The 63,183-nt window shown below is 56.5% G+C and overlaps 1 protein-coding gene across 1 annotated transcript; it reads right to left on the reverse strand.

The window, feature by feature from the left end:
• Window positions 1-7,429: 7,429 nt before the first annotated feature.
• GPR153 (G protein-coupled receptor 153) lies at window positions 7,430-27,099 on the reverse strand. The gene is made up of 5 exons (XM_074975705.1): window positions 26,641-27,099; window positions 22,632-23,061; window positions 13,370-13,559; window positions 12,201-12,385; window positions 7,430-9,528 (listed from the first exon to the last, which is right to left on the reverse strand). The coding sequence occupies exons 1-5, from the start codon at window positions 27,015-27,017 to the stop codon at window positions 8,773-8,775; spliced, it is 1,938 nt and encodes a 645-aa protein (XP_074831806.1). The 5' UTR covers window positions 27,018-27,099; the 3' UTR covers window positions 7,430-8,772.
• Between the last annotated feature and the right edge of the window lie 36,084 nt (window positions 27,100-63,183).

A 63,183-nucleotide genomic window follows, 5' to 3' on the forward strand; every position in this document is an offset into this window, starting at 1 on the left:
AGCGGGCCGCAGGACCCGCCCCAGCTCGTCCTGGCTGCTCAGAGCCCCCTGCGGGCCCCGGCCCCGGCCCGCCCCAGAGCAGGAGCGGCTGGCGGGGCGGCCCTGGGGACACGGGGTGTGGGGCTGGGCCCTGCCCGCTGCTGAGCGCCCTCGGGCCCCTCACCTGTCTCCGTTCCGCCAGGGGCTGACTACCAGGCCGGCTTCCGGAGCTGCCTGCACGGCGTGAACCAGTTCCTGCTGCGCTCCGAGGGCGCCCGCCCCTCGTTCCCCGCTCGCCTGCCGCAGGGGAGCGACTCGGCCTGCAGGACCACGGACAGCAGCCCCAGCGCGCCGCTCCCGGAGCTCCGGGGTGCCAGGCCCGGCGGCGGCGGCGCGGCGGAGCAGAGCCCCGGGGGCCCTGGCGCGCACAGCTCCCGGACTCAGCCGAGCGCTGCTCTCTGGCCGGGCTGCCCCGGGGAGCCAGGACCCTCCGTGGCCAGCCGGAGCCAGGCGCTGTGGCGGCCCTGGTAGCGCCCGGAGAACGTTCCCGGCCCGCGGGCGTTGTGCCTGGGGATTGGTGCTCACCCCGCGGGCCGGGGCCCCTCCGCCTGCCTCCCGGCTCCCGCCAAGGCCCGGCCGGGCGGACACGAGCCCGGGAGCCGCGGGGTGCGGTGGCTCGGCCGGCCGCTCCTCCCCCCCAGCCGCATCGGGCAGGTCCGCCCGGCTCCGGCCTCCCCTCGCTGCCGCTGCCGGGTTGGTGCCCACAGAGCCAGGGGCGGAGAGCCGCCGCCGGCCCCCTGCCGAGCGAGGCCGTGTGAGCGACCGCGTCCCGCTGCGCGCTGGGCGAGCCGAGCCCAGCCGCCTTCCCACGCGGCGGGGCCTGGCCACACCGGCGTTCCGGGCGCAGCCCCGCCGGCGGCTCCCGCTGGCCCTTCCCAGGGCGCAGGGCTGGGCTCGGGCCTGGGCCGTGTGCGCCACCCGCTGTCAGGGCGGGCTGGGCTGGGCTGGGGCGGCCCGCAGGCTCGGCTCGCCAGGCGCGTCCCTGGCCGGGCTGGGTGCAGTCCTGGGGGGGGAGGGGGGGGCGTTGCCAGCCTCGCAGGGACTGAAAATCCAACGCAGGCCCTGGCCCACTCGGGCTCCGGCTCCCCCCGCCCGTGCATGCACCAGGCCCCTTTACCCCACACCGCTCCGGGCCTTTCGCCAACTCTCCGCTCCAGGCCAGCGTGTGCTGCTGCGCCGCAGCCTCGGGCCCAGGGGTGACGTGCTCCGGGGGGTGGGGGGCGCCACAGGGGGTCCCGCCCCGCCCCGCGTGGGAGTGCCGCCCTGCTCAGGGCGGGGGGACTCCCCTGCTCACGGGGCGAGGGACAGTGCTGGCTGCGGGGGCCCGCCGGGCGCAGGACGAGGCGTAGCAGGTCCTGGAGTTCTGTTCGCTGGGAGAAGTGGGCTGTGAGGTGAAGGATCAGTCGGGGTGATGGGCAGGTCTAGCTGAGAGGTCACTGACAAATATTCTTCCTTGTTATCTTTTCTGCAGTGCCTTTTAATGGCAGTTTGAGCAAAATGCTGCGGATGTTGTTTTGGTCTCAGTGAGACGTGTACCCAGGTATTAGAAAGCATGAAGATGTTATCACAAGGGGGATGGAAATGAGCCTTCTTACAGGAGAACAAGAAGAAGTCCTGTGGCACCTTACAGACTAACAGAGATTTTGGAGCATAAGCTTTTGTGGGCAGAGACCCGCTTCAGCAGATGCATCTTTGCCCACGACAGCTTATGCTCCAACATATCTGTTAGTCTGCAAGGTGCCCCAGGACTTCCTGTTGTTCTCAAAGATACAGACTGATACGGCTACCTCTGTGATACTGGTTATAGGAGAGTAATCATCGCCACTTCATAACACAGCACACACCCACACAGCTGGGCCTGGCACCTTGGGCCATTCTTCCCAAGGCTTGCCCTTGGGTTCTTTCAAAGCAGCAGCAGGTCCAAGGAAGTCAGCAGCCTTTCTCTGGCCTGTTTCTCAGCAATGCTGGATTGCTCAGTTGGACGTGTGGGCTCTTGTCCCTTCCACACAGGTGTTGGGGAGTTTCTTTCTAGTTCCTAGGGGCTGGATGAGGGAAGGATTTCAGTGTCTAGGGCTGCTGACGCAGCAATGGTCATGAGCATGAATTTTACTGAAAACCATTAAATGGAAAGAGTTTGGTTGGCCCCTGCAAAGAAAATTGAATCCTCTTTTCTCTGTCAGTCATGGGCTCGATGATGTTCCTCTTCATTAATAAAAATGGAACCCATTTATGCAGCTGCTGTAGGGTTGTTGGAATGAAAACCCAGCACTGAGCGGCTGCTCTCAGCTCCTGTGTGTGTGCAGGAGCTGGGGGAGGAGGGAGGCTTGGCACTTTTAGGGCAGCCTTGGCACAGGGAAAAGTTCACAGCGCCCAGGGCCCGGGACTCACACTGCACCCAACAAGCCCCTGCGCGAATAGCCCCGGCGAGGCGGCCGGCCCTGCAGCCTCCCCGGCGCACACCTCCTGGGGCTGGCGGGGCCTCGGGCTGCCCTGGAGTCCGCCCGCCCCGTGGTCATTAACTCTACGTGCCCCTGCAGGCTGGGCCCGCCCCAGCGCGCTCACCCCCGGCCAGCCGCGCTCCCCGGGGACTGACTGCGAAGCCGCCCTCCCCGCAGCGCAGACTGCACCGGCCGCGGCTCAGCCCCCGCAGGGCGCTCTCCCGGCCCCCGGGGTTACCCTCCAGCGCCGCTGCCTCTCCACCCTGCGGCGCTCTCCTCCCGGGGGGACGTGCGCGCACCCACCGGCCGGGGCCTCCTTCGCTTGGAGGCGAAGCTCAGCCCCGAGAAGCTGCTTGGCCGGCGAGGGGCCTCCGCCCTCCCGCTGTTGCGGCGGGAGCGGCACTGGAGCTGCGCTTGCAAACGGCTGCACAGAGCGCTCAGCTGCGCTGCTCGGAGCCGGAGCCGGAGCCGAGCGCGGGGCGGGTGGGTGCTGCAGGCGCCTTTCCCGAGCTGCGGGGGGTCGCACGCGCGAGGCCGGTGGTACAGGGCGCCACTCCCCGGCCTCGCGCCCAGCGCGGGGAGGCACCCGGAGCTCTGTGCCGGGCCCGGAGGGCAGGACGGGCCTTGGGCGGCTGGGCCAGGCGGCGCGATCGGGGGGAGTGTGAGTGCCGGGGGCGCGCGTGGGCCGCGTGCTGTGCCTGGCGCGGGCGGGTCCCAGGGCGCCCCCCGCACGGCTCGCAGCGCAGCGAGTTCCCGGGCGGGAGGCGGAGCTCCGAGCGCTGGAGGCTACGGGGCAGCCGCGGGCGGGGCAGGGCCGCCCGTGCGTCCCGCTGCTGCAGGCCCGGGCGAAGCGCGGGGCCGCGGCACCAGGCACCTGCCTGCGGGCGGCACGGGGTGCGGGAGGGACGCGACTGGCAGCGGGGGCCGGCGGCTTGGCTGGGCGCGGGCCTGGGGCGGCGGCCCTTCGGCAGCAGGGCTCGGCCGGGCGCCCTGTTTAGCAGCCGGCCCTCCCTAGGGCGCTTGGAAACGGAGCGGCTCGTTGCCCGGGAGCCGCGGGGCCCGGGCTCCCTCCCGGCGTCTGGGCTGGGACCGGAGCGCTGGGGGCTCAGAGGTGACGCTGACCCCGCCCGGCCCTGGAGCTCGGGTGCGCCGGCCGCAGGCGAGCGGCGTTTCGGGGTCCCCGCGCCTTCTGCTGCAGCCCTGGCGCGCCCCGCTCCGCCGGCTTTCCCGGCCCTCGCCGCGGCCGCGCGTTTCCCACCCCGCCGGGCCGAGTGCGGAGCTTGTTCCTTCCCCGGCCCAGCTGCGCCCGCGGGCGCTGAGCGGGGACCGCTCGCGGCATCCTGCGGGGAGCGCGCAGCGACGCTGCTTTGCCCCGGCTGCCGCCCGCGAGAAAGGCGCCCAGGGCCCCAGCCAGGCCCGGGAAGCGGTGGGATCCCGGGGCAGCAGCAGAGCCAGGCCCGGGCTGGGTCCCAGCGCGCCTCTCCGCGCAGAGCAGGGATGCCTCGAGGCGCTGCCCGTCTGGCGCCACCGCCGGGCAGTCAGCTGGGGGCAGAGGGCACAGGGCAGTGCCCGGGCTCTCTCCGGAGCAGGCTGCGGCCCCCTTGCGCCACCTCTTACTCCAGAGGGCACAGGGCAGAGGCCGCCCCCAGGTTACACTTCTGCGGCACGTGGGTTCGCCATCCCCAGCCAGCTCCTGCCAGCGTCAGGGGCCCTCAGCCGAGAGCCGCACTGGGCTAACGCAGAGAAGGGCAAGAGGACGCGAGACCAACACACGCCTGCGCCTGTATTGTCCAGGGTGGGGGCTGCATGCGCACAAGCACCGCATCGCACGTCTGTCTCCGCAGCATGTGGGGCCCGCCCGGAGAGTAGCGGGGGCCCCCCGGGCGAGCGGACCTAACCAAACTGCAGGCAGCCCAGGGCATGACAGGTGCCAAGGGGCTGCTGGCGTAACGGGAGACGCTGAACCAGCTAAGCACGAGCGTGGCAGCGGAGAGACCAGCGAAAGGGGTAACCGGGAACAGCCACAGTGGAAGTACCGGACAGGCATAAGGGTCGGAACAGAGCCAGCGAGGCAGGAGAAGGCGGAGATGGCCTGAGCCTATCACTGGCAAAGCTTAGGGTGGTGGCCAGGACAGCTGTCCTCAGGGGAGCCCAGAGGAGTCTCTGCCCCAGCGGGCCTTGAAATGTGTTCACAACGTAACCAGGCAAAAAGCCGGGCCTGGAGTACTTCCTTAGACGAGGAGCTTCCGGGGGACAGATCCACTTCTTCAGCTTTGGAAAATCGTGATAAATGATAACTGAGATTAAGAAAATTTAACAGAAAGACAGAAAAAAATAAAATAACTGAAGAATCAGCCAGATAGGACAGAAGTGGGAAGAAAAATAGCTACCGCAAGCGTCTGTTCGGTTAAGTTTGCTGCCTGGGATCACTAGGAACATGAAAGGTGAGGAAGCTGCCCTGGTAACAGGCAAGAGAATTGCTGTCTTTGTTGAGCCTGAAGTGAAAAGCCTCAAACTTGAGAATGAGCTCCCGTTCCGATAAGCCGGCCTGTAGCACTCTGAAGACTAATAAATTATTTTGTTAGTCTTTAAAGTGCTGCAGGACTGCTGTTTTATTTTGTTAGGCGACAGCCTAACACGGCGACCTCTCATTATCCAATTCAGATGTCTCCCTTGGTAGAGTGGTGTTGATTTCTTTGTTTTAGAATGCAGACTTTTAAGTTTAGACTGAAGTGCTTACTGACATGTTTAACAGGTCATAGCAGTCAAAACTTAAAAAGTCTGCATTCTAAAACAAAGAAACCAACACTAGACTAAAAAAGGGAGAGGACAGTAACAGAGAGGTCACGATGTTAGTCTGTATCAAAACAGCAGTCCCCTAGCACTTTAAAGACTAACAAATCATTTTATTAGTCTTTAAAGTGCTACAGGACGGCTTATCGGAATGGGAGTTCATTCTCAAGTTCGACACTTTTCACTTCAGGCTCAACAAAGACAGCAATTCTCTTGCCTGTTACCAGGGCAGCTTCCTCACCTTTGATAATCCCAGTGATCCCAGGCAGCCTTTGAGGTAACAGCAGGTAAAACATGGCAGGGAAATTCTGATGGCTTTTACCTTTCCCCAGCCCTCTAAACCAGCCTCCTTGGGGACTGGTTCCTAAAGGCATTTAAAATAAGCTGCACCCAGAGACCAGATGTTGCTTGTTCACAGAACTTTCTGTGCTCCAGGTGTCCACCGAAGCACCCCTCTGCCTGGCCCTCCCCAAAGCAGCACCAGGTTAGCTAAAGATGCATTTCAAAGTGGCGTAGTTAAAGCGGGTGCAAAGGGGGGTGTAGGGGTATTTCGGTGTAAGCCAGGCTGGTCTCAGCTCAGCTGAAATGGACTCGGAAGTGGGTTAAAGTAAACTGGAACAAGCTGCAACTGAACTGAAATAAAAGGGTCCCTATAGGCTGGGACAGGGGCTTACCCTCAAGCTCACCCAGCAGCAGCAGAAGTTCTGCTGCACTCTAAGACACAGACAAGCCTGTTAACCCCCCAGTGGTAAAAAGGCCCAATTTGTGGACGTTTGCAGAGCACTCTGGCTCCCTGGGAGCTAGTGACATAGTAGGTACTGACTGAGTGCTTGTAGCCCAAATGGAGGTTTCTAGAGGCCCAGTCAGAGAGAAGCAACAGAAAAGGCCCCAAACCCTTTGCAAGCCAGAGACTGACCCACAAGTCCCAGCCCAGGCCCAGGAGTTGATGCAGAGAGGAGGCAACTGCTAGAGAGACTGGAGTAACAGCCTGGCAGGTGGAAGTCAGGTCTGTGGGCAGATTAATGGATGGGCAGAGAGCATTGTGTTAGAGGAGCAAGCCCAGGGGAAGAGCAAACACGGCAAGAGCCCAGCAGCAAGCCTGCCACCCTCCTCTCCCAGCTCCTCTTCCACTGCAGCACCCTCCGTCAGCTGATGCACACAGCAGGGAAGGGAGCGACCATTGCAGGTGCTTCTTGGCTCAGCTGGAAGGAGCAGAGTGGACTCTGACACAGCAACACACAGCGTCTCCCAGGTTACGCTTGGGGAAATCACCACTGAATACGGCCGTTTTCTCGCAGCCTCTCACCCGGGTTTGTGTGGGGTTTTGTCATTAGCCCGAATCGCATCGCAGTTCCAGATGGCAGGGCAGGGCGCTGAAGCCTTCTGCGGCCCAGAACTGGCTCAAGGAGCTAACAGCAAGCAGGGCTGTGCAGGGATGCACTGGCCAGCCACTGTGGCACCAGTGTTCAAGTGGAAGAGTCAAAGCCGAGAGCATGTCGAGACAGCAGTTCCCCCCATTTGCAGCACTCGGACAGTGGCTGGAAGGGAACAGAAATGGCCACGCCAGAGCATGCTCCTGACTGTGGTTCCTGGGGCGGCAGGGGATGGGGTGGCTGATTCCTTGGGTGCACCAGGCCTCACCAGTTTTGGTTTTCACACTTCAAACACAGCTTGCTGCAGTTTTAAGAACGTGGAACTTAGCTCCACCGAGGGAACCTGCCACCTTGCCTTTAGCTGGTGTGAGCATCAACGGTGAAACCACAGGACACCAGTTGGTTCCCAGCACAAGTCCAACGGAGGAGGAACCGATTCTCCAGGCCCCAGTGGGTCCAGAGCAACAAAGCTGAGACCTGCATGAGTGCCTGAGTGCCATGGGTCCACGTGTGTGCTTGTGCAAAAGATCCATGGGCTGAGGCAGAACCCCAGGTGCAGTCTCACACTAGGGACTGCAGCGCACAGCCTCATGTCTCAGCTGTGAATCATGGAGCTGCACTAAGCGACTCACAGACCGGTCTGCAGCAACCAGCCACTACAGCACCAGAGAAATGGTGCTAAATTCACTTAGCCTGTGTTACACAGATGGACTCTTCCTGGCCCACGGGCGCCAGTGTCGTTTGCTTAGCAGGTAGCAATCTTGTCCTTTTCTCCCCCTAGAGAAACCAGACATAGAATTTAATTCACAATGTTAAACAGAACAATGAGGTCTCAAGTATTACAAAAGACTGAGCCCCTTTCCCTTGTCTTGGGCTCCACATGCTTCTTAGCTGAACTACATGCTGTCAGTTCCCTTCCGTTCTCCCCACACTTCTCTCTAACTGTGACCCTGATTCCTCCCAGGTAGCTGGGATGCAGGAGCAGAGCAGGTGAGCAGAGAGGCTGGGGCAGCCACTGTAATGGAAATGCTGCCGCCTCTCCCTGGGGCACACGCCTGAGGCTGTGCAGAAAGGAGAGATGGGAGAGACCCTTTTTGCCAGCAATTAGCTCAGCCCTTTGCTGGCAACAAAAGCCTTTCAGCACCTGCCCTCCACCCAGTGTCTCAATGTCCCCTGCAGAACAGCCCCCACTCCTGAGTGTGTCCCCGCACTGCAATTTCTGGCTGCGTCTCAGCCAACAGGGGAAGAAACACCTCCCCCTCATTTTTCAGCTGTTCAACTGGAAAGGGGCTGCTCTTCTGGGGAGGCTGCTGGTTCGGTTTGGCCTGAAAGCAGCAGGGAGGCCTTGCGATGGCCCCAGACAACAGCATGTGCCAGTGAGGACAGCTGCCCAGGGCAGCCATCGGGTTTGCTCATCTGCTCTAGGTCTCCACCCGACTCTGCTCTTCCCACCCCAATGACTAGCCCAGGTCAACACCAGCACTCAGCACATTTCCAGAGCCCGAATACAGCCCGGCCTTCCTCTTGAAGCGTGCGTGTGCCCGTGTGCATGTGCGAGAGAGATGGCTATCACACCTTGGAGAGAGGGCAGCTTCACCAGCTGATCCAACCGCTTGGAGCAAAACGAGAAACGTTCTCCTCTACGGGAAACGCGCGCTTAACTTCCGACACTGGGGGCGGGGCATTAGCACTCACGAGGGAGAGAGAGGGGGGATGCCCATGCTACAGCTAAATGCCAAGGAAGTCGGTGCGACTGCACTCCCACCAGCATTTACAGACAGCGCAATCCTGCTGCCTGTGACAAAGCCAAAGATTCAGTCCATGCTGCAGCCCCTGCTCTGCTCCCCCAGCCCAGCCCCCATCGGCCACACGCGGAAAGGGGCTGGAAGGACTGGGGTGCGTTTTGTCCACCTGAGTAGGAATTACAAATGTTTTTACTGTGTCCTCAGCTCAGACGCTCCTCCGGCGAGTCCCTCTGCCTCACTTGCGCACAAAGAGGACTCTGCATTTCTTTGGTGCTTTGCCCAGCTCCCGACACTAACCCAAGCCCACATCTTTGAGCGAGGTAAGGAAAGCCATAGGGAACCACACACACGGCAGAGACAGTGCTGGGGACTAGCGCCCCGGTCCTAGGAGGCCGAGCCGATGGAGTCGGAATGAAACGTGATGTACCCAGACGAAGCAGAAGGGGAGCTTAAAAAGCTGGTGGTGCTTCCTTTGCTTCCCCCTTTCTGTAGGTTCTCCTGCTCCCCCCAGGAGGTGCTCAGACCTGTCCGAAATCCCCCCGACTCAGAGCAGCTGCTGCTTGCAGGGCGGCTGTCCGCTGCCTGGGCCTCCTGGAGTTTGAAGGGCAGCTGACTCCTGCAGGGGTCTCTGTGTCCTTCAGGAAAGAGGCCCTGGGGGTTCTCTGGGGCATGCAGAGGCCTGGGCACAGCAAGGGTGCAGCCCTTCCCCTGTGCCGCGAGCCTGCGCAGCACCTGCGGCTCCCGCTCGAAGTGGGTCAGCGGGAAGTCAGCCTGGGGCGGGAACCCCGCCGGGAGCGGGGAGAAGGAAGCTGAGCGCAGGGGGCTCTTCCTGGGGCTGGGCAGCGGGCTCTCGTCGATGAAGTTCACCACCTCCTCCTTGCTGAAGCATCTGTACAGGTCCTGGTGGGAGAGTGGTGGGAGCGTGAGGCTGCCCTCGGCAGACTTCCGGCGCTTGCGGGAGGGGAGCCGCTCTTCGTGGTAGGAGGTCAGGCTGCTCCTCCTCCGGGCGTGCTGCGGGATAAGCAGGTGGGCCAGCCCAGCTGCGTCCTCGCCCACCCCCCAGCGCTGCAGGTAGGCGGAGATCTGGCCCGTCGTCCAAATGTCTGTCTCATCATGCGAGTAGCGCCTCATAGGCGGGACCTAGAGAAAAGCAACAACAGAGATCAGCCTCCCACACCCTGGCCTGGGCACGGCCCCGCCACAGCACTGGAGCTCTGTCAAACACGACCGCTCAAGCACCTCAACCACTTGGTGCTGGATGCACACAGATCAGAGACAGCCGAACCGCCTGGGGCTGCTGCTGGGGCCAAGCAAAGCTCTCAGCCAGTCTCCGGGCTGGGCCTCTAGGGTGCTGCCCCTGTGGGTGACCCAGGGAGGGTCTATCACTCAGGGAGAGTCCCCAGAGTGCCCTGAGCTGCTGCCACTGCTGTGCTGGCAGCACCAGGACTGGAGCTAAGGCTGAGAAGAACATCCCTGTCCAAAGCCAGGTGTTTTCAGCCGAGCGCTGCTGAGTCACCGGCTGAACCAAGTTCAACAGCCTCCCCACACTCTGCTCAGGGCAGCACAGTGTAAGGGACCAGAGAGGGACTCAAGAAACCCGAGTTGTGCTCCTGCCTGCAGTGCTCGTTCACCGTGGGCACATTGCTGCTCCTGTCTGGGTCTGAGCTCCCTTCCTGCCCTGGGGCCGTTCCCACCATGCATTCCTTGGGGCTCTGTTTGTGGCGCAAGAGGGCCTGGGCTCTACGGCACTACTGCAATGCATGCTAACAATTGACTGCTAGAGGCATAACAGTACATCCAGTTTCCATTCTCTTCCCCCTGCTGCACTAACCACGCCTGGACGTTAGCTCACGTGTCCAAGTACAGTCCTCAGCTCTGAGCACCACTGGTGCTTGTGGGATTCTGCTCTTGCAGAGACAAAGACAAGCGCTGTGGAAGCACAGCCAAGGCGTCTGATTTTCTTGACCTGTCTGTGGAGTTTGGGACAGGGCACTGAGCAAGGACGTAAAGGCAGGTGGGAAACCATGTTGGTCTCCTTTGGAAGTCTGCCAGCTAGCTCAGAAGTGGGCTGTGTAATAGCTATAGGAGAAGCATCTAGCATCCCTGGGCTGGACCGTGGAGAGTAAGAGGGGCCTGAGCACTGGCCAGGTGTCTTGGAAGGGAGTGTATGAGGGCAGGGGGCCTTTGATGTGTGCTTGTGTGTGCAAATAAGTTAAAAGGGAAACGGAATGAGCGGTGCTGCAAACCCTCCGAGCAGGGCTGTGTTGCTGGGAGAGTGGAACTCTCAAGTCCTTCCACAAGCAGGGCTGAGAGGGGGGAAAAAGGGGATTCCTACTGTGGGATGACCTCGGAGCGAGAGCCCAGAAGTGGAGCAAGTGGGAATGTAATAAGTGTGCACCACAGCCCCAGGTGTCCCCCCCAGCTTGTGCTCCGGGCTGACTGGCTTTTTTGTGAGCCTCACTTGGGAAGTTTCTGGCCTCAACACACGCGAGAGGCATCAGTGCTGCTGCGTAGCCGTTCTGAGAGAACACCACTGCCATCTGCCGGCTCCACTGCTCTCAGGCACAGGCAGCAAAATACAAAGCAGGTGGCTACACACAGCCTTGTGTGGGAGCACATCCCCGGGTGTTCTGCATGCAGGAAGAGACAGTCCAGAGGGGCATCACTGGGACAAGGCCTCATCTTGCACTGTGCGCTTTGCTGTTTTAAAGGCAGAGTCCGGAAAGACAGCAGGTCTGCTGGGGAGAAATCCCGAGTGCTCTGCTCCCCAGTGGCCAAGCTCAGGAGCATTACAAGGGAGGAGCTCCAGCCAGCTGTTCTTGGGCTGAGGCACCGACGTGCACAGCCTGCTCAGCACAAGCAACTGCCAAAAGTCAGCACGACATTTGCAAGGAAACGCCGCATGTCCCTCCTAGCCGCAGGAGCCGAGGGAACGGGCATTCTGCAAGCTGAGCTTCCGGCCACACATTAAACCGTTTCGTACATGCGACCGCGTGGAGCAGCCGGAGCGCCACAGCTCCAACAGCTGCGGAAATCAGCCAGGCTCTAGCCGGCCCTGGCTGACGTTCCACCAACCAGAAGTGATGCATTCCAGCAGGGGTGTAGTGAGTGCTAGTGATAACTTCCCCAGGGGAATTGTTGCCTGTTGGTTGTCTATCTCCCCAGGGCAGCCCACCTTCGGCAGGCTCAACACCGTTACCACGTATGTTGCGAAAATCAAACCAGGAGTAAAGTGGGGGAGGGGAGTTTGCACCTTTCAGTGTCGCTGACCCATGAGCACGTGCATGCCAGCAGTTCAGAATAAGCAAAGGCCCAGCAAGGTCTAACCCAGGGGCCAGTGACAAGCAGGACTTTAGATGGCTCCAGTCCGTCTTTGCTCAAGTGACTTTGCTCCTAGGCACCTTTCTTCTGCACCTGACCTGCTGCCTTCACCCCCTAACTCTCCACTCAAACCTGTGGCATGGCCAGCCGTACCCAGACCACCACCACGGCACAGACTGGGCTGGGACCCAGGGCAGGAAAGCCATAGTGCTCTCTCTGGACACTGAACAGCCAGCAGAGTACCTTCCCCACACGGAGGGGCACGTAACGCCCAACAGGGCAGTAGCAGAGGGCTGCATGTGCCCAGACACACCTGGCAGGGGCACTCAGGGGGCACCCACTACACCCCTGAAAGCTGAGCCACAGCCCAGGAACGCACCTGATCTCTAGCGAGACCACTCTGACGACAGCAGCTCTTCTCAAGAGCACATTCCAGGGCTGTCCTGGGAGGAAAGCTGCTATCTGCCCGCTGCCCTCCTGGAGGCCATTACCTGCAGGTACTGCATTTTGTCCTCCTGCGCCAGGCGCGCTGGGCAGCCCTGAGGGATCCCCCTCTCCAGCGCTGAGAAGTCGTACTGGGCAACGTGCTCCAGTGCTAAGATGTCCCCGCTGTAGGTGTAGTCATAGGGCCGCTCATACATCAGGTCACCGTGAATCGCCCCATCGAGGCTGCTCTCTGCAAGGGGCAGAGTCAGAGCGAGCTTGGAACGGAAGTACGTGTGTGTAATTTACACCCCAGGGAGGCCGCTGCCGCACGGTGTGGGCAGAGGCCGGCTGGCAGACTCTAGCAGGACCTCCTCCAGCAGTGCCAAGGGCACTAAGTCATTGACTGTTCTTAGCTCCAGCAGCCAGGGCCACTGGGTCCCAAAATGAAAACGACTCACCAGGCCACTGCCATGCGCTGCTCCTGCAGTGACTGACCAGAAGGTGGCGCCCCCCAGCGTCCAGCCACAGGGCTGCAGGCGCCGGCAGGAGCAGCATGCGGAGACGCGCGCCACGACGGGAGGGTGGGTTTAGCTCGTCAGTGGGGCCGACAGCCACCGTGGGCCCTGGGGTGAGGTGGGGGGCGGGGCTGGCTCCACAACCCTGGAAGGGGGCAGGGCCAAGGGCAGCCAGCCCGTAGCATCACTCAGGGCACAGTGCTCCCCTCCCACGCCCCGCTTCAGAGCCCCAGGGAGCGGCACGGCAGCACTGCTGTGGTACTTCAGAGCACCCGGAGCTCTGTGCGCCACCTGCCGGAGCCCCGAGCCGCGGTACAACTGCCCCTTTGCCCTCCTCCCACCCCTGCAGCCCGGGTTTTGCTCAGAAGCACCCACTTGTGGATGGGAACAATGCCCCACCAGAGCCCCCTGGCCTTGCCCAGGTACCCTGTACCCACCCTGGTGCGCCAAACCCACCCGTGGCAGCGAATAGCCCATGGACACCTGGTAGCTCCAGACTGCGGGAGGCTCCTGCCTACCCCGCCCTCATGCCTGGAATGGCAGTAGCTAGGCCTGACCTCAGCCAAGCGCCTGGAGCCACGTACCCCAAGCGCCCCCCCACGCTCCAATGCACTGGGTGCCCTGTCACTGCTGCAGCCCTGCGGTGGCAGGACACCACCCAGGGAGGGGCCAGGCTGCGGCAGACAGCACACGTCAGCACAGGAGTCGCTCACGCTCACCTTCGTCCGCGTCGTCGTTGGACATGATGGCCACGCACTTCTCCCAGACGGCCCGGACATCTGCTCGGTAGCGGTCGCAGGCCCAGAGGAAGAGCGGGAGCAGCAGGGACTGGAGGACGGAGCACCAGAGAACACACAGGACCATCCAGCTGTAGGACGTGTCAGACTTCAGGCTGGCAAAGCTCACCACCTGGGCACCGAAAGGCCAAAACGGAACCATCAGGTCTCAGCCGCTGGGACCAGGGCCTGCCACCGGGCCTGTGCATTGACTCAGGGCCTGCGGGACACAGAGCCCGCTGTGGGAGCCTCGCCCCAGGCCGGAGGTTAACGCTGCCTCGGCACAGAGGCCTGGTGGGATCCCCAGCCAAAGGCTGGCAGAATGCTGAGGAGAGGTGACCCTGGGCTCACCCCCTGCATTGCTTTTCAGTGTCCCCAGCTCCTGGTCCCTGGCCCAGCAGTCACTGCTCTGGACAGGCTCCAAACAGAGCCCTCTACGGCACCCCCCACTCAGCAGCCTCCATGGGGCTGGGCGAGCCCCAGCCTGCAAGCTGAGCATCCAGCCCTGTCATCCCTCCCCTGGGGAGCCGAGGGCAGGGACGCCTGGCAGACTGCAGTACACAGTGCCCTGCCTGCATTGCTGGGCCTTGTATATGGGGCAGCAGAACCTGGAGCTGCCACAGCAGGGCCTGGCTCCAGCGAGTCACAGCCCTGGCCTATGTCTGGGGGAAGAAAAGCCAGGGGCCAGACAGCACCCCCAGCGCCACAGGCTCACCCCTGCCTTGCGGGGAGCAGCTGAGTGCCCCACTGGCCTTGTGCGTCAGGCAGTCAGCACCAGCAATGACCGACTCCCACCTGCTGCATGTGTGCAGCCCTCAGAGCAAAGGGACCCGGCCTGGCCCTCAGGCAGAACTGGCATCACAGCCCACGCTGTGAGCTCCGGCCTGGCCCTTGCTGCCGAGGGAGGGATGCAGTCCATGCTACGCAGCACGCATGCCTGGCGCAGTCCCTCCCTGCAGGGCTCAGCAGGGTCACAGAATCCCTGGGCGGGAAGGGACCTCAGGAGGTCACCTCATCCAGCCACCTGCCCAGAGCAGGATCAACCCCCACCAAGTCATCCCAGCCAGGACCTTGTCCAGCCAAGACTTAAAAACCTCAAGGGATGGAGAATCCACCACCTCTCTAGTGCTTCACCAGCCTCCTGGGGAAGTAGTTTTTCCTCATATCTAACCTACACCTCTCCCTCTTCAACTTCAGACCATTGCTCCTTGTTCTGCCATCTGACACCACTGAGAACAGTTTCTCACCCTCCTCTTTAGAGCTCCCCTTCAGGAAGTTGAAGGCTGCTATTAAATCACCTCTAAGTCGTCTCTTCTGTAAACTAAACAAGCCCAAATCCCTCAGCCTCTCCTCATAGGTCTTGTGCTCCAGACCCTTAATAATTTTTGTTGCCCTCCACTGAACCTGCTCCAGCACATCCACATCCTTTTTATACTGGGGGGGGGGCCCAAACTGGACACAATATTCCAGATGTGGCCTCACCAGTGTTGAATAGAGGGGAATAACTACTTCTCTAGATCTGCTCGAAATGCTCCTCCTAATGCACCCTTGTATGCCGTTAGCCTTCTTGGCTACAAGGGCACACTGTTTACTCATATCCAGCCTTTCATCCACCATAACCCCTAGGTCCCTTTCCATCGTACTGCTGCTGAGCCAGTCGGTCCCCAGCCTATAACAATGCTTGGGATTCTTCCGCCCCAGGTGCAGGACTCTACACTTCTTGTTGAACCGCATTAGATTTCTTTTGGCCCAGTCCTCCAATTTATCCAGGTCCCTCTGAATTCTCTCTCTACCTTCCAATGAATCTACCTCTTCCCCTAGTTTTGTGTCATCCGCAAACTTGCTGAGGGTGCAATCCAGTCCCTCATCCAGGTCATTAGTAAAGATGTTGAATAACACCGGCCCCAGAACCGAGCCTTGGGGCACTGCACTTGAAACAGACCGCCATCCAGATATTGGGCCATTGACCACTACCCGTTGGGCCCGACCATCAAGCCAGCTTTCTATCCATCTGATAGTCTGAGGATCCAATCCATATTTCCTTAACTTATGGGCAAGAATGTTGTGGAAGACTGTATCAAAGGGTCAGAGAGGTAGCAGGACCCAGCTCTCTGAAGTATGTGCTTCTAGAGCCGCATGGAGCGTCCCAGGCCTGGTGATGCAGCAGCATCACAGACACAAGGCTGAGGCCAAAGCAGCCTCATGGTCTAGCAGGCCTTCTCCAGCTCTCCGCATCTGCCACGGTCTAGTGCTGGGCACCCCCAAGCACAGCACAGCACTGAACATGAAATCTGCCTTGCAAGCCCCTTGTGCATAGGGGGAGCTGCACAGGCCGGTAACAGCGGATTGGGGTTGGTGAGTCCGAAGAGGGGCTCATTTAACCTGCCTGCTCAGCAACCTGTGACACCCTCCAGGCACCCAGCTGCCTTCCGCCCTCCAAGCCAAGGGGACGAGAGCCAAAAGCCAGAGCAGCCATGCTAAACAAGCCACCATTTTCCACCCCCGTGCAGCACCTCCGTCTGCTGCTGCCTCAGCTCAGCCCAGGGGCCAGCTTGCTTAGGGCGCGGACCCTGCCCTGATGTCACCATCCCACCTGTGACATCACAGCCAGTCTCAGAGGAAGGCTTATGAGGTCACTGAGACGCTGAAGGCCTTGCGGAAGGAACCAGCCGCAGGGTCTGGCGAGCCCAAGCAATATGGACACCAGGGCAGTGGCAGATACGCCCGAGGAGAGGACTTCCCGTTTACCTGGAGCTAGCGACTGGCTCCGACCATCTGTGCCATGGCCTCAGTGCAGCTCCCTTTGAGGCACTCACGCAGGCGGTCCCCCCCCGACTTGCCCTGCACCCGAGTGCCCCATCCTTCATGGGTTCCCACACACACTTTCATCGGTATGGCCACAGCTCCAGCCCTTCCACAGAGGATTTCATCCTCCCCCTTGCTCTGAAGGAAGCAGCGTGCATGTGCAGGAGCACAGCCCTGCTCAACCCTGCTCGAGTGGCACAAGCTCGCCGAAAGGCAGCCTTTCCTCCTCTGGCAGCTGGGCTGTCACGGGGGCTCAGCCCCTTAACTCCGGCAGAAGGCAGTGGCATGGCACGTGGGCCAGGCCCTAGGTTCCAGACCATGGGTAGACAGGTGAGAGCAAGGTGGCTTTGCCTTGGTCTAAGCTCCATGGTACTCACTGGGGTGGTGGTTTGGTCTTTACCCCAAGGAATTCCTGTACCACCTATGCAGCATCCATCTGCTGGTAGCCACCTCCTCCCTCCGTGTCCACCCCCAGGCTTAGTGCCCCATCCAGCAGCCAATCCACGCCATGTTGGTCTGCCTGAGGTGCCTGTTACCAACGGGGATGGCACAAGTGTCATGCAAGGGGCACAGCACCCTAACCATTCACTGGGCGACAGGGAGGCTGGCAGCCAAACCACCCCCCATGAGCCCACCTGTCTTCTCCCACCAGAAGCAACAGCCACTGCCCCACCCTTTCAGACTGCACATTATGCCAGCAAGCAGGCATGGAAGGACGGGGTGCCAGTTCTGATCCGAGGTGTTGTTGAGCTTGTGGCCACAAGGAAACCCAGGGACAGGGTGCTGAAGGACAGCTCCCGCTAGGCTCCAGCTGGGCTGAACCTGGGAAGGTTATTTGCATGCATGCAGATACCCTTACTGTTTTAACATGCCTTCTGCCTTCAGAATAGAGGAGGCCTGCATCATCAATGCAGTGTGCAATTAGACCCATTAACGATCTCCAACAAGAAAGCAAGCATGCGCCCTTGGGGCACCATGTCTGTGCAAGGAATTTCACCAAGCAGGCAGGGAGCTGTGTAGCAGGGTAGGGAGAGGGGACAGGACTCTGCCCAGAAGGTTGGAGCCTGAGAGCAGGCGCCCCTGGCCCAATGGTGCGGGGAAATGCAAGTGCTGAATGGTGACACCCATTGTCTCTAACGCTTCTTCCCTGGTTACAGCCTAGACACAATCCCATCAGCATTATCGGCACACCATGACTCAAACTGGTTGGTTGGTTGGTTGTTTTCTGGGTCGGGGAGGGGGAGTTCTTATCGATTGTTCTGCATGTGGATGCAATAAATTAGAGGGGTGGCTGACATGACTGACCTAAACCAAACAATAGCTCTCAGTCAGCCATCAGCACATTAAGTGTGAGAAGCATTTATGGGCCTTTCAGCTGACGAGCGCAAACATGATGACGCCTAAGACAGTGAAGCAGCCCTGCAAGAATTAGGGCAATTAAATGATGCGCTTGGGTAGTTCTGCTAATTAAAGGAGCATGCCCACTGAATGCAGACTGAGTCAACCTTTCCTGAGAAACAGAGAGCCTCATTCTAGCAGGCTGGAATATTGGGGTGTCTCTCCCTCACAGGAATATTTCAGCACCTTGATCCTCCCATCCTCTGTTTATAGTGACTTAGCTGCAGGACAAACGTCTGAGAGCCCTAACAATGCCTCCTGAGTCAGCAACACTGGGAATTGTTTGCAAGGCTTTGGCTTTCAGTTAAATAACAGTTGTTCCTTTAAAACCAGTGTCTGGGATACAGCAACGCACCCTTGAAAGCAAAGGCAGCCCAGCATGTGGGGTGCTTTCCAGGGACAAACACACACAAGCGAATCTGCCAATGCTCATTAAAGAGGGGCAGGTTTTGCACTCTCTCCCCTAAGGGTGGCACTGCTGTCCAGCACAGATGCCACAAGCTCAACAGAAGGTTCTTCTACCCAGGTGGATTTCTCGGAGAGCGGGTGCCCATGGCCAAATGGTGAGGGGAAACCCAGGTGCTGAATGGTGACACCCATCATCTTGAATGTTTTTTTGCTGGTTACAGGCCAGGCAATTCCATCAGAGCAAGGGGCAGAAGATCACTGCCATTTTCAGCTCTCCAGAGAGCACTATATCTGGGAGAACCATTCTTCCTTTAATCTGGTCTCTCACACAAACGAGGAGTGGTGGCATCTGCCTACAGGCTGAACCCCAGGGTGAATTACCTCCTCGGATGTCACTGCAAGAGTGTCCAACTTTAATTTTTAAGCTGACTGCACCAACCGTCCGAGTTTACATTTTTTGCTGTCCGTATTTAATACAAGCTCCTTAAGAGGAAGAAGCCAGGGCCCTGCCTTTGGCGCATCGCAACTTCTGAAATGGAACCGGAAAACGAAACCCCGAACAGCCCATGGAGGAAGAGCTGCATTGGCTGAATGGCTGACCTGCCCCAAGCCCAGCTGCGACCTCCTGGCCCATCTGCCCCTCTCTCTGGCTGGCTGCTGTGGCTGACAAACTGGCCAGAACAAACCAGCACCACAGCTCAGAGGGCAGCACTGTGCAGACACCTCCCCTTTCCCACGGGTTCTCCTGATGGCGCCGGTGGCTGCCCGGCCCCTTTTGTGCTGTGATCAGGCCTGAGACATGAAAGCTCCAAACAGGAGTCACCTGGACTGGGTTTCAGAGGAGACTGAGTGGTGCAGGCCCAGGCCCAGCCCCAGCCCCAGCGTCAGAGCTGCTGCAGGGGATGCATGTGGAACTGAGATGTGGAGGCCAGAGCCAGCATAAACGAGCCTAGGAACGGCTCAGCAGCTTTAGGCTGCAAAGGTTTGCAAAAGCAGGGTTCTTTGCAATGGAAGTCAGCACCTACCGTCTGTCTCAGCACTGGGGAAGCTTCCCTGCTTGCCCTGGCACAGCAGGCAGCTTGGGGCCTAAGAGCGCGCATTTCAGTGCTCACCATGCTCTGCAAGCCAAGGGCAAGGGCACATGCAGGGGCAGGGAAGGGGCAGCGAGATGCACTCAGCACAGCGCCCGACATGGCAACCTCTGGATTTTGGGACCACAAGCCATGGAATCGAACCCTGCAGCCATTCTGGGTGTAGCACCCCCGTCCAATTCAACAGGGCACAGCACGGCCAGGAGTGCCCCTGCAATGCGGAGGTGACCCAGCCCCCTCGTCCCGCTGGAGCTGTTCCAGAGGGACAGCAGCACCCGTAGGGAGGCCAGGCCCGCAGAGGCAGAGCTGTACTGGAGGGCCCAGAGCACTGAGCAGCATGTTGATGTCACGTTGTGCTAAGGCCAGGCCAACAAGAAGCAGCTCAGAGCTCAGTGCTGGCATTTAATGCTCACCTTGCTGCAGCAAGCCTGCCAGGATGACACGGGAGCTGGAGGAGACCAGGGAACCAAGGTGAGGGCGTGTGAAGCTCTCAGAGCCAACCAAAGGAACAGGTCTTTAGAACAAGCGTTGTTGCAGCAGGCACACAGCCCCCCTCCCACCTTCCGCCACTGCCCTCAGCAACCCTGGCTGCCAGAGAGCTCTCCTGGAGGGGCTAGCAGCACAGGGCGCTGGGATGAGACAGTGCCTTTCACCCCCAGGCCACAGCATGCTGCCCCAGCCCGCTGGAGAACACAGCTGGCAGGCTCAGCAGAAAGGCCCCGTGCTGCTCCCTTTCCTCCACCATGTGGCACCTCTGGAGCTGAGCCGAGGCACACGGGGGTAGTTCGCACTGCTTGGCCAGAGCTCATTGGCCTCCAGAGCTGCCAGTGCGCTACATCCCTGAGTGCAGCCTCGCAGTCAGAGTGCGCGCCCAAGGCTGCGTGCCTGCATGCACCCTCCCACAGCAGGCAGGTGCGTCCCACAGGAAAGCTGGTATCAGTGTGTCCTTGTGATCTGCTGCTACCAAGAGCTAAGCACAGCCAGGGCACCGCTAAACCTGCCAGTCCCGGTGCCATGCAGCACACAGCTACCGGGGGTGGGTCACGTGCTTTCCACTTTCCCGCACAGACACCCCGAGGGCTGGCTGCACCCGGTAGCTACGTCAGCACAGCCCCGGTGGTCAGGGTGTGCAAACAGCACGCTGGCGTGAAGGGCGCCCCGGGACCGGTGCTAGTGGCAGCCACCCCACAGCAGAAAGCTCCTGTTGACGCAGGCTGTGTGCACACTACTGGTGACCAGTGGAACCACGCCGCTGCCCCCAATTCAGATGCAGGCCGTAGCCATTTGTGCCAGCCCCTGAGGAATGCACTGCAGCAGGGGCCCTCCAGCATCCGCTGTGCCCCTGCCTCCCAAATGGCAGGGAAGTGGGCTGGTGTCTGACTCCAGGCTTCAGAACCACAGAGCAGCACAGACCCTGGCAGGCCCTGGGAGCAGACCCTGGTCACCATGGGAACACGAGAGCAGAAATTTGCTTCTCTTTCCTCTGTGTTTATTACGTAAATTCCAGCAGAGACTATACCCCTCCAGGGCCTGACACATTTCTACTGCAAACTCTTCCAAAGAAGAAGGCATCCTTTTTCTCTGCTCAGCCCATTGGCCCGTCTCCTCCACACCAGGCTGCCCCACTCGCCCGGGGCAGCAGAGCACAGGGGACCCGACGCTACCAGGTTCCCAGGTGTCACCTCCTGCCCAGATCCCAGGGTTGGCAGCACCAAATAAGTTCTGCTTGACTGAAGCTTTTTCCAGAGCAGAATTTAAGTCAGATCCCTTCAGCACAGAGCTATTTAAAAATCCAGCCATTGGTGCCAGCATCACATGCTCTGCGAGCCCTGGGTCATCGGCCCACCTTCCAGATAAAATCCACTCACCCAGGGCTCACCCCCACCCCCACCCCACTCCTCCCAGCTCTCTTTAAAAACCAGCTTCCCATCTCTCCCCGCCTACTCCTCCAGGGAGCAGCTCCACTCCTCTCTCCTCCCTCGGGGTAGGGGCGACCAGCTGGCTCGCCTCCTGAACTGACCCACCAATGGCCCGGGACCAGCTGTGGGGTGGTGAGGCCAAGGAGAACCAGCAGGAATGAGTCACTGACACTGCAGGCCAGAGGCAGCTCCCTTAGCCCCACAAGGCTGCATGTAGGAGGGGCTGGTGCAGAGGGCCTGGGAAATGGCACAGCAACTTCCCAGCTGGAAGGACAGGGGCAGCAAGAGGCCACCCAGCCCCCGGCACACATCTTGCTCTCTCCCAGGCACAGAGGGTGTCAGAAGCTGGGCACACAAGGAGCCACTGTGCCCGGAAAGCAGTTGTGACTGCGGAACTGCCCCCACCAGAGCCACAGAGGGCGGTTGGTGCCCAGGCGGTGCGAGACACAAGCTGTGGATGCATGTGAAGGGGCAGACCAGCTGCAGGAGGGTGAACGGGGGATCTGGGGGCTTGGGCCTGCCAGTGATCCGGAGCAGGGGGAGGAAGAGGGGACAAAGCAAAACCACACAGAAAAGGGCCCAGGGGAGTGAGGTCAGAGCTAAAGCAGAAACAATACACTCGCTGGACTAAAATTAAGCCTCTAATGAAGCATGAAATATAATGTCAGGCTGCTGAGTTAGCGTCCAGCGGTGCAGAAAAGCACTGCATAGAGCTAGCTGCCTGCAAACCCAGCCTACCATGGCCTACCAACCCGCCTGCTCCCGCCCAGCTACCTAGCCCCCTCCCTGCTGCACTGCCTACTGGCTCACGCTGACAGCACATCCAGAGAGCCAGTGCCACTCCGAGCCAGCCCCAGCCCGTCGTCTCTCCGGTGCAAGAGACGCAGGCAGAAGGCTGCTTCACAAGGGCTGGCACTGCGGCCCCATCCGCCCCCGGGCCAGGCCAGAATGTCTGCAAGCAAGGCACCGCCAACGTCCTGCTGGCTTTCAGTGCATGGCTCCCCACCCCAGCTAGGACCCCGCTCTGCCAGCACGCTCCACAAGCAGCACTAAACCCACCGCCAGCCTGTCTCCATGCAGCCAGCCTCAGCTTGCTTGGCAGGTTAAGGGACTTGCCTAAGGACCACTGCAGTCAGTGGCAGGGTAGGGGTAAGGGATTTGAGCAGAAAATTGGGAGAGGTGGAGCTCGATTGTTTCTGGCTCCTAGGCCCCCCCCCAGTACAACCCCGGCTGCTTTCTCAATGGCGCAAACACAAAGCTGCTCCGACACAGAAGGGGCTTTGGGCCTGAAGAGGCCAATCAGCCCTCACAGGAGGACAGCTTCAGCGAGTTGGTTACTGCGAACTCAAGGCCAGCGAGGCACAGGTCCCTGAGCGTTGGCACCAGGGTTATTAGGGTTCTGCCCTGTCAGGCTGAGCCTTGCCCCAGCACCCATCTGCCAAGTGCCCCAGAACAAGCAGGGGCTGCCCCTTGGGCCACTGCTGGAGGCCAGAGACATCCAGTACTGGATTGCAGAGCCTGGGCCACTTCCTCCTTTGCCCATCAGCACTGACCCAGCCCCTCCCGCCCCCGGCCGTCACTCACCAGGGTGGGAAAGCCCATCAGGAAATCGTAAATGAACACGATCCCCGTCACCAGGTAGGTGATCTGCAGAGAGGTCTTGATGGGCTCAGAGCCGTCGATGGAGGAGCGCCGCTTGCCCTGCGCATCCTCCACCACAATGGCGGGCACGGTGAACTTGTTCTTGTTGGCACGGTGCCCCGCCTGCAGGGAGAAGGTCTGGAAGAGGGCGATGCTGGTGCAGACCACGCCCATGGCTACGCTGCCACCAACGAGGAGCAGGAAGCAGACGCCGAAGCCCAGGCCAATCTCGGTGACGACGAAGCGGCAGTCCCCGGCGTAGAAGCGCTCAGTGGTGTCGTGCCAGCCGACTGCCGGCAGGGTGGAGAGGATGAAGGACACCATCCAAATGCCCATCACAGTGTGCACAGCTTGTTTCTTGGTATTGCTCAGCCTGCAGGGGAGGGGGAAGGGGTGAATCACTCCGTGGGCACAGACCAGACCCCCGCCCCGGGGAAAAGACACAGGGGCACCGACTGCCCCAGTGCCACAGCACCACCAGGGTGCAGGCGCTCGGCATACAAAACCAGAGGTGACCCGGTGGAAGCCTGAGCGTGAGCCCTGCGGAGGCGGCTCAGACAAGGGGAGGAACAGGGCTGGAGCGACGTGGGCTCCTGCTGAGCTCAGGGCGGAAGGCGGCACGGCCTGCCTGGCAGACACCCTGGCTGTGCACTCCAAGCTCGGCGCCCTCGCCAAGCCCTCCTCCATAGCAGCACTCAGATTTCCACCTGGTCCCTGACACGCTCCTGTGGAACTCAGCTGCCCGCGGTAGCTGTGGCCGACCACTGCCTCGTCCCGTGGTGGAAGGGCTCCTCTCCCGCTGCCAGCTGAGCAACGCCTCTGACGTGGTAGCGCCGGGGCGAGCTCCTTCCACACTGGCTGCAACTCTGGGGCCCTGGCCTGCAAGGGGCTGAGCAACTTCAGCTCCCACCAATACCGTACTCCTCCCAGGGCTGGAGCTGCCCTTCCCGCCACTCTACCCTGCAAGAGCCACAGATCCTGCCACCTTCACCCCGGTGCCCAGTGCAGCCAGCTGCATTTGGGCCCTGCGTCACTCCCCGCCCACCTGAGAGCGCTGGCCATGTCTCAGGCGTGGCAGTGCCATTGGGACACTAGCCACTCGGGGGTTTCTCTGTGCACTGCGGGAGCCTCACTCTGACCTGTGTTCCCAAGTCCAGCAGCCGAGCTCAGCTCCACACTGCTGCTCAGGTAATTTCTGGTCCCTGGGGATAATGCAGTTGCCCCAGCCAAGGTGTCCCTGCCCTGCCCAGTCTGACCAGCACCATTTCTTTCTGGACAGTGGTCAGTTTCAGGTGGAGTGCCGCAAGGCTCAGTTCTGGGGCCACTGTTGTTCAACATCTTTATTAATGACCTGGATGAGGGACTGGGTTGCACCCTCAGCAAGTTTGCGGATGACACACAACCAGGGGGAGAGGTAGATACATTGGAGGGTACAGAGAGAACCCAGAGGGACCTGGATAAATTGGAGGACTGGGCCAAAAGAAATCTGATGCGGTTCAACAAGGAGAAGTGTAGAGTCCTGCACCTGGGGCGGAAGAATCCCAAGCATTGTTACAGGCTGGGGACTGACTGGCCAAGCAGCAGTACGATGGAAAGGGACCTAATGGGTTATGCTGGATGAAAGGCTGGATAAGAGCAAACAGTGTGCCCTTGTAGCCAAGAAGGATAACGGCATAGTAGGGTGCATGAGGAGGAGCATTTCGAGCAGATCTAGAGAAGTAGTTATTCCCCTCTATTCGGCACTGGTGAGGCCACATCTGGAATATTGCATCCAGTTTGGGCCCCTCAGTATAGAAAGGATGTGGATGTGCTGGAGCAGGTTCAGCAAAGGGCAACAAAAATGATTAAGGGGCTGGAGCACAAGACCTATGAGGTCAGGATGAGGGATTTGGGCTTGTTTAGTTTACAGAAGAGAAGACTGAGGGGTGATTTAATAGCAGCCTTCAACTTCCTGAAGGGGAGCTTGAAAGAGGATGGTGAGAAACTGTTCTCAGTGGTGTCAGATGGCAGAACAAGGAGTAATGGTCTGAAGTTGAAGAGGGAGAGGTGTAGGTTAGATATTAGGAAAAACTACTTCCCCAGGAGGGTGGTGAAGCATTGGAATGCATTGCCTAGAGAGGTGGGGGAATCTCCCTCCCTCGAGGTTGTTAAGTCCCGGCTTGCCAAGGTCCTGGCTGGGATGACTTAGTGGGGGCTGATCCTGCTCGAAGCAGGGGGCTGGACTAGATGACCTCCTGAGATCCCTTCCAGCCCTAGGATTTTATGATGTCTGGCTTTCTGCTGTACTAGTGCAGTCCACAAAGCCAGGCACCCATTGGTGGGGAGGGTGATGCTCTCAGCTCCCTGGGGCACTGGCCAGAACAGGGTGTATCCGCCCAGTGCTGGTAGGTGTGAAGCCTGGCTCAGGTACAACCATCAGCTCTGCCAATGCCCTGGGGTGGCTGCAGTGACCGGAGCCAGGGCTTGCATCTGCTGCCTGGTACAATCCCACCTGGCCTGGTCCCCAAGCACAGAATACATTAGTCTCAGGCAGACTCTTAACTAGAGCCACCAGCTGGTCTCCGATAGGCTGCCCAAAGCCAACCAACAGCAGAGACTGCTGGGCTGGCCTGACTCTTAGCTGGAGAACTAGGAGTAAATTCAGCCAGCGTTTCACCCAGCTGAGGGCTGCAGGGAAGTGCTGCAGTTGCAAGCTCGGGCCGGCAGGAGGCACTAGACTCCACGTGGAGAAGTTTTCTCTAGTGACTGTAAGAGTGAAGCTCTCCTGATACACCCCAAGATGAGTCTATTTCTGTTTGGGTTTCCCACTCTTCGGAAGGCACCCAGTGGGTATTTTTCAGTCTATTTATACGTAATGGCTCCTGCCGCATGAGAATTAAAAATGGCGGCTCAGGAAAGAGAGCTACTGGAGAGCAGTTGTGGGAAGGGAGATAAAAGGCACTATTTGGAGGAGACTTCCAGGGACACATACAAGAAATGAGAATGAGTCTCCAGTTAGATGGCGTGAGGGGGAGAGGAGGGTTCTGGGGAATTCCTGCAGCAGTTTGCACACGCTGTGAATTGCACAGCCCCTCCTGGACAGGCAGCTTTACAACTTCCCCAGGGGCCCCAGAAGCACATGCAGTGTGAGCAGCTTCCCAAGGGCTGGCTGGAATCCACCAGAGCCAGAAAAAAATCTGACAGCACAGAGGGGAAATGTGTTTAACTTGCAGAGGAAGTGACAAGAGGATTAGACCCAAAAACATGGGAGACAGCAGGAACGCGCACTGAGCGGTTATGCTTTTGCGGCATTTCAGATGCTCAAGGAATGCACTCTGCAGGGTAATTCTGTGATCAGCTGCCTCAGTATTCCTCCCTGCAGTATCAGGTCTGACACTGTCCTGTATGTGGGATTCCAATGGGCCATTTGCTATTTTTGGGGGAGCTAAAAAGCGTTTTTTAAATCACCCTAATCTCAGTTCTGCAGAGTGGGACACACAGAACTCTGGACCCTTCCCGTTGGCAGAAGGTGCAGAAGGAGCCAGCTTCCCAACACTGCACCTTACCCCAGGCAGTGTCTTTCAAACCAAGAGAGGAGCCGGCGCTTAGCTGGCTCCCTGCCCCATGCCTCCCACAGCCAATCCCTGGCTGGGGCTGCTGAGGTGCCAGTACTCAGTACTGGCAAGTACCAGCGCGCGCGCAAGCACGCACGCAAAGCACCACGCCTAGAACATGCCAATGGATTAGCTCATTCTTAAGGCTGTGATTTTACCTGAACCCTCGCTGTGTGAGCTGGTTGCCAGGCCCAGAGTTTCTATAGCTGAGGGAGGGGTTCCCCATCTCTAGACGAACATCCTGCAAGCCTGGGATGCAAGTCCTTGCACTGGATGGATTTTTACCTTGCTTTAAAAAACACACGTTCAATCGAGGTTGAAAAGGAAACCCACCGTTTTCCAGAGAGAGAGACATTTACCTGTAATTGACCGGCCAACGGACCATCCACATCCGATGGTAGGACAGGGAGGTGACCAAGAAGCAGGTGACCAAGGTTAAGGTATAGAAGGTGGAGACGAAGACCTTGCAGAGGCCTTCACTCCACTCGTAGTCGGAGCGCTGCCGCCGGAGCTGGATCACGGAGTACATGGTGATGGGGATGGCGATGTTCAGTAGGTGTGTCCCAGCCAGCGTGCAGATCAGGAACTCCAGGGGCTTCCATTTCTTCTGCTTGGCGCTTACACTCAGAATCCCCCAGCTGTTGGCCAGAGCCGAGACACCTGAACAGACCAGCCAGGCTACCGCATTGTTGTACAGTCTCTGATCATCATACATGGCGGAGGGCGGGGGCACCATCAGATGAGGCAGGTGGTAGGTGGCGTAGCAGGAGGAAGGAGGGAAGTAAATACATCCTACAGCGGCATGCAATCCATCCAGGGCGCTGCTGGGAGCGATCACTCCTTGCAGGGGAGCACCAGCCCCACACGACTCTGCAGCCTGAGGAAGACAGTGGGCCTGGCAGGTTAAATGCCTCTCTTCTAAGGTCTGCCCACCACTGCCACTGCTGCGTGCACCATAGCCTGCGGCCATCAGGAGGGAGGCTAACCCAGAGTACACTCGCCCAGGACTGGGGTCCCCCAGCCCAAGCACCCCTTCACGGGCAGGAAGATGAAGCTGGGAGCTTGGGTGGAGCCCCAGAGCTCGTCAGCCCCCTGGCTACCATAGAAAACCCCAGCCCCACAGCTGCTCCCGACACTCGGTGCTGCTGGCTCCATGCGTCCAAGCAGCAGCAGCTTCGTGCAGACCCAGACCCAGCTCATGAGCCACATCCCGGAGGGTCTGGCGGCGCTGGGCTCACCGCCTGCGTTAACGACGTGCGAACACAGATGGTCCACGAGCCTCTGAACCCCCGTCGCTTTGTCTGCCCGAGGACCTGCCCTGTGGCCCCTGCAGGAAGCTGGCCTGTGGCTGTGCTCACTCAGCATCAGGTGCAGCGACTGCAGGGCGTCGCCGCCATCCAGATGCTCTCGCCAGCTGCGTGGCGACAGGGCGACAAGGCAGGGGGCGAATAGCTGGTATGGGGCTAACATCTGCTGGCGAGAGAGACAAGCCTTGAGTGGCAGAGCGCTCCTCTTTGGGGCCTTCATCACAGAACCCCGGGGGGTTCGAAAGCTTCCCTCCCCACCTCCAGGCCTGCGCTGGTGCCAGAGCTCAGCATCGCAGCTCCTCGGCACAGCTCCCAGGCGACTGCTTTCTGGAGCAGCGCAGACCGGAGCTGCCATGAAGCGAAGCCGCTCCTGACACTCTGGCAGGCCAGCCGCCAGCTCCAGCCGAGCTCCCCGATACGCTGCGGAAATCCGCCCGGCTCGCCAGCAGGTTACCGTGGCGAGGCCAGGTACTGGGGCTGTAGCCAGCAGGCAGCGGTTGGAGCATTCTGAATGCCTGGGAGTGCCGTATGCACTCACCTCACCTGCAGGGTGTCGAGAGGCTGCGCTGTGAGCCTCGAGGACTGTGTGAATTCCCATGCAGGAGAGCGACTTGGACTCGTACAAAGAGCTGCTCTTCTACAGAAACTGGGAACTCCCTTCCCCAGGTCCTGGTTGGACCTTACAGCTGGAAACTCCCTACAGCCAGGCTGAGACGCCCCCTACAAAAGCACTGAAGACCTGTCTTGGCCTTCTCTCCTCCCCAGGGAGATGAGTCAGACACACAGGCGCTTCCCGTCAGCTGAGTGTGCAGCTCACAGCGCGTGTGTGTGTGCGTGCGCGTGCCCCAGAGCTGCTTGGACCCTGGGGGGCAGGGTTGCCGCTATTTTTGTCCATCCATGGTTGAAATAAATTTTACGTGCACAAGGCATGCGTGGATGCGTACCACCTACAGAAGAACATGCTGCCGGCTGTGGGCGCTCTGCCTGTGGGTACCTGAACCTCTCTTGGGCAGCTGCCCAAGTGCTCACCTTACAGGCCCTCTCCCCGCTTGTGGCCACAAGGAGCCGTGCCTGCGGTTGGGAAGGGCACTGAGGGGCGAGGGCAAGCCTGTGTGTGGCACTCCCAGTGGCAGAAGGAAATCTGTCAGAGCCCATCCCAAGCTGCGCTTTGGTTTGTTGTGTAATGTTTCTGCACCGGCGCCAGGGCGGGGGCAGCCAAGCACTGTATTCCTGGGGCTGTCCCTCCCAAGGCAGCAATTCGGCCTTTGGTTAATTCCTGCCTCCTCCCTCTCTCAGGCCTGGCAGGTAACTAAGTGCATTGTATTCTCTTTCCCCCTCTGCCTAATGACTCCCACTTGACTTTCAGTACGTGACATTCGGAGGCCCAGTGTAATTCACTGTTTAATCTGAAAGGCTTTGGGCTGCAGCAGCAGAGAGTGGAAAATAAGATACATTTTTCATTAAACTGCTCACAGCTCTTGAGACTCCAGTGCCTGAAAACCGAGATCACCAGCACCGCTATGTGCTGCTTTCTCACACCCAGCACCTGCCAGGCCACGAGCAAAGGGCTGCTACGTTCCAGGAGCCCTGGCACTCAAGCAGGAATACATGCACAGCCCAGGGGGCCTTTCTGAACATGGCCGTTTCCCACGCCCTCTGTTCGAAGAACAGGGCCACTGAAACCCCAGCCAGTGGGGGATTCTCCCCCACCGCGTGGCTCACAAGCGGCTTTGGCAGAAAGAGAAATTTGCAAAGCAGGAAAACATGCTTAAGGCCCAGCCCTGTCCTGTGCTCCGGGGCAGCTGCAGCCCTGTGCCCGACTGCATGAAGGCTGAGTCAGGATTCATGAGCTTTCCACCCTTCTTCATTTATCTGCGGCAGTCAGGCTGCCCCCAGCCCTTAGGGAGAGGCAGGAGAGCGAGCAGGGGCAGGCCAGAGCCACACACAGAAAAGAAGGAAGAGCAAAGTGAGAGGCAGACAGGAGGGGCCCCAGCCTGACAAGAATGGGACAAGGGGGTGAGCACAGCCAGGCCTGACTGCGACACGAGCATGCTTCGCAGCCAGACCCAGGAGGAAGGGCAGCAGATGTGCGGTGGGCAGGTGCCATGGTGATGGGGCACACCACCAGAACAGCGCAATGGCGGAGTCCGGGATGAGCCGGCTCATCCTGCTTCAGACTTGCTGCCCTAGAACAGACAAACGGCTCAGCGCTCTCTCTGCTCAGCTCCACTTCCGGCCCAGATGCATTGCTGTTCCTGGGGACCAGCTCGGACACCCCAGGTACGGGAACTCCTGGTGCTCCCTAAGGAGAAAGGGCCAGTTCGGCTTTCATAGTGACCACAGAGGGAAGACCAATTGCAAAAGCAGCTGCAGCAGCAGCCAGGTGTTTGCACATGCAGCTCAGGAATCCCCCCTGCACCCAGCCCACAACAGGGATGGTCTGTGGCAGCAGCTAGCCCGGACCACGGTAGAGGAAGGAGCATACCAGGCTGCAGACAGAGCGGAGGAGAGCAGCCTGGGGGAGTCTGTGCATGCCCATGGCGGGGAGTGAGGGCAGGGGACTCTCCGCCTGGTGCAGGGATCACTGAGAGGCACATGAGCCACAGGCTGTGACCTGCCCCACGGCGGGGACACTCCCCCCCAGGATGCTGCTGTGCAGCCTGTTCTCAGAGAGGGCAGAGCCCAGGCCAGCTCTGCCACCACTCCAGCTTCCGCAGGACAATGGGGTGGATCATGTGATCATTGCTCTGTCAGCCCATACGCACTGACCTGCCTGAGGCCAGACGTGGTCAGAACAGGCCCTGGGCTACACAGCCCGTGGGCTGAACTGGGTATGGCTGATAGCTCAGTGGTTAGAGCCCTGGCCTTGTAAACCCAGGGTTGTGAGCTCAGCCCTCGATGGGGGTGTCCTGGGGCAGGTCGGATTTAACAGAAAGGGATCAGGGATGGTGCTAGGTCCTGCTGTGAGTTCAGGGGACTGGACCTGATGACCTCTCAAGAGCCCTTCCAGCTCAATGAGAGCTACAAGCATGCTGCTATCCAATGCTCTCACAAGGCTGTATTACCAGTCAGACCCCTGGGGCCTGCCCTCCTCGTACCTCCCACGAGGCTGCCTGCCACACAGCCCTTTCTACCCCGTCTCTCACGCAGGCGCTCTAGAACCCTCTCTGAGGAGGTCTTTGCAGAGCTCTGGAGCCCTGGGTGGTTGTGGGGAAGGACACAACTGAGTCACATGCTCCCAACACGGGCCAAGGCCAGGGACTGTTCAGAAGGTGCCTGTGCCTCGGTCTCCCCTCAGTGCACTGACAGAACAGCGCAGCAGCAGAGTCCCGCTGTAAGCCCCTGTGAGAAGGGACTGCCCCACAGCCCCACCACTCCCTGGGGTCACATGGGTAGCAGCATGGGATATCCCAGGGCTTGGGGTCCTAGCATGAACTCTCTTCCAGATGCAAGAGGCAGCGGCTGTTTTAGGCTGTGCACAGAGCCAGGCTGGTACCCTGCCTGTGTTACCTCCGTGTCTCTTTGCAGGCTTTCCTTCACAGCCACAAGCACCGAAACCGCCCATCTACAAGGAGAAGGCACACCGATACTCTAAACTCATCACGGGACTCCCAGAGCTGGGGCACAGCAGTTTCCTGTGCTCCTGTGCTATTCTGGCCTGGCCTGGCCTGGCCTGCCTCGGTGCTGTGGCACTGCCAGGCCCTGGGTTCAATGAGGAGGCTGCTGCAAGGATGCTGTGGTAGTGGGGAGCTGAACTTGGAGACTCGCTTCTCCCCTGTTCTGCTAGCCCTCTTCAGGCTTCCACGTGGGCTGGGGCTCCAGCTGAGAGGGTGTATAAGGGAGGCGTTGCCTCTCCAGGAGGCCTGTCTCCCATCTGCAGTTCCTATATTAATGGCTGCAATGCACAGAGTGCCTGGCAGCACGGTGGGAAATCTAAATATATGAGCACGCGCTAAAAATAGAAACTCAAGTCAGAGCTGCTGTGGGCTTTGCAGCTCAGGCCAGCCTGAGACAAAGTCGGGGGGACCAGAAACGATTTCACAGACGCCCAGTGGAATCCAGCCCCCTTTGCTAAAAATACACCCCGCCGATCAGAAGAACATGGCTATTTCTGCAGAGGATGCACCGTCTCCCTCTTTTCGACTGCCATGGCAACCCAACCATCATCGGGGGATAAATATATATCCAGCCAAATACCTCTGCCGGCAGTTCAGGTCCAATCAGTACGTCTGAGCCCTCCCATATGCACTGCCTCAGACAGCTCTTACTGGACACGCCTCCTTCCTTTGCGCAAGGCAACCCCTTATGGAGATGGCAAACCACTGCCCTTTCCAGGGATGTGAGGCAAGGCACCATGGTTAGACTACTTGTGAGTAAAGCCGAATGCCAGCCCCGTTACCTTTCCCCCTCGCATCTCCTTAGGGCGCAGCACCTTGATTTCAGACCTCCGGGGGGTCTTGGGCAGCCTAGTGTAACCGCCCACAGGTGGACCTGAACCTCTGCAGATTAGTGCAGGCGCCTCTCCAGCTCCAAGCCAGCTGCCCCTCAGCTCAGGCTGTAGCAGACACTCATTCTTCCCCTGGGGAAGTGGTCTAGGTGCCACCGCATGGGACAGTGGCCCACACGCAGACAGCGGTTCCTTTACTTCTTCCACCCATGGGTAGAATATATGCTCTTCTGTGCACCGAGGCCTGTGCACATGTGTACCACCCACAGAAAAACAGGCAGGCGGCTGTGGGCGCCCTGCTCATCAGCTGGGCACTGCCTGAACCTCTCTCGAGAGCTGGCCAAGCACTTGGCTTACCGGAAGCACAGCTGAGAACCTATTTCTGCAGCACACGACTGTGCAAGCAGATGGACTCCCTCGCACTGTTGCAAATGGCTAAAGGAAGCGAGGAAAGGTCAGGCCTTCTGGCTTCACTGAAGCACGGAAACCTCATCACTTGTGTGCTTTGAACCCAGGCTGGGCTGGGCAGAGCACTGAAGGGAAGGATTGGTGCCACATGACCTCAAATCTTTCCTGCCTCCGGCACAGGGTTATTCCGTAAGTGGAAAGTGAGGTACATTCAGTTCCATCACTGCGCCCCTTCGGCCAGAAGTGCTATGGGTGAGTACTTACCTGTGCCAGAACACGGGACACTAAGGAGTTCTGAAGCTCACCAGCAAGATGACATCGAAGACTCGGCCATGACCAAAGGAGGGTGATTAAGATGCAAAGTCGGGCTCAGATCTCTGTTCAACTCCTGCCCCAAACTCCCACTGCCTTCGGGCAAGTCAGAGGCTCTCTGTGCCTCAGCTCTGCGGAACAGGGAGCACGCTGCTGGCAGCCCTTTCGTATCTTAGGAGTTCAGCTGGATGCTCCTTGAACTGGAGCCGCCTGGCCACGTGCATTTGGGGCAGCACTAAGCCTCCAAACTGCAGAGCCTCTGAGTTGTCCTGGAACGCCGCTATCAGCCACTGCCCAGTTTGGTCCGAGATGAGCTCGGAGAACACCAAGTTTTAGCTATTTAACATCACGTTTCTGCTTCCAGTGTTCCCGCTGGATGATGTCAAGAGGTGAAATATATTCTGCAACAGAGAAAGCAGGAAGTGAAGTTTGCAGCTTTTAGCTTTCTGTAGGTTAAGCAAAGGCATCTTTTCGGAGCTGAAAACTGCAGTGGGGCATCCCCCTCTGAACTGCAGCTTGAGGGGAGCTCAGGGCGCACAGAACCAGCCACGTGCTTCAGACAAGACAAGACAAGACAAGAACCCAACTGTATTTAACTCCATTTCCCAGGAGTTCCTTTTCTGGCTGGACTGACTGGGTCAGCCAGGAGTGCTAGTATCAGAGCCCCAGTCTTTCATAGGGAAGACCTACGGTTCATCTCCACCTCCTTCATGCTGGCACCTGACTGCCAGAGTGATCACAAAAGCCAGAACTGGAATGACATGTAAGGATACGGCCTTTTTCCATAGCCATGTAGTAAAGCCTGAAGTCTAAGGTCTCCATCTGCAGTCAAACTGAAGGAGCAGCTGCCACCGTCTGAAAAGCAGTGTGTCCCAGCCTCACGCTCCACCTGAACTGCACTAAAAGAGTGTAATCACAGGTTGTTATGTAGACCCTGTCCTAATAGCACCCACGACCACCAGACAGTCACCCCCACGACCGCCGGCTACTGAGCCCCCCACGACCGCCGGCTACTGAGTCCCCCCGACCGCCGGCTACTGAGCCCCCCTCCGACCATGGATAAAGAACCAGATCTCAAGATGAATGTAAAAAACCACAGTCTGACAGCACTTGTCTGGGAAGAAACTCCTCATCAGCAGCTGTGGTTGGGACAGCCTCCTTCCTTTGTCCTTCTGTTATTAGGCTCCCACCTTTGCTATTGTTTGCCTGTCAGACCTCTGTCTGGTTCCAGTGGTTTCTGCCTGCTGGCTAGTTAATGTTGCCAGGTGCCAGTCCACCATGGCAGGGGGACGATGGCTCAGTAACTGGGTTACAGCGCTGGGCTGATTAGTTTAAAGTGTTAGTTCAGTAACAGGGGAAGACCGAGCTAAGCAGGACTCAAGTGTCACTCTATAAATGGGGGCCCAAAGGAAGTTCTTTGGGACCCAACTCCAGGACAGAGATCCCAGATCAGCACTGCCAGAACTCACTCTCTGCCAATAGCACCTCGCTGAAACGAGCCCCCTGGCAGGAACTGATCCTGACTGGCCACTAGATTGACTCAAACTACAACGGACTGGTGAGTCTAAGGCCATCTGCAGGGTGTGTGTGCAAGAGAGAATCCATGGGCTGCTCTTCATGTTGTATTTTCAATAAACAGGCTGAATTGCCTTTTTGCTGGAAGAGATCCTGCGTGCTTCTTATAAGCAAAACCCTCAATGGCTGATGCAGTCTGGCTGCCTAGGTCCCACACAGGACATAGAACCACCAATCTCCTTTGGACCCAGTGTCTCTCCCTTTGAACACTCACCTCTGCCAGCCATTTGTCCGGGGCAGGCGAAGTCAGGTCCTTCCTTCACAATGTGCATGGCTGAGCTTGCTCTGGAGAGCTTATGCCTAATCTCAGGCCTTGGGGGAGGTCCAGGTGATTGTCGCTGGTCAGCATACTGCTGCAGCCTAGACCACAAACCGAGCATGCTGCCCCGTGGAGGTAGGTTTCTGACCCACCTCTGCTCTGACAGCCCAGAGCAAATGGGAACTGTGGGGATGTGACACTTCCCAGGGTACCAGATCACCCCACCGGCCTGTAGTCAGAGGGAGCCATGGTTTGCCTGCACCTGCTGTGAAACAGCCAGCCTCTGCCACTGCAAGCCCTGCCTCTCAGGCCACCGCAGGCCTGGCTCCACATGGCTGACCCCACGTCCCCAGGCTGTCCCTCAGGCATGCTGCGCCTCTTGCATGGGATGCTCTCAGAACACCAGAGGCATCATTCCCAAGGTGTCAGGAGGCCCCAGCCATATGAGGCAGCTCAGCACCTCCGCTCTGCTTAGCCCTAGATACGGCTACAGGAGAACCATGAGGAAGGTGGAGCTCTGTCCTTGGTGACGAAGAGGAAGAATTTGGTTCCCTATAAAACGAGCCCAGGCCCCGGGAAGGGTGTCATGATCTTACTAGCAAGACATTCGCCTGTGTCAGTGGTTTTCAGCCTGTCATGCACAGGCCCCAGGGGTCTGCAGGCCATGGCTAAGATTTCCAAAGGGGTCTGTACCAGGGATCTGCAAATGAGGCTGGGGTGAACGCCAGCGCTGTGTCCTACAAGAGCAATGGCCCCGAGTTGTGTGCTCGGCCATTCCAACCAGTTTGGCTGAGATCCCCCTCAGGAGCTGGAGCCCATTGGCAGTGTAGTGAGGCAGGGCAGCCTCCCTCTTCCCCTGAACAGGATCGAGATGCCAGCCCCCCGGCTAGAGGCAGCCTGTCCTCCCAGACTGCGAGACTCACGAGGAACAGCTGCCCCCAACTCACCACCTTGCCCAAAGCGGACCACTCCGGCTGGCTTTGCTTCCTAGGGTGATAGAGCTTAAGGCCAGAGGATGCAGCTTGATCACCGGGTCTGACCCCAGTGTAGCCCAGACGCCAGCCACACCCTGCACCTGCACACAGAGCCTGATGGCGGGAATGCGGCCAAAGCATCACAGCCTCCAAGACACTAGACTGCTATGTGTAAGGACACAGAAGTGAGCCCCGCAGCGTCTTCTGCTTCAGCCCTTGGGGCAGGGAACAAACCGCAGCCAGTGCTGGAGGTTTACTCAAGGCACCAGCCTGCTAGTTAGGGGCCCAAAGCTGGAGGTTCTGTGTTGGGGGTGGGGAGCGAGGCCCCAGCCAGTCCCCGCTCATGCTCAGGAGGAAGCCTGCAACAGGCTAGGGACAGAGAAACTGTGGGCTTGGTGTGGGCCCTCTGAGCAGGCTCATTATTGCAGCTCTTTGAGACACTGGTGAAGGAAGCTGAGGCAGTGGCTGCAGCAACAAGGTGAACCCCCTTCCCCTGCAGAAAGCCCGTATGAGCCTTTCAGCCGCTGGCCGGTGACCTGTGCCAGGGTAACGTGCTGCACGCAAGATCCACAGGGCCACCCTTCCACATGACTGCTCCTCCCAAGAGCAGCCTCCAGAGCCCCATCCGTTACAGTCAGCAGCGACGCTCTGCCTAAGGGCTGAAATGGGACACTACGCTGCCACTCCCAGTCACACGTCCGTAGGACACCGGGGGGCCTTATGTGACCTCGCGGTGGTGCCCGAACGAGGAGGCGAAACGCCACACAAACAGTGTGGCAGGATTACAGCCCCTGCGAGCAGACAGCTTGGCCCCAGGCCATTTATCAGGATAGCTAATCACGTGCAGCTCCCACAGCCCAGAAACGCGGCAGCTTGGAAGGAGCAGCCTTCTCCCTGGGTGCCTCCTCCAGTTTGTCGTTACTGCTGTCAGGTTCGATTTAGAACACAGCGATGGCCAAAAGGAACCACAGAGTCCGTGCTCGACACGCGCCCTTCTGTTCGTCAGCACCACCGATGTGCACCACAGCAGGTGTGGCTTAGTCACATGCTTAGCTCACCCCGGGGTTCCCCAGTTTCGGGCATGGAGCAGCCAGCCAGCCTGGGGTTTGGTCTGACGGGGAAGCTACGGAGACTCAAGCCTTCTTCACTTTCCCGTAGCCCTGCATCCCTCTTCTGAGTACAGCCGGGCGGCACTTCCTGATCTCAGTCTGACTTCTCAGCCTTCCTTGCAGCTCCACACAATAGCCTCCCCTCTCTCCTGCACATCTTTCCCAGAGGCAGGTTTTCGCAGGGAGGGTGTGTGTAGTGAGCTTCGGGGGCCAGTCAAGGGTCCAGTGCTAGCCCATACTGTACTGGGCACCACTGAGGCCCCAGAGGGAGTACTGTGCACTTCAGCAAGAGCAAGGACAAACTGACCAGAGAACAGAGGACAGCAAGAAAACTGACCGGAGTTCAGACAGCCAGGCCCGTGTGGCAGGTTGAAAGCCTGGGCCTGTGGAGTCCTGAGAAAAGCAAACTGAGGAGGGGAAGAGAATAGGCGTCTGACAAGGTGTGGGTGCTCATAAAGAGGGCTGTGTCCAGTGAAGGGAGAAGAGGAAGCAATGGGCGTCAGCTGCAAGGCAGGTTTAGGTCAGATTTTAAGAAAGACTTTCTAATGCTCAGAGCTGGCAAGCCCTGGAACAGGCTTCCAACAGGCTCTAAGCTCCTCATCCCTGGAAGTTTTAAAGACCAAGTTAGAACCAAACACTTGTCAGGGAGAGTCTAGGTCAGGGTCTCAGGCTCATACCCACAGGTAATGTATGGCCAGGCCATATTTGAAACACAGCCTAGGAGTCCCAGCAGCTGTACATGGGGGGTGTCTGTACCTGTCCTTCCAGTCCCACTCCCCATCCCCCAAGGGGTGCAGCCTCAGGGATCTGGAGTGGGGCTGCAGCAGCAGTTGGGCCCCTTGCACTCCTGCGCCAGCCTGAGGCCTTGGCCCTCGGGGATGGGGTGCAGTGGGGAGGGGGAGTTGGTGGGGCAGTGGCAGAAGGGGCAGGGTGTGGGTACAGACACACACAGCAAGGCACTGGGACTGTGTCTACACGTGCCGGCTACTTCGAAGTAGCGGCACTAACTTCGAAATAGCGCCCGTCACGGCTACACACGTTGGGCGCTATTTTGATGTTAACATCGACGTTAAGCGGAGAGACGTCAAAGCCGCTAACCCCATGAGGGGATAGGAATAGCGCCCTACTTCGACGTTCAACGTCGAAGTAGGGACCGTGTAGTCGTTGCGCGTCCCGCAACATCGAAATAGCGGGGTCCTCCATGGCGGCCATCAGCTGAGGGGTTGAGAGACGCTCTCTCTCCAGCCCCTGCGGGGCTCTATGGTCACCGTGTGCAGCAGCCCTTAGCCCAGGGCTTCTGGCTGCTGCTGCTGCAGCTGGGGATCCATGCTGCATGCACAGGGTCTGCAACCAGTTGTCAGCTCTGTGGATCTTGTGTTGTTTAGTGCAACTGTGTCTGGGAGGGGCCCTTTAAGGGAGCGGCTTGCTGTTGAGTCCACCCTGTGACCCTGTCTGCAGCTGTGCCTGGCACCCTTATTTCGATGTGTGCTACTGTGGCTTGTAGACGTTCCCTCGCAGCGCCTATTTTGATGTGGTGCTGCGCAACGTCGATGTTGAACGTCGACGTTGCCAGCCCTGGAGGACGTGTAGACGTTATTCATCTAAATAGCCTATTTCGATGTCACTACATCAAAATAATCTATTTCGATGTAACGTTCACGTGTAGACGTAGCCTGGGACTCCCAGAGTGCCAATATGACCCGTGGACTGTGAGGTTGAGCCCTGGCCTCAGTTATCTAGCCCTGCCTCAGCCCAGGGATGGGCCCTGGTGACCTCTCAAGGGCTCTGCCAGCCCTGCATTTCTAAGGTCTCAGCAGAGCAGGGAGGCAGCACACACCGTCCTGGTGCCACAAGGAGTCATTTCCAGGCTGCTCTCTGAAGCCCTCCTTGGAGAGGGCAGGTTTGCAGCGGCTGCTCTCCAAAGGCCTTTCCGAATGCGGCACACGTGCTGTGACTTGTTTCCCACCCAAGAGAACCCCTGCCTGGCTCACAGTCTGTCCGCTGGCCACAGCACAGCACTCCTCAAGCCTTTCCCAGCTGCGTCTCTGGGAGGTATGAGGAGCAGAGAGGCCCAGTGCAGCCAGGCCCCAAGAGCGGGTCAGGGCAGATACACAGCCACCTACCTGTGGGTAGCCACCCCCTGAGAGCAAGCTGGTCGCTCACTCCTGCCCCCAAGCAATGCCTGGCTACCTCTGGGTCACGGAGAGGTTCCCCGCCTCCCAACGGCCCAAGTGCAAACATCTCTCTGCAGCTCACCTTGGAGCCCCAAGGCATGGCAGGCCGGGGCAAGCTGTACTTTAGGTAAGGCCCAGTGAATCCGTGACAGTTCCTGTGTTACTGATCTAATCCATCGGACATAAGCCATAGGATCCCTTTGACTGCCACAGGATGAATGAAATGGAGACTCAGACTCTCAGCCAAGCTGCAGGGAGCTGTTCTTGGGTCTCCAGCTGAAAAGAGCTGCACTTGCTTCCTTCCAAGAGAACTACGGAAATATAAATCAGCGGTACAGACTGCTGTGCTGTTTGCAGTACAACACCAGTGCCCACACTCCAGAAATTGTACACCAGCCAGCGGGTAAATTATAGCTTGCATTAAGCCACACAAAAGTGAGTGAAGAAGCTAAGCCAGAGCCACCGAATGGGTGAAATTCAGAGTTCAGCATCTGCAGCAAGCCAGAGCAAGGTGCTAGGGAGGGACTCCTGCGATGTCTCGTCCGCTCAGACAGACAGACAGAAGGTAGAATTTCAGCAACAATCCAGAAGTTGCCCCTTTCTGCGGCTGTGGAAATTTGCATGGCCTTTGGCGGTTTCGTTTTCCATGGGGTGTTTTGAAACTGGAGGAGGACATCAGAAAAGGACAGACAACAACAACAAAACTAAACCTGACACAAGTGTCCATGAGCAGTGGCTCTACCAGACCAGTCTCAGACCCTGGCAAACGTTTGGCCTGATCCTTGGCCTTCACAGAGTCCATGTGCCACTGTCGTAATGGCAATGATAAAATGCCTTCCAAACGCTGAGCCTGCTGGACAGCACTGCTGGGCTGGAGTCCTCTCTGTGCGGACAAAGCTCCTCCCCAGGAGGCAGGAACATGCATAGGAATCCCACAGCTACTCCCCACACAAGGCTGAGGACTCATTCTTCCCTCACTTGCCTCCTACCCCAGTACTAAGAGCGCAGGGTAAATGCACAGCCCGGTCTATAACTGCCATTTCGCTGTAACAAAGGCAGAGGAACCACGCTGTGGGGTTCTGGGAAGGAGTGGTACTTGACTGCATGAAAGACTCATTATTCACTAACGATCTGTAATAATCCCCTAGATATTAGCTGAGTGACACTTACTTAACCACATGCGCGCACTGTTTGGGTTCCAAATGGCTCACTCACCTACACAGAGGAAGAACAGGCTGAGGCAAATTTCCAGCAGCTCACAGCTACAAACACCCTTAAAACATGAGTAGTGAAGCGCCGGGTTGTGTAACCCTCCTGCTGGGTGTGTACCTCATTCTCCCCTGCAAGCTCAGTTTTCCACCTGTCAGTCAAGCCAAGCTCGCTGCACACATAAGCACCCTACTTACAGGCCCATCCTTCACTGACACACCAGGCTGCACCCCAAAACAAGGGATGCTCTTACTCAGGGTCACTCGCACCTCTGGCCAATGCCTTGTTTAAGGTGACCAGCCACCCCGTTTTTCCCAGCACAGTACCTTATTTAAGCTGTCCTATGGGCGTCCCAGCTTTTCTAAGAAAATGGGCCAATTGTCCTGTGTTTTGTGGGGCTCTGTTGCCTGGCACCCAGCATCTCATGGCAGCAGCCTCTACTGCCAGCTGCATTGTTCCCTGGTGCCCACACCTGGGGGTCCTCTCCACAGGATGGCTGCCTTGTTCCCTGGCACCCCGTACCTCTATGAAGCAGTGAGGCAGCTCCTCCATGGGGCTGCTGCCCTGTTCCTTGGCCCCCACTGCTGGGAGTGTGTGAAGCCCCTAGTCTCAGCACTCACACCCCTGCCAAGAAGTTGCCAAGCCCCCATCCCCCACTCCCCCTTCATGGGGAAGCTACAGAGCCCCCATCCCCAGTGCCTCACAGTGGGGCAGCAGCCTCCATCTCCAAGAAGCCCTGACATGGGGGAGCATCTGTAATGGAGTTCAGGGATCCTCAAGCTCTGCACCCCATCTGCAGTCAGGAGTGACTCTCACTCAGCAGGAGAACAGCGGATTTATTAGCCAACAGGGCACAGCATCATACAGAGGAGTCAGTACGGCCAGTCCAATTCATTTTGGGGAAAAGAGGCCCCGAAGGGACCCCTGAGCCGGGGCTTCCCTCCCTCCCTCCTTTGCTTCCCCCTCTCTCTCCCAGCCCAGACTCACTGCTTCCCAACTCCCAGTTCCAATTCAAACCCCTCAGGCTCCACCTCCCCCTTTGTCTGCAGTCCAGAGGTGTTACCTGGTTGCCTCGGTTACCCTCAGCAGGAGCCCCACAGCCTCTGTGAGCCCCCCCCCACACTCACAGAGTACCCCCACTACATCACATCTCTCCCCCCTTCCAGACAGAGCCGAGTGGGGTCACTCAGCCAGTGACCTGGGGAAGTTCAGGGCCTCCCCACATGATAGGGCATCGGCTGTACCCTCGGTGCTCCCCTCGATGTGTACCACCTCCATGTCATAATCCCGCAGGAGGTGGCTCCATGTCAGGAGCTCGACATTGGACCCTTTCATGTGATGCAGCCAGGCAAGTGCCATTGATCTGCCTGCTTTGGCCTCCGGTGCACCAGCCACATTCTCAAGTTGGGCAGGCAGAGCCCATACGGCTGCTCCAGCACCAGCAGATCAAACAGTTCCTCTCTGGTCTGGGCCCCTGCCCCATCTGCCCACCAGTCCGTACAGCTGCTCCAGCAAATGTCTGGAATTCCGGCACTGTCCAGTAAATGAAGGTACAAATGTTTTCCACCCTTTGTATTTAGCCATACCTCTAAAATGGTTGTGTGCCTCAGTTTCCCCTTCCATACCACACAACGGTTACATCTACACTTAGATAAATATTTAAAATAGCCATGCTAACGGCCATTTTGAAGAATAGTAATGAGGTGCTGAAATGCATATTCAGCACCTCATTAGCATGCCACCAGCTGTGGCACTTCGAAATTGCCGCTTTTCATGCCTCGTGCAGATGGGGATCCTTTTCTAAAGGACCCCGCCAACTTGAAAATCCCCTTATTCCTATGAGCTGATAGGAATAAGGTGATTTTGAAGTTGGTGGGGTCCTTTTGAAAAGGCCCCCCTGGACGAGCCATGCAGGAGCAAAAAGCGGCAATTTCAAAGTGCTGTGGGTGGTGGCATGCTAATGAGGCGCTGAATATGCATTTCAGCACCTCAGTAGTATTCTTCAAAATGGCCGTTAGCATGGCTGTTTCTAAGATTTCTCTGAGCGTAGACACGGCCGATAGGTTTGGAACATTCCTTCCCATATGAGAGGCTGGAAGCCTAGTTACAGGGAACAATGGTGATATTTCAGAATTACAAACTCCTTCACCACACAAGTCATGCTGATACAATGTCACCACGTCACACTGTTCTCCCCAAACATTCAGCACATGGTACAATTCTACCATCTCTGGACCTAACCAGCTTAGTCACAGAATCACGGGCACATTCTCATGTTCCTCAACTAACATCATATATGCCATCATGTGCCAACAATGCCCAGATGCTTTGGATATGGGACAGACTTCAAGCTTTCTGGCTGTTTCTACACGTTTCTGTTTCTAATAAATGGCCTGAAATATGCTAATGAGACGCGGATGTAAATTCCCAGTGCCTCATTAGCATAAGGTCACATGATCTGGAGCCCAGAAGACACTCTTCCAGACTCCAAAACGGCGTGTAGAAGTGCGGCCCCGAGGGGTCTGCTGGAAGGACGCTCTCCTTCTGGAGGACCCTTTCTCCCGAAAATTTTCCTGCAGACCCCCTGGGGGCCACGCTTCTACACCCCGTTTTGGAGTCCGGAAGAGCATCTTCTGGGCTTCAAATCATGTGACTTTATGCTAATGAGGCACCGCAAATTTATATCCGTGCCTCATTAGCATATTTTGGGCCCTTTATTAGAGACCACACCTTAGAAAAAGAATTAATGGGCATAAAACAGACATTGAAACACTCCTGATTCACAAACCGATGAGCCAGCACTTCAATAGAGTGGGCCATTCCCTTAATGACCTAAAAGTCTGTGTTTTACTGAAAAGGAACTTTCACAGCTTTTGGTAGTAGTACCCTATTGGTTACAGTGGTTAGCATGAGTAACAAGAACAAACTCATTGCAGTTGTACGTTTACGTTGCTCTTTGGTAGACCACAACCTTTGTGTAACATCCTTGAGAATCTGGCATTTTGGGGCTAAATGGTAGAGGCCTTTTTTTGCACCATCAAGTTCTAATCTTCCTCCCTGCCCCAAGGGGAGGAAAACTTATCTCCCTGGGTGTGCCCTCACTTCTAACATTAGCTAGCCTATTGCTGATCCTCAGGAAGACTTCCCCTTCCCAGCCAATCTGAAAATTTGCATACCAGCCTGCTTTCTGAAAGCAGCAGAAATGTAGCACTTTAAAGACTAACAAAACGATTTATTTGGTGATATTGTAATGGGTTTTTCACTGTCAATCCCTTGGATATAATGTCCATCTTTTTGCATTTGGAGAGAAAGATGCTGTCTGTCTGGATCTGAGTGAGTTTTTTCATATAGTTGGTGGATCTCCTTTCCAAACAGCTAAATGTAGCGCCTTGCATGTTGAATAGTTACAGAAAGTTGCTTTGTTTCAGAGAGGTAGCCATGTTAGTCTGTATTTTCGAGAACAACAAGAAGTCCTGTGGCACCTCATAGACTAACATATTTTGGAGCATAAGCTTTCGTGGGCAGAGACCCGCTTCATCAGATGCATGTGGGAGGTTCAGAAGAGTATTTAAAGAGCGGGGTCCCAGTAAAAGGGAGGGCCAGAACTGACAAGGTCCATTCTGTCAGGGTGGAAATGGCCCGTTATCAGTAGTATACATCAAGAGAGGAGAAAAAACAAGTCAGATCAGTCAGGGGGGATGTGGCCCATTGTCAGAGTCTAATGTGGAGGTGAGAACTTCCAGAGCAGAGAAACTGCTTTTGGAAGGGGCTACCCACTCCCAGTCTCTGTTTAATCCTTGGTTGATGGAGTCAAATTTGCAGATGAATTACAGCTCAGAGATTTCTCTCTCCATTTTATTTTGGAAGTGTTTTTGTTGTAGGACTGCTCCTTTTAAATCTGTTACTGAGTGTCCAGGAGACCGAAGTGTTCTTCTACAGGTTTTTGTGTGTTACCGTTCCTGATGTCTGATTTATGTCCATTTATTCTTTTCCATAGAGACTGTCCAATGTAAATTGCAGTGGGGCATTGCTGGCACATGACGGTATATATTATATTAGTAGATGTGCAGGTAGAGGAGCCCCTGATGGTGTGGCTGATGTTAGGTCCTGTGGCGATATCGCTGGTGTAGATACGTGAACAGAGCTGGCAGCGAGGTTTGTTTCAGGGATTGGTTCCAGGTTTAGAGTTACTGTGTTGTGGTCTATAGTTCTTCGTGAGAATTTGTTTAAGGTTGGCAGGCTGGCTGTGGGCAAGGACAGCCCAGCCTCCCAAGGTCTGCGAGAGTGAAGGATCGTTGTCCAGTGACCATCACATACAGCCCCCAGCTAAAGCCTCTCCAATGCATCATCAGTGATCTGCAACCCATCCTGGACAATGATCCTTCACTCTCGCAGATCTTGGGAGGCAGGCCTGTCCTCGCCTACAGACAGCCGCCAACCTTAAACGAATCAGAATCAGAAGTGAAGACTATTACAAGAACACAAGTGTTCCCAGCATCTGGAGATGGGGAATTGCCGGCCTTCTCCTGCAAATGACTTGGGTCAGGACTACACTTCCAGTACGCTGGTCACACCCAGTCACTTGGTTATCACAGGGCTGCTCACATTCCCTGATGGCTTTCACTTTACCTGGACCAACTTCCAAATCCTGAGAAACCTTTACACTGTCTGCTCCGGACCCTTCCAGAGCACAGCCAGTGGTCTCACACTCAGGCAGGTCCTGGCCATCAGGAACTGAGACAAACTTCTCTCCAAACAAACTGCTGCCTTCTACAGACAAGCAATTTTCCTTGCTTCCCTTGCTCCCATTCCCTGCAGTTACCACAGACTGCTCAGGGAAACCTCCAGGGGGAACCCCTTCTTCAGGAGTTCCTTTGAATAACTGACCTCCATTTGGCTTTACAGGGGCCTTGCTCCCTTGAGCGACAAGCAATTCCTTCTGGGCTTCAGCTACAATCAGGTCCAACTCTGGGACCTTACCACCATTTTGAGCCACCCTAGGCTCACGCAAAGAACTTGCTTCCCTGGAAGTAGAAGCACCTTCCTCGCACAAAGGACCAGCGTCATTATCAGGGATGCCACTGCCCATCCCAGGGGCATTCCCATAGCTAGATTCAGAATCACACCTGGGATGCTCTTTCATGGTTCCCTCTCCAGCAGCCACAGGCTGGAGGAGTCTTCCTCAGACAATGGACTAGTGTCCTCACTGGCACCTTTTCAGATGCAGGCTCTGCTCTCTCCCCAGGCTGCCGCTGCTGCTGCTGCTCAACTCAAGACAATTGGAGACATTCTCCTCTGTCTCAGTCCCCTGGGCTGATCTCAGACACGCCCAGCGGTGAGGCAGCTTCTCTCACAGATAACTTGCTATTCCCAGAGGACAAGCTGCTTTCCTGCGCACACACACAGGCACCTTCCTCAGCCCAGGCCTGGAAAACTCTTTGCAGGCCTGTCCTGGCCACTAGGACACAATGGGTTGGAATCACTCCTTCCCTCCTTGAGCTGTGGCAGGCCACTCGGTTCAGAGCTCCATGCAGTCCAGGGTTCCCTGGCCCGATCTGGGCTCACCCCTGCAGGAGTTTCCTTAACTCTCAGCTCTGCCATTGCACATTCATGCTGTCTCTCTCTTTCTCTCAGTTGTTTCCATCCTTTAACCTCAATTCAGTTTCCAGGCGCTGCAGCTTCACAGTAGAGTTGCTGAGCAGGGTTGCAAACTCACAGGCCGATACCTACTGCACTCCTCGATTCCCAGAAGAATCCCTTCGGTGTGTCAGACTCTTTGGGGGTCACATGTTCCCGGGGGGTAGGCCGTAGGCCCCTCCACCTTTTCGGGGCCAATTCCAATGGACTCCCAGGAATAACCCCTCTTTGGGGACCATGACCGCAATTGCTCGGGTTCAGCCACCGGCCCCTCCGCCTCAGAGAACTGCACCTTACTGCCCGTCAGCACACCTGGGTCTCGCTGGCCCCCCTTCTTTCTCCTGTGCCCCAGTCACTTACTCCTGGATGCTCCATCCCCAGGGTGCAGTACATCCCACCTCTACCACCAGTGTAATGGGGTTCAGGGGTCTCCAAGCTGTGCACCTCATCCGTAGGCAGGAGTGACTATCACTCAGCAGGAGAACAGCGGGTTTATTAGCCGACAGGGCACAGCATTGTACAGAGGAGTCAGTACAGCAGGCAGAGACAGCCAGTCCAATCCATTCTGGGTAGAGGAAGCCCCCAGGGACCCCCAAGATGGAGGCCTTGCCCCCTCCTTTGTGTATCTCTCTTCCAGCCCAGAATAGCAGCTTTCCAACTCCCAGTTCCAACTCAAACCCCTCAGGGTCCACCTCCCTCTTTGTCTGCAGTGCAGAGGTGTCACCTGGTTGCCTATGTTACCCTCAGCAAGAGTCCCACACCCTCTGTGAGCCCCCCCCCCCATGTATCCCTCTCACCTCACAGCACCTTGGGAGACGAGTGTCCCATATTTGCCATAGGGCAATGTGCTCACCGGAGCACTGTTGCACAAGACTGCTGCCCGTGACTTCTCTTAGCAACATCCCCCAACACCATCTCCGCTTCCTGAAAGCACTAAACCGGGGAAACCAAGCAGCTTCTGAGAATGGAAAGTCAAAATCCAAAAGGGATTTAAGAAACTAACTTGCTGAAAACACAAAGGAGAAACAGTCTCAGCCCCCTCAGTCTGTGCCTCACCGAAACAAGCAGCCCTGTCGCACCATGCAAACTAACACATTCATTTATTGGGTAATGAGCTCTCATGAGTAAGACCCACTTTATCAGGTTTATCCACACCTGAAAATCTGAAGAAGCGAGTCTTAGCCATGAAAGCTCATTACCCAATAAAGGCATGTGTTACTCTGTCCAGAGCTACAGGACTGCCTGCTTTTACAAAGAAGAAAGTTATTCATTTCCTGTCTGCATGGCCAACCCATGAAGGCAGAGGACAGCCAAAAGCACACACACCAGCAGCTACAAGGGCAGATCCATGCGGCGCAGGGCTGATTGTGGGATCTGTAGGAGTCAGACAGGGTTCTTCATGGCATTTCCACCGAAATCCGATGCTCTGCAAAGCCTGCAGTGTAAGGTACTCCATGCCTGGAAATTCTCTACCCTCATTGGCCAGCAGCAGACTGGCCACAGAATGGAACACAGCGGTGATGGGCAACCTTGGCTAGCAAGTGGGCCGCATGAGTGAGCCTCCTTCCTCTCAGTGGGCTGCACGACTGTTGTAACTAAGACAGTCTCCCAGGACAGGGCAGGTGTGCTAAATGCACCTGTGTACCTACAATTTATGGGCTGTACTGACTGAACCACAGCTGTGCTAGGCTTGGATGCAGAGGCAGTGCCTGGCTCCCACAGTCAGTGTTGTGTGCAATCAGCCTGTGACCTACAGCCACCTCATTTTATGTACAGGGAGGAAAAAACTCAAGCAAACAGAAAGCAGCAGAATCCAGCAACCCTGCGCAGTCGGGAACGGTCAACAAAATGTCTCATGGGCCACACAAAATGCCGATAGGCTCTGATAGCCCACACTGGGATACAAGATAGCCTGGCCCGCAGAGCTCCTGGCTGCAGCACAGTAGGTTGCTTCCCAAGCTGAATCAGAGCACCTCGCCGGGGTCTGTCCATGCAGGGCTTCCCCACCTTTCCAGAAGGTTGGAGGTGAAGCCAAGAACAGCACCAACAGCAGCTCAGTACATAGGGAGTTAAATTCTCTCCACACACACACTGGAAAGGGCCTTTTTCAGACTGAGCTAAAGATGGTTCAAGTCGTTCAGGAAAGGTGGGAGGGGATGGGCAGGGTTGTTTCTGTTAGGATTTGGGAGGGTGGCAGGAGAACACAACCAATGGCAACCCTGGTGAAAGATGCCAATTTTGTCCCTAACATCCTTTCGATGCTAAATTAACAGCCTGGTTCCACTGAGTGGATGGCTCATGGAAAGTGCCAATTTCATGCTCATTGGAAAACACATTTTTATTTTCCTCTCTCTCTGTCAGGAAACTCCACTTATCCCACATTAATAACTTTACCTTTCCAAGGGATGCCAGCTACAGCGCCAATTGGACTGCACTCTTTCTATTCAAGGAGGAGGCTCCTAACCCCCGGCTGGTTGATGCAAGGTTCAGAACTTCTGAACTAAGTAAAGTGCTTGTAACTTCCCCTGCTCAGCACTGGCCAAAGCTTGCAAGGCACAGCTGTTTGGAAGCTAGCACTGGTGGGGGCTCTTCAGCTGGGGTGGGATGGGGGCTCCCCTCAAACTGACAGCACATAGCTGGGAAGCATTTTTCAGGTAGAAAAACTGAGGAAAATCAACAGTGGCTTTTCCTCCTCCTGTAGCGGCTACAGAAAAGCGAGACAAGGGCTCGCTGTGTCCTCCTAGCTCAGCAACTGACTCCTCAACCCACCCACCCGCTCTGGAACGTAGAACTGTGGTGCTCTGTCTTTAGCACCCACAGGCCCCAAAGGAGACTGGTGCCCTGCAGAGCAAACGAGCAAAGCAAGGACAGGCATGGACCCGAGAGCTCCAAGTCTGGGATGATGGAAAGATGCCACAGGTGGTCAGACACAGAAACAAGGGAGGGGCACCTGCAAGGGAGCTGCTCCAGACTCACACCAGTGGAGTGACGGAGAAAGTCTGGCCCCAAGACACCAACATAAGCTTCAAAGCACTTTGCTGTCAAACCTGACAGCAGGCCAGGTCCCTCTCGGCCTACAGAGCAGTATCTGCTTCACTCACCCTCTCTCCTCATCTGACCTGAGGGCAGCCACTCTTGCATAGCTGTGCTTCTGCCCAAGCTTGGCCAAGGGGTGAGCTGCTTCACCAGTAAAGGGCTAGGATGTCGCTGCCAGCCTCGAAGGTGGCGTGCATTAGCTCTGCCAAGTTTGCCATATTCAGCTGCTTCAGGTGAGAGCTCCAGAATCCCCTGCCCCCATCCAGCAGGCCACTTTGGAGAGGGCAACGTGAGACACCCCAGAGCAGGAGGTGAGCAATTCTTTCACTAGAGCAGCAAGAACAGCCATCGATCCCGACTAAACGTGAGGAGAACAGACAAGGATGAGCCCACTGTCTTGGAAATGCTGCCTTCATTTCCAACATCCTTCAGTCAGAAAACCACTGCCACTGGCATGTCCTCTTTAAAACATCAGATCAGTTTTGCTCGCTGGCTGCTGTAGTTATGGCCACGTGACGGAGCTGTAGTTATTCTGCACTGCATGGCCATTGCACTACCTGTGCCATACTATTGATCAGCTGCAGTGGCTGTTTTTACAGAACTCATTAAATATTAAACTTAAATGATGCCAATATTATCCTCGCTGAAAATACACCCTGAAGAAGCTAACAAAATACAGCCACCTTTATTACTTATTTAGGCAGTGCCATCACAGCACCAACATTTGAACTCGAGAAGCGAGTAAGAGAAATGACAGGCACAAAAGCTCTTGTCCAAATGAACGTAACGTGCTTTGCAACAATGCGACATCACGGAAGAAGTTTTGGGCTCCTTAACATGAGGGCCAGCAAGGGCAGGGGCCACGTCCTGAGGAAGGGAGAGGGCCCTACCAGGTTAGGCTGAGCTCTGGCTGAAATTCACACAGCACTTGTGCAAACCATCTTCAGATCTCCTCAGCAAGGGGGCTTGCCATGAGGTGAGCAAAGGGGGCAGGATCCCAGAGTATCCCACTATATACTTAGGAGGCAGGATGATCCTGGAAAATCATCATCCAGGAAAGCAGCTTGTGCACTGGGAATGGCAAGTTGTCTGTGAGAGAAGCTGCCTAATGGTCTTTTCCTCTCACTGCATCCAAGCTGAAAGCGAGTGCCAGGAAATTCCTCCTTGTGACTTGGGCATTTCTACTGCAGCCTGTTGAGGTGCTTTGACCCTGCATCGGGGTGTAGTAAGTGCACAGCCACAATACAATGGGCTGAACAAGACTGCTTTCCTCTGCAAAGCGCTTTGAGATGCATGGAGGAGAGGTGCTCTGTGTTACGGTTACAATAAAGCCGCTCACTCCCATTTGACACATGCTCCAAACTGCCATTTACGTGAACACGCTATATGTGCACCTGGAAAATAACCCAAAGGCTGCCACAGATTCCTTGTAGTTATTTACTTGAAACTACTTCCAGTCCATCCAAAACAGCAGCGAAATAGTGCCAGACTAGACAGATATTAAGTTAGACCTAACTAAATTCATTAGAGGCACCCTTTCTGCGGTTTGCCTGGGAATGAATAAAAATGCACAGTGTGTGGAAGCAGTCAGGAAGACAAGCTTACCTTTTGTTTTGTGCGTTTGGTTTCGGAGGGGAAGGCCCAGAAAAAGAGTAGAAACTGATTTAAAACAACAGCTTTTAAGAAACAAGCGCCCCTCATTTCAAGCAGATGAGGCAGAGAGGAGGCCTTCTGTCCTGCACGGGGTTGCTCACCAAAACTGCCAAGGCTTTGATGCATTTTAATGCAGTGCCTGTTTCTGTGGCATCGCTGGAATAATTCAGAGACATCATAGCCTCTTAACCAGAAGCAACCAGTTCACATCAATACTGAGCCAGATCCCACATCCCTGCAGCATCCAAGCTCCCAAAGAGTGGGATGGGAAGGTTTTCACCCACACTGTCTGCCCTGAAATGTAATTAACAGTCTGATGAAGCCAACCCACAAGGCCCATTGTCACTTGCAACAGATCACTTTGGAAGGATCTGTATTTTCAGCTCTACACAGGGGAGGGAAACCCCATTCTCAACAGCAGCACTGTAAGCACCACATGCAGAGAGCCTCATCTTACCCTCCCCCGGCTGCGTGTGGGAGATGTCACCTACACTGCAAGAGAATTCAGTCTGCACGCCTAGCTAAGTGGAGAGGCCATGCTGACTGTGGCACGCACTAGCTATTGGAAGTCATGTCAGAACCAAAGCTCAGGCCAACTTTCGTTTTGTTGGTCTAAATTGCAATCTGCCCTGCAGAGGTGCCATAGGTGTCTGCAGCAAGACTAGAACAGCTGCAGCAGCTAAAGACACAGCTGCCCCTGTGGATCTGATTACCAGAGACACACATGGGCATCTGTGGCACGCAGTTCCATGAGTGCATATGCAGCACTAAGGATATCTGTGGCAGCGCTCTTTATGATTTGCACCCCCTGCCTCATGGGCTCTGCCTACCACAGCAGAGTCTGCACCTCTGGAGTGAGAGCAAAGGCTACCACGCACCTCTGGGTCCCTGCTTCTGCCCTGGGCACTGCCTGTGGGCAAAGCCAACGTCCAACAAGCCTCTCGGCAGTCTTTGTGATTCTAGTGGGACGACTCCTGGAATCCCAGGAGCTACAGATGGACATGACCTATTGGCTCTCCCAGGCCACCTCTGCAAATACAGGACTCTTCCTTACTGCACCTTTTCCAGCATTTCTTCTGGTTCGTTGGTAGCCCCAGAGAGGCCACTGCTGTTAATAAACTACCTCCTTCCTCATGCATTACAGCAATAACTCCTCTACCTGCGAGGCAGACGACGACACCCCTGGATTTATCTGGGCTGCGAAATTCCTCAGCTCTCCGACCCCTGCAGCATGCTGCCCCAGGCTGACCTCTGGGGTACATGCCACCGCAGCAGAGCAGCACGGAGCAAACGCTGGCCCCTGGCTCGCTGTCTCTTCACTTGCAGCCCCAAAGCCACAGCACAAACTCCTCTCCCTGCTGGAGGGCCTGCAGCACTTCTGATTCCAGCCCAAGCACTCGGACCACCCCGCGCCACACACCGCTCGCCTCCTCGGATGTTCTTAATCTCTCTGTCCTCAGTCACCGTCCCCAGGGTTCCCAACCAGGCTGTGCGGTACATTTCATTCGGGGCTGTTCACCCGCTTCCAGCATCATTTGGGAAAACGTTGATGTCTCCCACCCTGGCAGCTGCCCCAGCGCGGGCAGGTTTCAATGCAGGCTGTGCGAGGCGCAGAGCACCAGCTAGACCGTAACACAAACCGAACCCCATGGACATGCCCGGGCCTCGAAGTTCTCAAAGAGCGTCGGAGCAGCAGCCGCCCGGCCGCAGGAGGAACGCGGGGAAGGGCACCGCTAAGGCAGAAAGGAGATGGGCTCTGGCTGCACCGCACTGGACCCCGCGGCCCAGGTCCTCAGGCAAGTGACCGGCCTGTGCAGCAGAGGGAGCCCTGGCACGGCCCTTCCGGCGGCTGCAGCCAGGTCCCCCGGGGGAAGAGGGTGTCAACGCCGCCCTCCCCGGGGCCCGGGAGGCGGGGACGTGGGGGCTGTGCGGCAAGGGGAGCCCGCACTCACCCACGCTGCGAGCCCCGGCCCTCCGGGCGGCCCCCTCAGCCCCGCGGCTCCAGCGCGGCCTCCCCCGCCTCTGCAGCGCAGCTGGAGGCGGCTCCCGGGCCAGAGCCGGAGGGGAGGGAAAGCCCCGCTCCGGCCGCCGGCAGCGCCGCCTTCCCGGCCCAGCGCTCGGGCACACGGGCGGCTCCCAGCGCCCCACGGCGGGGACGGGGCTCCCGCACCAGCGCGCCCTGCCCAGGGCTGGAGCAGCCGGGGCACCGCACCCCGCCTCGCCCTGCCCGGGGCTCTGCGGGCGCCCCCGCCCCGGGGTGCAGCCACCGCCGCCGGCAGGGCCCAGACAGCCGCCGGGGCGGGGCGGGGCGGGGCAAGTCCCCGGGGACCGGGCGGACGGCGGGGCGGGGGAAGTCCCCGGGGGGCGCGGGGGAAGACCGCGGGGGGGGCGCAGGGCGGGGGAAGTCCCCGGGGGGCGCGGGGCAGGCGGGGGAAGACCGCGGGGGGGGGGGGGGGGCGGAGTGTCCCGCTGCTCGCGGGGCCCCGCTGGGGCGCGCAGCCCGGGAAGGGGGAGCCGAGCCCCGCCCCGCCCCGGCTCTTACCTGGGGCCGGAGCAGCCCGCAGCCGCTGTCCCGGTGGCCGGGCTCCCGGCTCGGGGGCGGGGCGGGCAGGGCGCATGCCTACCGCCGCTCCGGCTCCGGCCCCTCCCGCGGCGGGGCGGGATCCCCCAGCCGTGCCGGGGGCGGGGGCCGGGCTCCCGGGGGCGGGGGCCGGGCTCCCGGGGGCAGCGGCTGCGGGGCTCCGGCCAGTCGCGACCCCGCCGCGGGAGCTGGGAGCCCCGCTTCCCCAGGGGGAGCGCCCGGCCCGGACAGGAAAGGGCTCGCCCGAGGGCGCGCGGGGCCCCCGCTGGCCGGTTGTTGAGCGAGGCTGGAGGCGGCACCCCGCCGGGCCTGGCTCCGGGGCTGCAGTACTTGGGCCGGGGAAAGCCCCAGCGCCTCCCGCCCGAGCGCCTGCGGCAGCCAGCCCTGCCCCGGGCAGAGGGAGGGGTTTGCGGGCTCGACTGCGCGGGAAGCGAGCGGCCGGTGACCTGGACTGGCTGACCCCGGGCCAGCTGCGGCATGGAAGTGCCCCTGACTCCACAGACGCAGCCCCCTTCATAGTCAGGCCCGCGGAAGCCCTGCAGCCTAAGGCAGCCGGCGGCCGCTCCTGGGGCGGGGTTGGCATCAGGGAGTCGAGGCCCCCACTCATCGGCTGGGTCCCACCCCAGCGCCCGCGGTCGGGAATCCGGACACTGGCACAGCGGGCATCCAAGGGTGGTGTCAGCAGCACAGCTGGGCTACAGCATGGCCCCGGGGTTCCTCGGGGCGCTTGGCAGCCGGCCGTTCCCGCGGCTCCTGCAGAGGCAGGGGCTGAGCAGCTCAGGAGCCAGCAGTGGTGTCCAAGTCCTACCCTGGCTTTCCCCAGTGCACGGGAGCTGGAGGTCCTGCCTCTTAGACTTCGTTCGGCCGCACTCCTTCCTGCAGAGGGAGTTGTTCCACTCTGTCCCTGCCAGAGGGAGGCTGCTCGGCCGCCTTACGTGCAGGGAGACGAAAGAAAACTATCACTCCCTCCTGCCTGCACCCGGGGCGGAAGAATCCCAAGCGTTGTTACAGGCTGAGGACCGACTGGCTCAGCAGCAGTACGATGGAAAGGGACCTAGGGGTTATGGTGGCTGAAAGGCTGGATATGAGTAAACAGTGTGCCCTGGTAGCCAAGAAAGCTAACGGCATACTAGGGTGGATTAGGAGGAGCATTTCGAGCAGATCTAGGGAAGTAGTTATTCCCCTCTATTCGGCACTGGTGAGGCCACATCTGGAATAGTGTCCAGTTTGTGGCCCCCCAGTATAAAAAGGATGTGGATGTGCTGGAGCAGGTTCAGCAGAGGGCAACAAAAATGATTAAGGGGCTGGAGCACAAGACCTATGAGGAGAGGCTGAGGGATTTGGGCTTGTTTAGTTTACAGAAGACAAGACTGAAGGCTGCTATTAAATCACCCCTCAACTTCCTGAAGGGGGGCTCTAAAACGGAGGGTGAGAAACTGTTCTCAGTGGTGTCAGATGGCAGAACAAGGAGTAATGGTATAAAGCTGAAGAGGGAGAGGTGTAGGTTAGATATTAGGAAAAACTACTTCACCAGGTGGGTGGTGAAGCTCTGGAATGCGTTGCCTAGGGAGGTGGTGGATTCTCCATCCCTTGAGGTTTTTAAGTGCCAGCTTGACAAGGTCCTGGCTGGGATGATTTAATATCGGGGTTGATCCTACTTGAAGCAGGAGGCTGGACTAGGTGACCTGTTGAGGTCCCTTCCAGCCCTATGATTTCTAGCCACCCTTAAGGACCACTTCCTGGAGCAGTTAGCCCGGAATGCAGAAGGGGACAGGCAGTTACTGATTTGGTTGGAAGTGGAGCACAGAGTGAGGTCCAAGAGGTTAGCAGAGCTTATTCACACAGTAACGGCAACTGTAAAGTAAATATGACAACCTCCTGGGGGAGAAATACCAATGAGACCCACCACATTAGCATTCAAGTCTAAAAGGGGAACACCAAAAAAATGAGGAAGCCCATTAAACAGAAATTAAAGTGTCACCAACCTGCACATTGGATATAAACTGTTTACGTATACACCATAACAGAGGCTCAAACTAAATGTATACACCAAATAAAAAAAACAAACAGTAAGACCACCCAAAATCTGGTAATCAGAAGCCAGAATACATCCTTTAAAAACTGCCTATTAAATTCCAGGGAGGAACATAGAAAGGAACATATAAACTGTGGCAAGTCAAATGCAAAAGTATAACTATGCAGGCTAACAATTATTTGCAGAACAGACAGCAAAAGACAGTAACAGCAACAATTTTTTAAAAATCTATCAGAAGCAGAAAGGCTGCCAGATAATCAGTGGGGCCACTGGACAACTATGTTACCACAGGAGCATTCAGGAAAGACCAGGCAGTTGCAGAGAAGCTAAACTGATTCATTGAGTCAGTATCCTGTGCAGGGAATGTGAAGATTCCTTTGAGGGGACACATCTGGGGAACTTTACAAGATTGAGATACCATTAGGAGGTGGCTAGGGACAACTAAGGGCTGATATGACAGAGATCCATAAAAGTCTGCCAAGTGTGGTGAAAGTGAAAAAACCCTGTTATTTGCCTTTTCACATAAAAAAATTGGGCCGATGGGTGAAGTTAATGGGTTCCAGGGTTAAAACAAACAAGAACTGCTTCACACAACATGCAGCCTTCTACCCTGGTGTGTGCTGCACCAACCCCTTGTAGGGGATGCTGGGATGGCCAGAAGCATGAAAGGGTTCAAAAAAGAACTGGACATGTTCCAGAAGGCGAGCTCCAGCAGTGACTATTCACCAGGATGGCCAGGGACCCAGTCCCATGCTCCAGGTGTCTGTAAAACTCTGACCACCAGAATGGCTGCAACTGGATGACAGGGTGGAGCACTCAATAAATTGCCCTGTTCTGCCCAGTCCCTCTGGGGACCTGACACGGGCCACCTGGACTATGGCTCTGACACTGGATCCTCTTTTTCTGTCTTTCGTGTTTGCAATGTACTAGAAAGGCCAGGCTGACCTTTTAGAGGGTCAATAGGAGGCAGAACGTGTACTTGGAGTTTGATGTTTGGCTTCAGTACAAGCTAAAGCCGTTACTGGTGCTGGCCTGGGGTAATTAGCCTCCATAGCTTGCAGGCTGAATTCCTGTGCAAGATCTCTGCATATTTCAAGGGTATCGCTCTTGGGTGCACACCACAGTGTGGAGAAGCCTTAAGACACATTCTGCCAAGCCCACCAGCTGTCAAAGGCTCAGCAGCTTTACTAGCTTGAGAACAGGGCGAGAGATGTCCTGGACTGAGGGGTGCTCCCCACAACTAGAGAAAACCTCAGGGGATGTCTGCAGTCACCACAGGAGCAGCACTCTCTATTGCCACAGCAGCCGGGAGCTCAGCTTGCAGCTCTCTGGGGCCGGGGAAGGGATTTTCTGAGTGTCTTGTAGCTGTCAGGCTGTATACAAGCCAAAAGCTGCAATAAGGCCCTTTCTCCTTGAGCCTGCTTTCTCTGCCGGCCAAGCAGAGATTCTGAGACAGACACTTGACTGATGAGTCCTGAACATCATTCGAACAAACCAGGGGCTGGTCGCTTGCTGTATGGCTGCTGCCAAAGGGATGCTTCTCCCTTGGCTTTTTGCCAAGCCCAAGGCCAGTGTTCTGATGAATGCGTGACGGTCGCATGCTGCCTCCTGGAGAAGGTTTCTTGGGGTGCTTGCCAGCCCCGTTGCCACACTGTAACAACAAGCCAGTAGGGGTCTCTTTCTTCCACCTAGCTGCTGGGGCAAATGGGGGAGATGCCCAAAGCCTTGAACCTGATCTGCAATCCAAGAACCACTGGTCCCAGGATGCACTATGAACAGGGCTAGTGGAAGCGCACTTATGCCCTTGCTGCTCAGCGCAAGAGGCGCCTACGACCATGCATCCCTCTTGAAGGGGAGACCCTACGTGAGCTGCTGCAGAACTGCATTTTGTATGTGACCTGTCCAGAGCTCAGAGGTGATTCGCCCACGCTCACTGCGTCAGTCCCTGTGTATGCAGCTCACGGAGCTGGGCTTCTCAGAGACAAGGAGCTGCCTCTTCGAAGCTGCCACAGTGCACCGCATTGGCCGTCACGTACCCCGATACGGGGGGGCTGCATTGGCTCCAGGGGATGTGGCTGCTGAGGCAAGCCCATGTGTGTGTACCAAATTTTGACCCCCACCTCCGCCCAAAGTGGATGCTGGACAGGGCTCCCAGCTTTACAAACTCTGGGTGTGCTGCACATTCGGGTGCATCGGACCCAGAGAAAGTCCTGGGGGTGACACCTGGGGCCCACTGACATCAATGCCAATATATCCATTGACACCTCTCGCCCCACATCATGGCCTGGCTCACTGCCTCATCCCGAAGCTGGCAATGTTTTTAAAGCAGACAGGTCTGTGCAGGGGAGTCAAGGTCTGATCATGCGGGTGACATTGAGGGTTTCTTGTCTCCGGTGAGTTCTGCCAAGCTGGGGTCTACTTGCCTCTGACGGTGCCAACCCTGCTGCTTGCAAGGTTCTTGCTCCTCACTCTGCCTCTATGGAAGTGGGCTGGACACAGATGGAAGAAGCGTGTGCTCCCTGCTGGGCCATTGTGGTTCCCGTGCAGCTTGCTCAGAGCTATCGGAGCACCCAGCGCTGTGCTGGATATGTGAAATACCAGCACTTGGATGTCTTGCCCCTTTGATTTTCAGTTTGAATGCTGCAGCCTGTGTTTTTCCAGGCCCCATCATTGTTACTCCTGTAGCTTAAAGCAAAGGAACCAGGCTATGGAATACCTGCCAGATTTATCTGTGGTGTGATTTCATTGCCTTCACTGGAGACGCAGGCCTGGCATGATTTTGTCCCCATGTTTAGATTTACTTTTACCAACAACTGCCTCTTGGTTTACCCTCACTAGCAGATTCTGAAGCACAAAACCTGGTGTACATTGTACACCTGGGAACACTGGTTTCTGCAGGGCTCTTTCCTGCTTTTGCATTATCACCATTATTTACTGATGTCGATTGTTTTGCAGGATCTGTTCCAGAATTGACTTCATTAAATCTGCAGCATCTTGCAGTGTCCATCCCAGGAATCCTGCCTCTAAAGCAAGCTCTCCAGTTGGATCGCTCCTCAAAGCCCAGAAAGAAAGGGTGAGCTTTGGAGTCTGCCTGGAAAATTAGCGAGTCTCTTTAGATGACCGTTTTCCCAAAAGGAGGAACTGTTACATGTGTATCTGGACCCACTCAATATGCAGAGTGATTAACCTCCATACTGCAGCACACAGCTAATTACAGCGTACCAGAACTCTAGTGTCTGCTACACGATCCCCCTTCGCTGCAGCAGCGAGCCGTGCGCAAGTCTTGCCTTAGCTGGTAATCCTCCCTCAGGAGAAGAGCCTTTTAATTTAATATCTCCAGCCCTCTGGAGGGGGCCACGCAGGCTCCTGCCATGCGCCAACCAGCATTTTCTTCACATGCATCGGCAGGGAAACACCGATGTCTCCTAGGATTGCTCACTCGGCTCTGTTCCGTTCCCCAGCGCTGTGTTCCCTGGGCCTGCTCTGAAGCTTGTGGATCTCCTGACCATAGTCCTGGAAAGGCCCTGGCTCTGAGTCGTTAGCAAGCAGCCCTGAGATGCTGCCTCTGGGCGGTTTTCTGTAACCTGCTGTTGTGCTTTATAGGGTCTTGCCTCAGTTTAAAGGCTCCAGTTAGAGTCAACACACGCAAGCTCATGAGGACCCCACACTGCAGGGCTGCACTGTGGGCCAGGACCCTAAGTGGGTCAGGGTGACCCTACAGGAAGCAGGCGAGAGCAGCAGGAATGCAGCCAGGCTCCCAGGTTTGCTCATTCATGCATCAGTAGCACCCACACCAACCTCTCCGTGACCTCAGGCCCTCCCAGGCCCACTATTACATGGGCCTCAACAAACCCTGCGTGGTTCTAGGGCTCAGCCCAGGTAAAACCTCGTGACCTCATTCCAGTGCCTCAAGCCTGCCACGTTCCACTGCATTTATGGAGCGTTTTCATCTCAATCCACTCACCTCAGATGTTTGACCCACATCTCACCCAGCTCGGGACTTACCCCAAGGGTCTTCCACACCCAGGGCTGCAGAGCTACCACCAGGTGCAGGACATAACAGCCAAGCCACTAAATGAACCTGTCCCATCATCATGGGGGGACTGTGGCTGTCCCTGAGACATTCCTTGGGGTTAGGACTAAGGAAACCAGGAGAACAAATAAAAATCAGATCAGACTTGTGTGCTTTATGTGCAGAGCTAAGGGGACCTGGAAAACATGCAAGGGAGCAGCTCTATCTGCAAACAATAAAAAGGTGCAATTTCAGTGTCTCTGCAGGCCCAGGAAGCAGTATTAACTATAGATCTTACAGTGAGAAAACCATAAATACTTCCTCCTTTGTTTGCAGGAGTGATCAATGCTCCAGATATTGGCTGTCATTCAAGAGAATGCCTTGTAATATGCACCCTTCACAGCACTCAAAGTAGTGGAGTTAGTGGAATTGATCCCATGGCTTAACCTGTAAGGAGTCAACATCCCTGAGGGCTCAGCCAGGCCTTACTATTTGTGTGTTGACCTAACTAACCCTTGTGTAAACGGGACAATCACAGTTTACACACCAGCTCAGCTTGTCATATAGATTTGTCTCCTGGTGGTGCTGATAAATACGTTCTGTTTAAGGAAGAGACGCTGCTGTATTGATCTGGAAGGATAGCTGTGCCTTACTGCAGCTGAGTTAAAGGAGCCCCTCCTTTATTTGGCCAGTCTGACAGCATGACTCCATTAGATCAGTGCTGAAATCTTTTCCCTTCCCAGTCATGCTTTGAGCAACATGAAACAATGGTCTGGGATGGCAAAGTGAGTGACCACCATGGAACCTACCGAGTTCTTATAGAGAAAATTGTTCTCAAGCAAACTCACATGATCACCGCAGCCCCTTGTAGAAAGCCAGAGGGTGCCAGTAGGGCAGTTAGGAAACATATGGGTAAACTGTTCAGAGATGAGCAGTGAATTTGAAAATGCTCCTCTCCCACCAAAACTAGGTAAATTTGGAAGATCTCGAGCTAGTCAACACCTTGCTGAAATTACATGTTGAAGTTGAATGGAATTCTGACGGTAGAGATTGATAACTCCACTCTAATGCACTCAGGAGTCCAATATCAAATCACTAGGGAAAAATGCATTTGTCTGGGAGCCCACGAAACCCAGGTTAAGGAAGCCAAAAAGTTGGATGGCAGAGTCTGTCCAACACAAGAGCTGGGCCATAAGAGATGAATGTACGGTACTGTGAGAATACCAAAGCGATATTGGTACATGCTCAACAGGCCATCATGCTGCTGTATTTCCGTGAGCCTAGGTCGTAACTTCAACTCATTCACTTTAATTGGAACATAATTTCTGGATAGTACTGCACCTCAGGGCTGCTGTGTGGCAGTGATTTATTTTTGCTATAGACATTAGCTGAGGATGTGTCAGGCTTTCCTGAATAACCCATACTAGGTATTTATATGGGCCATAAAAATTTGCTATGAGCTGTGACTCAGTGTGCAATTGATGTACTAGTCATTACTACTGTTCATTATTCTGCTATTAGATATCTGTATGTCAACAGCAGGACAGTTCATATCCTTGATCAACAGGACAAAGCAAAATACCCAGGAATTTCTAGGAAAGTATTGTGGACAATGTTGTTTCAGAAGGTGGAGGAAGCAATGAGTTAGACAGATGTCTGAGACACAGTTCTGATGATCAGGGAGGAAGTGGTTGGGAATCTGAAGGTATAAGGGAAGTTGGATGAAACTGATCACAAGATGATGATTTCATGAGTCCAAGGAAAGGCGTCAAAGCACAAGGACAATGGAGTGGGGGAAAAAACTGAGGCTGGGGAGGTGATATTCCATCACTCCTACTTCCAAAGTGAGTCTGATAGAAGACATCACTTCACCTGCCTTGCCGGTCTCATATTTTGCAACTGACATCACTAATAAAACCACATCACTAATAAAAAAGCAGACAAACTCAGAGGTGACAAGATAAAGTCCCAGGGTAAGAGAATCAAAGGGAAAGAGGAGTTCAAAATAGGTGGCAGTTTCTCAAAGATACACTATTAAAGGTGAAAGTCTCTCGATACAAAGGAAAGACAGACAGAATAGTAATGGGCCATGATAGCTTCATTAGGTGCTTGCTCCTTAATAGCCTGCAAATCAAAAAGGAATCCTCTCAAAAGTGGAAATGTGGCAAATTGCTGAAAAGAACAAACAGACAGCAGAAGCGTGTAGGGACAAAATCAGAAAGGCTTCGGCACAAAGTGTGCATCACCCAGCAATGGACATAAGAGAAAATGTGAAGAGGGTCTAAAAATAGTTTAGGAACAAAAGACAGACAAAGGAAAACAGACTCTCTCAGTGGGGAAGGAGAGATATAATGGACATCATCAAGGCAGCTGTGGTGTTTGTGTATTTTACTTCAGTCTTTGCTAAAAAGAACCAACAGTGATGAGGTAGTTCACAAAATTAAGATTAACAAGGATGATGGAATGCACGCCCAAACAGGGAAAGAACAGGCTCAAGAGCATTTTGATAATTAGATGTGTTCAAGTCGGCTAGCCCTGATGAAATCGTTCTAGGGTACCTAAGGAATTAGCTCACGGAATCTCAGAACCTTGAATGATTATCTTTGAGAACTCCTGGGGGATGGGTGAGGCCGCAGAGAACTTAAGAGCTACCACAGCCCCTATCTTTCAAAAGGGGAATAAAGATGACCCAGAAAATTATAGGTCAGCCAATGAAGCTCCTGCACCAAATTCCCAAACCATCATTCTGTAAGCACCTGAAGATAATGGGATTATAAGTAATTGCCAACATGGATTTATCCAGAACAAGTCATGCCAAACCAACCTAAATCCTCCTTTGCCAGGCTTACTGGCCTTGTGGATGTGGGGAAGCTGCAGACATACTTGATTTTAGTTCAGCTTTTGACAGCCCCACATCACAGTCTCATGGACAAACTATGGGAATGGGGTCTAGAAAAAAAAATGGACTATACAGTGGGTGCAAAATTGTGTGAAAGGCCATACCCAAAGAGTAGTCATTGATACAGCAGGGATCTGCTCAAGCTCCACAGCTTGTCGATATTTTCAAGCAGTGACTTGGATAACAGAGTGGTCCGTAATCCTATAAAATTTGCAACACATACTTAGGAATGGAAAAAAATCAAATGCACCCCTACAAACTGGAGACTGGCTAGGGGAGTACTCTGGAAAAGGAGCTGCAGGCCGGAGAGCATTACAAACTAAGCCAGCCACATGAGGCAGTTGCAAAAAAGGCTGATATCTGGGGTGTCTGAATGGGAGAGCTGTTCGTTAAGTGGGGAGGGAACTGCCCCACTCAACTCACCGGTGAGGTCTCAACTGTGGAACTGGGTGCCAACCTTAAGGAATGATCCGGACAAACTGGAGAGAGTCCAGGGAAGAGCAAAGAGGTGCTAAATGGTCAAGAACTAACCTGTGAGGACAACTGTATAACACTGGGCCTATTTGGTCCTTAGAAGACCGAGCAAAGCACTCGCTAGCCATTTTCAAACATGTCAGGGTGATCGAAAGAAGATAGCGATCAACCGTTCTTCACATCCACTGATGGTCAGACAAGTTATCAGCTTGAGCTACAGCCAGGTAGCTCTTAGTCAGATTTTATGGAAAACAGATTTCTAACTCTAAGGTGAGTTACATTCCCAAAGGGAACAGGCTTCCGATGGAGGTTTTAAGAACTGGTTGCAAACTCCTGCCAGGGACAGTGAAGGTTTACAGAAGGGGCGGGCAACCTTTTTTGGGTCAGGGGACACAAGTGAGAAGCAAAAACAAAACAAAAAACCTCACCTCACTGCTGCGGTCCCCAACTATCGGTTATGGTAGAGAGGGTGCAGGAAGCGGCTGAGAACCGGGGCGGGGGGAGGTCTGGACAGGAGGGAGGGGGTGGGTGATCTAGGCCAGAGTGGGGTGCAGGAGTGGACTGGAGGGGGAATCTGGGCAGGAAGGGGATGTAGGCCAGAGTGGGGCACAGGAGTGGGCTGGAGGGGATGCAGGCCAGAGGTGGGGACATAGGTCTAGGTGAGGAAGGGGGCAGGAGGGTTTGGGTGTGGGATCTGGAAGGGAGGAGCAGAAGCAAGGAGGGCAGGGAATCAGGGTGGGTAGGAAGGTGCAGGAAGGGGATGAGATGAGGGTCTGGATAGGAGGGGACACAGCAGCTGTC

Source organism: Carettochelys insculpta, chromosome 23 (genome assembly GCF_033958435.1).
Source record: "Carettochelys insculpta isolate YL-2023 chromosome 23, ASM3395843v1, whole genome shotgun sequence".
NCBI classification, from domain to species: Eukaryota; Metazoa; Chordata; order Testudines; family Carettochelyidae; genus Carettochelys; species Carettochelys insculpta.

What these genes read in the sequence shown, in the direction of transcription:
- GPR153 (XM_074975705.1), bottom strand. Translation starts at nt 27,017, where the DNA reads ATGGTGCCCCCGCCCTCCGCCATGTATGATGATCAGAGACTGTACAAC. An exon ending in CGTTGGCCGGTCAATTACAG is followed by an intron (nt 23,062 to 26,640) that starts GTAAATGTCTCT and finishes CCTCCCCTGCAG; the next exon opens with GCTGAGCAATACCAAGAAAC. An exon ending in ACAAAATGCAGTACCTGCAG is followed by an intron (nt 9,529 to 12,200) that starts GTAATGGCCTCC and finishes GCTTTTCTCTAG; the next exon opens with GTCCCGCCTATGAGGCGCTA.